The sequence below is a fragment of the Melopsittacus undulatus genome, chromosome 6, assembly GCF_012275295.1.
Source record: "Melopsittacus undulatus isolate bMelUnd1 chromosome 6, bMelUnd1.mat.Z, whole genome shotgun sequence".
Lineage (NCBI taxonomy): Eukaryota > Metazoa > Chordata > Aves > Psittaciformes > Psittaculidae > Melopsittacus > Melopsittacus undulatus.
The window spans coordinates 18127148-18196189 of NC_047532.1; the positions used below are offsets into that span (position 1 = coordinate 18127148).

Below are 69042 nucleotides of genomic sequence, written 5' to 3' on the forward strand. Positions count from 1 at the left end.
TGGGGAGATGGGGAGCTGGGCTGCCATGTATGGTGTTATTTAGAAGATTGGGATTCTAGCTCCTGGCCTGGGAGGGTGTTAGCACCAGGGAGAACTTTGAGTGCAGATCTGATAATGGGTTTGGGTATGCAACTGCAGGGGAATTGGGCTCCGCTTCACTCCCATGTCAAGAAGCCACAAACGCAGCATGGAGGGGAGGATGGGAATGCTGCAGAGCACCTTTCCTTTTCCTCTTCAGATATGAAGAGGCAGATTTTCAACAAACCCTGAAAGTCATAGGGGTGACAGTGACTGAAGAGGAAGAAGGCAGGAGCAGTCTGGCTTTTCCATCCCAGGGCCAGGAACACTCCCACGTTGGATAATCAGTTGGGAAAGCAGCAGGGCAGCCTTTCCTCTATCCCTGATTCAGACTGCTCCCCAAAACCAGACCAGAAGTACCCTGCTATGGCCTTATACCATGTTCATTGCTTTCTTTGGGCCTTTGGATTATGCAGCAAAAGAAAGTGACCTGCTCTTAAAACCTCTTAAAATGCAGATTTCCCAGGCAAACTGTGTTAGGGCCCCAGAAACCTTAGGGAGTGCTTTATGTGCAACCTGTGCCTGCCTAAATGCAGTTTAGCATAGAACCATAGAATAGTTGGGGTCAGAAGGTACCTTTAAAGATCATCCAATCAATCCAGTCTGTCTGTTTCCCCAAGGACTGTTATGCCGGGTTCTCTTAGTTTGATACCCTTTTACCTACTCCCTTCCAGCAAGCGCACCATGATGTCAGCCTTGTCCTCTTGCTCATCAGATGTTGTGGCTTTAATCTTTCACGTTTACGTGTCCGGGCTCATCCGCTCCTTTTTAGATGGCATTTTCTTTTTGCCAATCTTATCCTGAGAAGAGAATTGAATCCAATACAGAGATGCATTTGGTTCTAATGACTCCGCTATTTTGATTAGAAATGTTCTCATTTTGCACTTTAGAATATGTAGGCAAGGTACATTATGGAGGAAATGCGGTTGCCTTTATACTTAGATCTCCAGGCGGGGTTGAAGGACACTATCTCATTTCACCTAGTGAATGGGGATGCAAATGAAAAATACTCAAGTATTTGTATTTATGTATCCAAGTATGATGCTTGCTTTAATTACAATGGCAGGATATTAGTGATTGGTATTATCTTTGTCTGCCTCTGTATCTTCTAAATACGTTTTGGAGAGATTGGTGCCTATCCGTCATTTTCCCTCTTCGTTTCATTGAGGGCTGTGCCTGCCTCTTGTGCTTTGTGCTTGTGCTCGTGGGTTTGCATCCCATTCACTGCAGCATTTCTCCTATTTATCAAGATAATTCTGTATCCTGATAGCACCCTCCAAAGAGCTCGAGGCATCCCATAGGTTCATGACATTTTACATTTTAATAAGCATGCTCCATCTCTCTCCACTGCAGGGATATCTCTGATAGCAACTCGAGAGCTGCACCTCGTGTCTGAGGAGGAGACAGGCAGCTGAAGTGAGCATCCCCTGCCATCGTGCTGACGTTCCTGCTGCTTTGAGAGGAGCTGACTCAGGCCAAAATAAATTGGATTAACTCAGAAGGAAAAATAAGTTGAACCGGGATTCAGATTGGCATAGGCGGAAAGCCAGCACTGCTGAAGGGCAGGGAATAGAGATGAAAAAGCACACAGAAAAGCGCATTTACTGAGAAATCTTATTTTCATTTTACTTTCTAGAGTCCTGATTCATTCCTGATTAGCAGCAACTAAAACTGTGTGCTGCCAATGACAGAGCTGCCATTTGACAAGGATTGCCTTTACACATAAGCTTAAATGCATTTTCAATATATGTCTTTCTCATTATAAATTCTTTAGTGGAATTCATTCCAGAAGGAGGGAGTAGCATCATCATTCAGGTTGTAATATGGGGTTTAACAGATTTTTGATTTTTCCTTAAGGAAAATAGGTTTTTTTTCCCTGGGAGACTTTACCTCCAAACATTCCTGGTTTTCAGAGGAATGAGAAGTTTGAGAAGAGAAAAAGCATTTAGAACCTCTTCTGCTTTTTGAGCCTAGAAAATAATAATTGGGTTGCACTGAAGTCTGCTCTGATGCTTGTTTTGCTCACGTGCTCTTTTGCCAGACAATGCGGTACATAAAATGGTCTGGCAGAATTCCTTCCTCACAGCTTTGAATGAAGATTACACATTGGACCCCTGCTAAGGGGTTGCCCATAGAAAGAGATGCTGTGCTGGATGCAACTGGAGACCCATGGGCAGAGGCCTGGCCAGACACCCCCAGGGTTGTCTCTTGCCCTTCATGGATTTCCTCTCAATCTCTAGTATCTAAAGGGGTTTTACACTGTTCACATTGAAGTGAGCAAATAACAACAACAACAGAGGCAGCTGCTGTTACAGGAATAATTATTGGTTTATTAACACAAAAATTACAGAGTATTTTGCAGTTCAGGCAGAATTTCTGAGCCCAAACTGGCACCAGTGTTTTCAACAAAACAGTCAGATTGAGTGTGAAAAAAGAGGCAGAGGTCTGCCATAGGCTGTCCCTGCTGCAGGGGCTGACCCGTAGGCACTGAGGAAGGTGCTGACAATGGTGCAGGGCTGGGAACAGCTATGGATTAGGCCAGAACATGAGTATAAAGGCAGGATTTGGTAAGGAGGAAGCTGGTGGGACCTTCCCTTACAACAGGGCAAGGGGACAGCCATGCACGGCTGCACTGAGATTGGTGCTCACAGAGCCGATGGCAATGGGTCTGTGCAAGGCCATCCAGGCTAGCTGGGCCCAGCCTGAAAAGGGTTTTCAGCTGGTGGAAGAGGCACAGAAATAAGAAATCTTCATCCCCAAATCCTGCCCTGCACCTTTTGCCCCAGAGAAATGTTGTCCCTCCATCCATCAGAGACAGGATGTTTTCCAGCATCAGCGGATTTTCTTCAGATACAGGTGAATCCCGTTCTTGGAGCGAAGAATGATCTGAGGTATTTTGTAGGGAGGCTTGGCAGGATCAGGGGAGAGCTGAAAGCGGAGCAGGGTCAGGGCCAGCGCCACCTTCATCTCGTTCATGGCAAACTGCTGCCCGATGCAGTTCCTGGGGTAAAACAGAGGAGCTCAGCCATTCCTAGATCCCAGCTCTTTCACACCGAAACACAGCCCTTCCTCTCTGCTGCTCCGGGGGCTCCTGACAGTGTTTTGGGTAGCAAAAGCAAGGTTATGGGCTGAGCTCTTTTGAGAGAATCATAGAGCAGGGGGGTGGGATAGGGTCTCTGCATCAAGGAGATGAGAGCAGGTAAGCCCAGGATGCTGCAGGCTCCCTGTATGATGCCAGCAGGGTGCTCCACAGCTTTGGGACCTGGTTCCCTGTCCCCATGAGGGGCCTGGCAATGTTGCCTTCCCATTTTGTCTGCTGGCATCAGAACCCTTCTATGGCACAAACGCTTGTTATATGCTTGTGAACTGTTCAATGCTGCGGGGCCAGGACTTCAGACGGTGGGCTCTAAGAGCATTCTGTGAGTGCTTCCCCATAGCAGTTACAGCAGCAGCACAGACATCTCAGGCTGAGCAGTCTCCAGGGATGTATGCTTTCTCTCCCCACTGCTCCTTCAGCATTCAATACACTTTACCTCATTCCAGCAGAAAAAGGCAGAAAGGCATGAGAGTGCCTGCCAGAGACGTTCTCCGGGGAAAACCGCAATGGGTCAAACACCTGGAAATGGGGAATATGCAGCAAGAAACAGTGAGTATTTAAGGAACAAAGCACTGACTGGAATCTTCAGACACGTGACACCCCATAATTTCTGAACAACCCCATTGCAAAGAGGATTCATTTGAAGATGGACTGAAGCTCATACATCAGACTTCCTTGCTTTCCACTGAGCCTGCCAATGGCATTGCCAAGATAAACTAGACATGGATATTGTGAAAACAGGGAGCCAGGATTCAATCCTCCACCTTTAGCAAAAAAACATCTTTTTGCTTATTACTGCCACAAGGTCTTTGCAGCACTTTGTTGTACGGTTTGGACAGCACCCGTCCCTAATGCTGCTGTCTGACCAGCCTGTCCTGCAGTTGGTTGAGACTAACACAAGACAGTAACTTCTCAGCATGATTCTTGTGGGCAAAGATGTTTGGGAGCAAGGAGAGCTCTGATCTCCTGCTAACAGGTGAAGGGGACACTGGAAGAGGCATAGCCTAAAGAAGGAAAGTCATTAGAAAGGGAAAACTCACCAAAGGGTCTTTCCAGAATGCAGGGTTTCTGTGTATGACATAAATGCTTATCGCAGCAACGCTGCCTGTAGAGCAATTGAGAAGGAGAAAAGGGCTCAGTGACAAAGAAACTAAAGGGAAGGTTGCAACACGCTCACACAACGGTCTGTCTAAATCATTGTGGTCTTATCTGTCAGCTGGAAACCTATGAGGGTTTTGTCACTGGCTTCAGAGAAAATTAAACGTTTTCCATTTATTTAGTTGTAAGTAGCCAAGCAGTGGAAATGAGGAAGGCACTGGGACTGTGGGCACATCATCCCTCCACCAAAACTGCCTACTTGTATGCCAAATCAGAGAAGGAAAAGAGCAGCACAAGACAACTCCCACATCACAAGCTGGAATGGAATCAGTCTCTGTCCCCCCCCCCTCACCAAAATGAGTAAGCTATGATCTTGTGCTTGGTCAGAAAGAGAAAGGGCTTTTGGCATATGCACAGCTGCCTTATAGTGATAATGGCAGGAAAGATGCCACAGGGATGCTGCTGTACAACCCTGTCTGTCAGTGAGATGCCAACATCTGCACAGCCCTATGTGAATATCAGTGCAGTGAGGAGCAGGTCAGAGAGACAGGGCTGTCAGCTCTGCTCTGCAGCAGGCAGCAAGGACACGGCTGATGTCCAAGAGCACAGTTCTGTGAAGCAGGAATGGGATTTACAGACCTTCTGGCAAGGTGCGACCATCAGGGAAGGTGATGGGTTTGCTGAGCTGCCGGGACACACCAGGCACTGGTGGATAAAGGCGAAGGCTCTCCTTGATGCACATGGTGCTGTAAGTCATCTTGCCCAGGTCCTCCCTGCCAGGGCAGAGGTAGGCTGAGCCCCACGCACCCCCTGCTGCCCTGTACCAGGAGGCCCCTTGTCCCATGCCCATCAGCCCCACAGCGAGACCCCCTTGCAATGGACGGGGAGTACAGAGGGATCCACAACATCCAGCCACAAGCTGCTGCAAGCTAGGGACTCCACACCACCTCTGAACAACCTTAACAACCTCTGAACAAAGACAAGTGAAAAGCTATGGCAAAAGGTGAAAAGTTGTTACTACAATGTCCTATCGTGAGAAAACAGGATAGAGCAAAGAGCAACTCTAGTAGTCCAGGTCTTGGCACAGATTCTAGCATGTCCCTCCCAGTCTAGGGTGTTTTGTCTTGTGTCTGCCCTGGTATACAAACCCTGAAGGGCAGGGAGGCAGATTTAGCTGAAGGATGCACTATATCCTCTCTGTCCCATGAAGTCCCTGTATGTGCAGTAACTTTCAGCACCCCAGCTTTTGAGCCTCGAATACACTGCTCACTTAGAAATGGCAGCGATGGGGGAAAAGTTACCAGCTAAGGTGCAACCTTACCACTGAAGCGTCTCCCGCTCTCCCAGGATCCCCTGGATCTCTTCCCGGCACCGTGCCTGGTGCTCGGGATGTGATGCCAGGCAGTACAAGAGCCAGGAGATGCCACTGGCTGTGGTATCATGGCCTTCAAACATGAATGTGTCCACCTCAGCACGCAGGTCCTCATCAGATAGCCCAGCTCCGTTCTCATCCTGACAGATCACAGACACTTTAAGTGACTCATATACAAAAGTAATATACACAATACATAATACATAACATAATAATAGAGAACAGATAATACAGATAATATAATGACATATATATTATAGTGGCCCATATATATATATAAATAAATGAATATCCTTATTATATATAAAAAATATTCTTTCAGATATTGCAAAGGAAGTGGTGAAGACGCTGAGATACATCCAAACAAAATCAGTCTCTGTTTAGACTGAATTCAGAGCCCCCTTTCCTCCACTTAAAAGGCTCTTTATCCCCCCGTATTAAACCACCATGACTATGAAACCCCTCTGTGTGTTGTATTCCCCAACAAAGGCTACCAAGCACTTCAGTGATGGAAAACTGGATCATCTTGGCCTCTCTTAAACTGGATAGGACTGAGATAGTTTGTTTTAATGGCCTGTGAGGTCCTGAGGGTCTCTGGTGGTTTGTGGCAGCCCTGCAAAGACTGAGCAGCTTCTGCACCCTGCTGGACACCCACTCCTCACCACTCACTTTGGCACACAGCAGAATGTCCAAGAAGTCCAAATGTCTCTTCTTCTGGATCTTTTCAAATTCCTGTTCATCTTTTAGGGACTCCTTTCGCTCATGGATCACCTTGTCTGGGGAAGAAAGAGTTAAAGGTTCAGCAGGGTCAGTAGATGGTCACCTGAGACTGTGGTGCAGGCAATGCCCATCCCTTGTCTCACTGATCTTTGGTTATTTAACAGGAGCATTCCCAAGTGGGAATTCCTCCATTAGTCCAGTTTAATAACCCAGAAGCTGTAAGACCCTCAGCTTTATGCCTATATCAGACCACTGCTGCAAGCTGATGCTCTACTTGGATCCCAGCTCTGAGCAGAATCACTGCATGGGCAAGGAGGTAACTTAACTGCCTCTGGTCAGCCATCACTCAGTTCTAAAGCTTCAGGAGAGGATGAAGGTAGGGAATACCTGTGTGGTCATGAGCAAGCTGGCAGTACTTCCTAAACCGAAATCCATGGGGACTGAGCCAGTAAATGATATCATTGTGGTAAGGGAAGATGCGGAGGCGCTGATGTACCATTTGGCACATGTCGTAGACAGCCTGGATGTAGGTGTTTTTCCTGGAGGAAAAGGAATGGTGGAAGTTTGTACATTTGGAAGCACCATGACGAGTGATTTGCCCATTGTCCTCCTGAGCTGCAGAAGTGCCAGGGTTTGGGGCAGCCAGCACCTACCTGTTGGTCTGGCAGTTGCTGTGACAACTGAAGGCACATTTCATGATGCTGTCGAGGGTCATCAAGCTGACATGTTCAAAGAGTTCCACCGGTTTTCCATCTGTGATCAGTTGTTCCCATTTATCCTAGGGAACAAAGGAGGTGCAAATGAGAATGCAAGGGACAGTTCTGCATGATCTGCACTTACTCACTGGTTAAATGAGTGCTCAGCTAGGGATACATCCCAGAGAATAAGAAAATAGAAGAGGATCTCTTAGTTGCCATCAAAATCCTGGAGAACGGAAGCCAAGAGCAGGATGGTTAATACAGGAGTTGCCTCAGGCAGCTGCTGTTCTGGAATCCTGGCAGTGGTGAGCCCTGATGCACCCTACTCTGCGGCAAGAGCACCCTGGGGAAGCCCAGGACAGGCACATTGCTGGGTGATGAAGCATGTTACCAGTCTTTCTTAGGGTAGAGTGTTTCCTGCACAAGAGCAGCATCTGTTGGCACTGGGCTTCACCAAGTCTGTCTTCAAGTACGTGTGACTTTGGTGCCTAAGAGACAAACTTCTGACCAAGGTTTTTCCTCCATCCCATGATCTCTCTGCTACTGTGTTTTTCCAGCATACAATATAGAATCTCTTGCTCAACTCTTCCCATAGGGGATCCCTAAAGAAACAATAATAGTGTCTCTCTCTCTTGCCTGGTTGACATGAAATGATGTTGAATCCTCTGTCCCTTCGTTGCTGTAAGGAACCAGTGGACTTAAAAGCTGATAAAGGGCAGAGATGGAAGAACAGAGTCACATCTGTGTTCTTTCCGGGCAGACTTAATTCCTCAGCACATACCACGATTGCCACCTGGTGGCTTGAGTTCCAGCAGTAGTCCCTTTGAATGATCTGCAAGGAATTATACACTGCCAGGCACTTGTATTCATTGCAAAAGCTGTCCTGGCTCTCCAGCCCGCTGCTCCCTGGACCAGAGGTAGGGAGGACAGCCAGGATCCATGTGGAGCTGCTGGGGAGGTTGAATGGAGGGAGGCAGAGGAGAAGGAATAGATCCAGCACTCAGACTCCTGCTGGTCCACATGCACTAAGCCTGGCACCCCTCACCTCTAATTCACACTGGTTTCCATTGTACCCAGCACTGATGGATGGAAGAATAGCATGGTTTCATTGTGTATTAGGCAAGGCAAGGATTGCCATTCAGTCATGGATATCTTAACAGCAAATAATGCTCTTCAACCTTAGATCACAGTATAGCTCTGCTCCAAACTTTGTATTATTTTGAGGGATTTGTTATGAGCCTTTATTTATTTCAATTCTTCATTTAAAAAAAAACACCTTAAAAGAAGTTGCAGTTGGGATTGAGATTATGCACAGTTTGGGGATGGCAGTAATGTCCTCAAATCCCAGCCACAGAGCCCAAAGCAATACCACACATGTGTCTCTGCAGGGAGGCTCAATCTGCTCATTCCTTCTAACTCAGGGGCAGGGATTTGTGGTCACTCAGAAAGATCAACCACCAGGACACAGCTTGTCCCTACAATTACCAGGTTGTGCGTAATGGTACAGCAAGAAAACTGCTCCATCATTTATCTACTAACCCCCCAGGATCAAGGAAAAGAAAACAGGGCAGAGAGAGGAGCACCATATGAGTCCTACCAGCATCACATTAGTAGACTCTGCCATCAGGGCCACGTATGGTTTCAAGATGTCGTAATGAAAGCCCGGAGTCAGGAGTCTTCGGTGTTGGTGCCATTTTGGCCCGTGTAAGATCAGCAACCCATTCCCTGGGGAAACACAGGCAAAACATGTTTTGCTGGGCACAAACAGGCTGCTTTCACCTGCCTATGGGTACAGCCTCTGCCTGCACAGAGCATGATGATATCTAGGCTGCTACAAGAGAGTATTTCCAAGTGTTGCCATCAGTTCTGGGGTTCCCAGAGATGACATAGAGCTGCCTCCAAAAGGAGGCACTAACACTTGCTGGAGCTGAGAAGCTCAGATCAGCAAATGCATTTTCCACCAGTCCCCCACTGAACCTGAGCTTCTCCCATCACCACCCTCTGCTCTCTGTGGACACATAAGTGGTTCTCCTTTGTAAGTGTGACTTAATGTCTGAGCTTTCTTTCCTCAAATCACAGCCCTCCCCACCATTATGTAGCACCTTTTTCAACAAATATTATAATTTCAGGAAGCTTTTAGCTGAAACTGTGTCAAGGAATAAGCACAATGCTGTTTATTTATAGCATGTTCTTGATTATCTTCAAATCATCCCTGGTAGACAAAGCCCTGGGAATACATACCGATCCACGGGACAAGGTATTTATAGCTGACGTTATCCTTGGGATCTGTAAACAGAAAATCATCAAGAAAGATAAAATAAAATTGTAAATGTTGCAGTAGTATCAACCCATTTGGTTGCACCTGAAAGCTGCCTGTGGGCTCTCACTTTTGGTTGGGTAGGAAGCAGAATGGGTGGCATCCCTGCGGTATTCATCAGTATTTCTCAACAAAACAACACTGTTTGGCCCATCTGTGACAGACGTAGATTAAAAGTGGATGCCCAGACTGGGAAAAAACCCATTAATATTGGTAGTCCAAAGTCTGTGTTGTGGGATAAATGATTAATCCTCCCAGGCAGCACCATTCAGCACCTTTCTTGATGCACTAAAATACTTCCCTGCAACAGGAACCGGGCTGTAAGCTGAGAAAACAGCTCCCAACTCTCTTCTCTTTGCTGGGTTCAAGCACCAAGAAAAGAGCACTTCAAGGAGCACTTGAGGAAGTTTGATTTGCCATTGATTTGGAGGAGCCCCGGTCAGCCCTGCAGCCCTGTGACTGAAGCTCCAGGACATGGCATAAAGGAGGGGTATATCTCCCTGCCTTTAGATGATTTCTGCAAGACAGCCTCTTTGTGGCACCCTGCCTTGCTGTGAATGTTTAGGCTGGCATGGGTAATCAGCTTCACAGCCTAAGGCATCATCTCCTCACCTCCTCTGGACAGCAAAGCCTTGGCATAGTCAGGATCAGTGATAACCAGGAATGCTGAGAAACTCCCGAACCAGACAGGGTGAGCGTATAGGTACTTCTGTGCCCAGGTCTCTTCCTTGTCCAGCGCCTCTTCCTCCTTGAGAAACTAATTGTGGAGAAGTAAAAAGAGAAAAATACATAGAGTCAGAGAAAAAAATAAACAACCTCCCAATACCCTGTCTTAAAAAGCTCAAGGTCATTCTGCACCACAAAACCAGGTAATGGTGAACAAGGTGCTGTCCCTCTGGGTTTGCAGAGGACAAGAAGTAGAGATGCATGTTACTTTTAAACCTCATATAAAATAATTTTTCCTTATCCTTATCACTTGGCCCTAACCATGGAGAGCATGCTTAGGGACAGTGGTGGTGCCTATCAGTGCATACATGCTCTTTTTGACATGGCCACCCCAAAGAAGACAAAGAAGGTTTTCCCCAGACAGCATCTGCAGTTTGTGGCATGTGGATATGCTCTCTCTTGCACATGGCTGAGCAATTAGCACCCTGCAGTCATGAGAAAATACAGCAGCACTTTCACAGCAGCCAACAGCATCGCTGCTGTGTCTGCCCCGGTGCAATGATGCCTCCTGATGAGGAAACCTGGGCCCCAGCTTCCTCCAGCCATTTAGGTGGAGAAGGCCATTGTCCAGGTAAAAATCAACAAGAGTAAGTCCAAAGTTGCCAATGGAGTGTACGGAGGATAATGTTAGATTAAGATTTCATTGATTTCCATTAATGGAATTTAATAGATAATGAAGAGCTGGTGCTCTCAGAAAGGTTCATCTCCAGTCCCTGGAAGCTGCAATCTTAAGAGTAACATAGGCACCAGTGTTCATATCAGCAGCACTCACATGTTGACTCTTCAAAAGTGATCACCATTTTACTGCTTTTATAGCCAGTGGAGTTATATATTAAACAGGAAAACAGCCAAAGAACGAGTGGAAAGATCAGTGGAAACATATAAAGTCAGAGGCAGAGAAAAGAGATCACAAGAGACAAAATCATGTAAGAATTCTCTTCTCTCTCAACAGAAATTATTCTACCACAATACACAGGGGGAAGGACTTTGGTGAGCTACAGCTGACATAGCTGCTGCTGCTCTGACATGAAGCTTGAAGCTTTATTACGTCTGCATAATGGTGCAGAAATCAGCCACAGTCACTGTATTGACTGAGTCAAGTGAATACTTGCTCAATTACTTTGGTGCTGAGTTCTGTCAGCTCAGCTTTTAGTTTGCAGAGTGTTTCTCAACCTGGGAGGGCACATCCAGGCTCCATGTTCAAGGCTGAGCCCCCTTCTCTGTGAGACAGGCGATCATATCCTGCAGCATGTCCTGTGTTTCTCCCACATTCAGCAGAATGACAAGTTACATGCAGCTATCACTTATGATAGAAAGTTGTTGTTCAAATTCTCTTGCCCAAGGTCGAGATTTTGGACTTATTAAAGAGAACTATCAATTGTTCTGGTAGCAGGGATCAAGTATTGCGGTAAAAGGTGGCAGCCTTCTCCAGCACTGACCCCTTCAGCAATGCCAGCAGAAATGGGGCTTGGCACAGTGTCTTTAGCTCAGTAATGCTTGAATGTGTGAAAGTCCCTTTGATAAGGCTGCTTGTGCTTTCTCCTGACAAAATATCACAGAAGGCATAAATGGAAGTAACTGGGAGATAATGAGAAAGCCTCGCTTACAGAAGTCCTGATGCTGGAAGCCTTTGCATGCAGCCTTGGCTTTGGAGTGCTGGCTTTGATTTGTGCTACCAAGAACCATCCCTGCACTGGAAGAGGGTCATACAGGTTTGTCTGAAAGCAGAGGTTACCCCCAGGGTGAATAACCTCTACCTGCTGTGCCAAGCACTCCTGTTGCAAAGGGTGTAAAGTCCTATGGGCTGTAGAGGAGCAGGAGCAGAAAGATCCTGCTTCTTAACCAGGGCTTCAGTTACAAGGCTGTGCATGAAAGACCATCACTTCTACTTCTTCCTCCCTTGGGGGCTTGAGAACAAAAGTATAACCACCACTTGTGTCTAAGGAAGAAAGGTAATAGCCTCATCTCACACTGAAATAGAGCTTTTGAAATTGATCCAACACTAAAAGCATCTGGGAAAGAGGCACTTAAGGATGCTTTTAAAGGCTACGCACTGATAGTAAATGAAACAGAAAACACACGAGCAGAAACCTGAGCATGAAGCTGTGCTGTGCTCAGTCAGAACCAGGCTGGCTCCCCTCCTCCTGCTGCCTGCACAGGGCAGATGCAGGAAAAGGACTGTCGAGGGACTGACAGTCTCCCTGCACCCTGCTCTCCTCTGCTTCCCATCAGCTGTGGCCATGGGAAGTCTGTTTGGCTAACTCACCGCTGGCACTCTGGGTTTTAACTAAGACATGCTGCTGCAGTGAGACACAACCTACACAACCCCTCCTGATATTTTAATGTCATTTCTATCAAGTGATTTGGATATGCAGAGACTAATACCTAAGAATGCTTTAAAACAGTGATGTATTCCTGGGAGACCCCTTCAAAGCACAACAAATATATCTGAGATATTAAATAGACCTGAATGAAACTGGAAAGGAGTCACTTTGCATTAACAGAACAGGAAATGTCAGTGCCCTCAATACAGCTCTCAGGTCCTCTGAGGTGTGTGTAAACTTTGTGTTCAGCGTGTACCCAGCGCACTGCCAGTTTCCTCACTGGCTCAATGAACTGTTCACCTCTGAGGAATCCAGCAGCATTTAATCAGCAACTGATTAAATCTGCAAAACAGGAGTTCTTCAAAAAATACCATCTGAGCTAAAAGTGAAGCTGTGAACAACCCAGCCATGATGGGAGCTAGGGACTGGCACAAATGGTTAAATCCCATTCCAGGATAAACAGTCACAACTGACATACAGTAGAACATAGTTTATTTAATTGCAGTTTTAAAGTCTAATTGGCAGCTCAACAAAGCCCTGAACTGGCCCATCTTCCTGCTTACTTTGCCAAAAGACTGCCTGTCCCGTCCAGTGCAGCAAAACTGGGGCGAGCTCTAAGAGGGCTCCTCCAGGTTTCCCAGCTACTTCTCAGGGTGCCAATGATTTAATGTGCCACAGATTTGGCCAGGGCAGAGCAGTATCAGAGCCCAGGGTGATTTTAAGTAGCCTTTAGCATGTATGAAAAAGCCTTTTGCATCAGGCAGCTCAGTTGCTCTTTATGAAGTAGCTAATGAGTTGTGGAAATCAGTTTGCCAAGGCAGACACGCTGATTTGTGTGGGCAACCACATGCCTCGGGGGATAGTCACCCACACCACGAATGCCCAGAACAAGGCTTGCTTATGTACATGGGCTTAGTTAGTCGCAGCTTTAATGCAGCCTTACAAAGATCTGTGGACCCTGTGCCAGATGCTATACTTGGGATGTGTTTTATAGCATAAACATGACTGACAATGATCAATGCTCAGTCATGGGCACGTGGCTCACCTGGCCATAAGACGATGCAAGCTGGCAAGGGAGAGAAGGTGCCTCCGGACGCTGGGATCAGTGTCCCATTGTAGCAGCCATCACTGTCACAGAAGCAAAGAAGTGACGGCGGAGCCAGGACAGAGCAGCTGTGGCAGCAATGCCGGGTTTACACATGTGGGATGACCTTGCACACCCCACATTACATGATCTTTCTTTACTTGCACGCCAGCTACCACCTCTTTCCACCGTGCATTTTGCATCAGCCTGCATATACCGTTCTCCAGGCACCACAAGCAGTGTGGGAGAGCAGTGTGCATGGTTGAGAGGGAGGTGCCCGTCTTTCCCTTACCCGGAGGGTAGGAGAAGCATTTCTCCCGGACCGCAGGGACAAGTCCCCGCAGCATCATCCCCACCAGCATTACCCGTCCCGGCAGCGCAGACCCGGCTCTCTCCCTACCTCCTGGACGTGACCCAGGAGCCAGTGTGTCGGGTGTCCGGGGAAGTCGGCCAGCGCTCTGAGCAGCTCCCGCCGCCGGCGGTACAGCTGGATGGCTTTCAGCAGCACGCAGGTGAGGCAGAACACGGCGGCGAGGTGCAGCACCCGGGAGACATCCACCCCCAGCCAAAGGAGCTTCATCCTCCCGGCCACGGCAGCGCCCGGGCGGTGGGATCAGGCGGACACCGGTATCAACCCCCGCCGGGCGCGGCGGTCGTGGTTATCCAATGCAGGGCGGAGAGGCAGGTTCAGAACCCGAGCGGCTGCCAAATCACGGCAGCGCTTGTTGGGAGGAAGGGCAGCATCCCTCTTTGGCCGCAGAACGGGCTCAGAGCTCCCTCCAGCTCTTATTACCCGCAGCCGGGGACCGCAAGGATGCGGGTTGGGGAGGCAGGGGAAGAGCTAGAGCCCCGCACCGCCGACCGAGGAAGACCGCAGAGACCGAGCGCGACCGAGGCTCTCAGGGAAGCAAAACTGAAGAACATGGCTGAGTGAGGGTGTGGAAGGACCATCCCGAGGGGCGTGGGAAGCATCACTTGGGAATATTGCTGGTTTACATGCGGTTCTTTATGCTTTTAGTGCAGACAAGCCTTCAGGCTTTCAGGAGAAAGCAGGCATACGGTGAACTTCCTCCCCGCCAAGGTTTTCATCACACACTCCTGCTTCCCAAGGTTTCACCCTCATTTCCACCCATTCCCATCCCGGCTGACAGCTCCCCCCACCGCACCCCGAGAGAGCTAACGTTTTAAGTCGCATCTTAAGAACAGTGAGGGCAGCATCTGTGCCACAGCGGCTGCGGTGGATGCTGCACCGGGCTGGGCTTGCGGTGCTGTGTCAGCCAAAGGGCTGGGCAACGCTGCAACTTCGGGGCAGGCAAAAGGCGGGCAGCTTCCAGGCAACACCGCTTCTCTACCACGGGTATCTCTGCGAGCAAGGGCCCCCGCTGAGCTCGCGGGCGAGGGGACAGAGGTAACCGTGGAGGGAGGCACCAAGCCGGGCCGTGCCCCTCCGCTCGGCCGCTTCACGGCACCTCCTCCACAGCGCGTCCCATTTGCCAGAGTCAGGACTCGAACCCGCAACCCTCCATCACAACCCCTGACCCCCGTGGAGAGCGCGCCTGGGCCTTTAAGCCCCGAGTGGGGCGGCCCCGCTCTGCCCAATGGAAACGCGGCTTGCTGGCAGGTGGAGTGGGTGGGCGCGGAGGGCTGGGAGCAGCCATGGCGCGGGCGGGGCGGGCGGTGGGGCCGGACGAGCCGCTGCGGGGCCGGCGGGGGAGCAGCGGCCGCGGCCCCGCGGAGCGCCTGTAGCCGCGGCCGGGCCGCAGGCTGGCGAGCCGGGCTGCGCTGGCGGCGGCCGCCGCGACGGCGGCGGAGGAGGAAGAGGGAGGCGGGAGCCAGCCGCCGACCGTGCCGCCGCCCCACAAGAGGATGAAGAAGCGGAAGGAGCTGAACGCTCTCATCGGCCTGGCCGCCGACGGCCGCAGGAAGAAGCCCGCTAAGAAGGGCTCGGGCCACCGGCTGCTGCGCACGGAGCCGCCCGCCTCCGACTCTGAGTCCAGCTCCGAGGAGGACGAGTTCGCCGGGGAGCGGGGCCGCTGCGGCAAGTGAGTCCCTGGGGCTGCAGCCGGTACCCGGCCCGACCTGTGCCTACCCGGCTTGGGCTCCGGCCCTCAGCGCCGGGCTCTGGGGTGCGCTCCGCCGCTGGGGAGGGTGGTGGGGAGCTGGGGGCTGCCGGGAGAGACTTAGAGCTACGCCGAGTGTGTGTGGCCCAACAGGTCACCTGGTGAGGGGTCAGAGTAGATCTGAAGTGTCCTTTAGGCTTTCTAGTTCTTGTTTTTAATGTCTAATGCTCACCGCAGCTGAAGTCCTTAGGGCAGCTTGGGGCAGTTGGTTTCAAGTGTTGAGCACAACTATTGTGTGTTTATGGCACAGTCTTGTATGCTCGAGCTGCTGCCGTGCTGGTTTCTCATGGACGTAATGAGCTTTGTCAGTAAATAAACTTCTCAGTTAAGTTATTAATGGTCTTTTAATAATATCTAAAAGCAAGCATGTTGCAGAGAAACTTTGGCTTTCACAGTTTAGGATAATCTAGAAGTACTTGCTATAAAATTATGGTAATACCCTTTTTCAAAGCCTGCCTCCCAAGCTATCAAGCAGATGTTCCTAACATAAGCTTATGTGAGCAGAGCAGGAAATCTTAGTATGGAAAACCTGACAGCTGCTCTTAAATATGCTAGATGTGCCTCCTGAGGATGAACTGAACAGACAGCAATAGCCCTGATCCACTGTAGAGCCTTATTTATTCTTGGAAAAGCTCTTAGCTCTTGTCAGCCAAAACATCTGCTGTTCTAGCACTGTCCCTTGCTTCGATGGAGCAGCATTTAGGAATTAAGCTTTTCTATGTGTTGTTGAATATTCACAACCTGTTATTTGTGTTTTATCCAGGGGAGACTATCTACGATGCTGCAAGTTCTGTTACCCATTATGTTCATTTGTCATTCTCGCCGCTTGTGTGATAGCGTGTGTTGGCTTAGTCTGGATGCAGGTGGCCCTCAAGGAGGATCTGGATGCAATAAAAGAGAAGTTTCGGACTAGTAAGTATAGATGTAACTACACTGTTTCACATCTGCTTTGGGCAAGAGGGAGAGCTTTAGTTGCTTACCTGCTTATTCAAAGCCTGAAAGTACTGAGGAGGCTAGCTGACCCTGAATTGGAGAGTCCTCTGAGCCAAAAATACTTGGTGGCTGGGGGAATCTAAGGCAAATATTATATATTCTTGTCTGCTCTGTGTGTTTCGAGGAGCAAGACCAGGTGGGCCTGTAGTTGCTTGTACTTTCATTTCTAAAATTCCTGTCTTAGAAGTGCTCTCTTCTAAAGAAAGCCCCTGCTTAAAAAGAGAGTTCTGATCAGCTCTGGAACAGCAGTCTTAAGGGGTTTTGATTCATCCCTTAAAATAATGTAAAACAATGTTCTTGTTTTGGGCTCTTGTTAAAATCTTTAATACTTCCTAAAGTGTTATGCAATTTTAATGTTTCTTTGGTATTATGTTTTTTCCTTGTTTCCTCTGAATGTTCATCTTGCTTGAAGCCTGTTCTTGTTCAGCTTTCATGTGTTGCATATGGTGTAGACTTACATTATGTTTAATACTTAGAAGTATGGAGTTAATGTGAAGCATTTTGCTTGTAGCTCTCAGGTTTTTCCTGTCCATGTAAGATTTCAGTGTTAACTTCTGTAGCAGTGAGACTTGTCTGTAACATATGTTCTGTATACCTCATCTCTGAATGCAGTGTATGTTTTGGTGCATTGTTCTGGTAGTGTTTAAAATCATATGCATTGAAAAAGGCAAAGATAAGCTAAGGAGCTGTGCAAATAGGGCAAAAGAAAGTGAAGCTTAGGCATTCGGGTAGTCTCTAGCTGCTTCAGGAAAGCTGAGGAGTTATGTTTTGCATGAGGACCACCTCTGTTGACCATGGGTTTTGTCCTACAGCTTTGGTCTTCATCTTTGAATTTTTGTGTTCATGACATGAAGATGACCTTAATCATAAGGCTGATGACATCAGTTAAATTAGGAGGCTGCAAGAGCAGGAGTTAAGCAGAGGACTTGATTTGTTTGTGGTGAAAGAGGCATTGAGGAAATGCATGTAGAAGCTCATTGCTATTGGTGTTTGAGGCTTCCTGTTCAGTTGTGTAACTGCTGTGAGGTGGGGAGTTGGCTGCCAAGGTGGAACCTACTGGCTGGCTGGCAGTGAGAGAAAGTGCTCCTGATAGATGTGCTTTTATATTAACTGATACTGAACTCTGAAAGTAAGCTGTAGCTGGTGTCCACCAGTTACAGGGGACACCTTTAGTTACAGGCCCTTCTTTGTGGCGGTGAGTGCACCAAACAGCCCTGCAGTAGGTGTTGCTGTGTCCTGGGTAAGCTGACTGCTTCTCTTCTTGGACTGGTCTGCTTTAAGCAGAAGTTTTGCACAATGACAACATTTGTTGGCTTTGGTGTAGTTAAGTTTCATTATTCCTGTTCTACATGGACCCCTTTGTTAAAGCAGTTGTTCTCTCCGAGCTTCCTGTCTGGCAGTCACAGATGTGCTTTTTCTCTCCTTAGTAGCTTTGATAGAAAAGCCATGCATCTAGTATTTCATCTAGTGGTAGAACAGTCTCAGATGTCCCTGCCACTGTAATAGCATACCTAGAAGCTGGATGGGAGCCTCAGAATGAGGCACAGCGTTAAAAGCAGCAACAAAAAACAGATAGCAAGAGTAACCTGGTTCTAAAAGGTAACGCTGTGCTTTGGTAAAACGTGTGGATGGATGGAGGAACAAAGGCATGGGATCTATCTGTCCCTACAGTGGGTTTGAAAAAAGAACTTTCTTCCTCTGAATCTTCATCCAGATTTTTTCCCCATAAGAGCAGATTCCTGTGGTCGTATTTTAATGTTCTGCCATCCTTTGAACAGACTGAGTGTGTTATGGGTGCTTTTTAAGAACGAGACATCTTTGTATCTAGTATGTTTGGGATAGAGGGAAGTCATTGTGGTGTTTCCCTTCTTAGTAATTGTGCTACGAACAGTAATGCATTCTATCACTGTAAAAGTCTTCAGTGGAGTCTCACTGTACACAGGAAGAGTGGCAAAACAGAAAATAGTTTGTCTACAGGAGCCTCTGAAAGCTCAGATTTGGTGTGGAGTGCTTGTGTTAAACCCTCAATTAGTTCTCAGTCTGTTTTGACCAAAGTAAACCTTTCAAGGTTGTGTGTAACTGAAAGTGTTGTTTGGATCTGGATGATCCGAGCAGATTACTCTGTCCCTAGAAATGACAGTGAGGACTTGCTTCCAGAAAAGTGAAGAGGGTTTCTGAAGGTGTATGTCTTTTCAGTTGTGTTTATTTGGGCACCAAGTCATGAAGCCCTCCTGAAGGCTTTCTGGTTTTGACCAGATGCATGGAAATCTGTTCTGGGACCTGCCAGTTACATACCCTGTACATCCCACTGCTCTTGACAGCATGTTCTCAGTGGTGATTTGTTGTGGAGTATTCTGTGCTACATTACAGGGTGGAGGTAGAGATTTTGACAAACTCTGTCATCTCCATCTCAAAACCTTTGCTTATTTGTTTGCCAGCCCTAAGGATTTAGGGTTACCTAATAGTGCTTGCAGCTAAATAGCTTAGTCACTGCCAACCTGGAAGAGCTGCATTTCTGAGGCTCATTTGAGTTGGTTTGAGCTGCATGTTTCCCCCTTCCATGTAGTGTTAATTGCTGTAATAACCGACTTTATTTCCAAGGACCCTGTTTACTGATTTGTTTACCAACAGATGTTAGTATGCAAGGTTGTATGTTCACTTGTCTTCCTGTTACACAGAACAACTGTAATCACGATAATCTCCTTGGAGTTAATTTCATCATCAGTCTCTTTGGAGGCTTGAGAAGGGCACAGAGGTTCATTTCACGTGCTTCCTTTGCCCTGGTGGTGTTGGCAGTTCTTACAGTCCCATTACTATTTCATGTTCCTCTGAAAGTAATGCAAAATAACTGCACTAAATAAAGACCTACTGAGGCTTGCCAGAATGACAGTACTATTGCAAAGTGTTACATTTTGTACAGTCTCTCTGGGTTTTCTCTGCAGACATGAGTACTCTTAAAACAGCTGTAATTCTGAACAAACACTTAATTCTGAATTGGCAATAAACCGGTATGTAGGAAATGTTATTGCCTTCTTTTGCTGCTGTAGATGTTGCTGCCTGTCATTTGTTTTCCACCTTTCAATATTGTTTACCTGGACTTTTTAATTTAATTATTCTTCCTTTTAATTTATTTATTTTTTAGTGGAATCTAATCAAAAGACATCATTCCAGGAAATCCCTAAACTGAACGAAGATTTGGTGCAGAAGCAAAAGCAACTCGAACAAATCGAGACTGGAGAACTGGGGCTAAATAAAGTTTGGATAAATATCACGGAGATCAATAAACAGGTGAGAGGGATCAGTGCTTGGTTTTGAAAAACGATAAAATAGTCCATTGAAGCTTATTTGCACAGAAATGCATTTCAGGTGCAGTGCTGAGCTTTTATCTAAGGCCTTCTGTGACCATATGCTGAACTTTTAAACTGGAGCATAAGCCTTATTATTAAACAAACAAACAAGGTTTGAGCATCCATCTGGACTGGAGACTGATCACAAAGAGAAGAAATTGCACAACTGGTGGATAGACTTCAGGCAGAACTTAAAAGAACCTGAGACTGGGCAGTTCTTCTTTTTCCTGCCAGATGAGTCCGGTGTTCATGATGAGAGATTTGACATTTCAGAAAGCATCTGCAAATGTTTCGTAAGTGTGGAAAACAGTTACCCAAATCAGTGCAAGTTCACATTGCTACAAATGACGCACTGATGTCTTGTGAATGTAAAATCTGCTCATATGCACTCAGCATCCGAGCTGGTGTAAATCTTAGCTCTGTTTATGCAGCTAAACCTAAGCCACTTAACAGAAGGCTGTCTCCTCAGTTGCTCTATTACCTCATGCTTCAAACAAAGCATCCAGCAAGGTTCTTATTGAAGTTCTTGCCACAGAATGTGAAAGTTCAGAGCTGCTCACAGCAATATCAAGAAGTGTCCTCTCCAACACTGGTGTTTTGCGTTTAATTTTAAGAGTATTGAGGTGCCTGTTCACATTGTTTTTTCTTCAGTCCCATGCAGTGGTTAAGTGCTAAATGAGGCACGCAAATAGATTTGACAAGTTTTCTTTGGCATCTGGCAGTATGCATTATCTACAGATATTTAGGTGTTTCACTGGACTTTAAAAACACTATCATCTGCATCTGGATGTTAAAGATACTTTCACATGGTTCTTGCAGGCCCTCAAGTTCCTTCAGGGTCTGTTTATAGTCTGAGCTAGCTCTCCTGGGAATCAAAATTTAGTTAGTTTTTTATTATTTTCCATGAATCGTTGGGATGTGCTGCTGGGAATTATTTCAGCCAATATTCACAGCTGTGGAACTAAAGAGACTGCACTCAAACTGATCAACATAGGCCTAACGTAACACTGGGATCTTGCTCATTTCCTCAGCTTGTGAAACAACTTTTTTTTTTTCTCTTTTAACCAGAATAAAGTTGGTTTTGTGCTGTCAAATGTGAGAAGAAATTATTTTCACTACTGATGGCTACAGATCGATCTTAAAGTGATAGTGTTAGCCATGAATGACTAGCAGGTAGCTGGTTTTAGTTTATTTGACAACCTCTCAGTTGGAGTGAATAAGTAATCTTGAAGACTCATTGAATACCTTGCTGTCTGGGTCAAACAGTTGACAGAAATTGAGCTAACCCACTGTACCTAGGTTGTTACTGTTCCACTTATGCAGCAGAAGGTGTGGGTAATGCATGCAACTTCTTTGTCTGTTACTCAGAGAAGTTACATGCTTTGCTGGGTTTTGCCCGCCAGGTTTGATTGCTAAATACAATGAGTGGATGACTGTTTCCTCCACGTAAGTGCATCTTGCACAATTCTTTGTATCTTTCTTGGGCAACAGCCTCTCTCTAAAGGAATTAATATAAAATGGGCAGAAGCTACCTTTTTGAAAAGAGGGGCTTCTGTGGCTTATAGGCATGGCCTAGTGTCTCGGTTTAAGCAGGACTTCTAACCTGGAGATGGGTGCTTTTTGTGTGTGTACATGTATAATTCTGTCTTGCTTTATGCTGTAATGTTACAAATTAAGTCATTAGGATTGGGGAAGTTCAGAATCAGGATTATGTTGACTAATTCTAAATATTCCTCTTTGGTTTTAGATATCGCTATTGACCTCAACAGTAAATCATCTCAAAAACAACATAAAGTCTGCTTCTGATCTGATTTCTCTTCCTCTCACAGTAGAGAAACTTCAGAAGGCAAGTATTATAAATGTGGCTATTGGTAAATGTGTTCTGTGCTGCTGAATGCTGGGCTGTGGCTGTACTCTTGGGGACAGCAGTGGCAACAGGAGTTACTTGAATTGTCTGAGAGGAATATTTGCTTTTCTTGTTTTTGAATTAGACTTCATATACTTGATATTATATGGTCCTACAATAACTTAGGGCAGGTAAAAAAGTTGAAGGCCATGTTTGTTTCTGGAGATGCATTTTTTTATATTATGTTGTCTCTTTTTTACTTTGGACCTGATTGTTATGTTGCTTTCCGTCAGGTTGCTAGTTTTAACATTAAGTCACTTTGAAGTTTTACTGCTCTGCTTGCAAATAGGTGGTTTGTTTAGCTTCTAATTGGAAAAGAAAATGGTCTGCTGTCTGGAAAACTTTCCCATCTTGAGCAGTATATAATTGTATATCTGGTTCTGCATTTACAGTCTTGAGGGGGATAGGAGTCTGACTTGGGAGCAGTGAGCCTGGAACCTTAGTGTGGGAGCTTTCTAGGTGTTCAGTATATGAATAGCAAAACATGAGTTGTATTGGGATGGTTTTCTGGCAGCCCCTTGGAAGACGGGCCTTACTGGGTGACACAAGAACTGTCCTTTTTACTTTGCTACAAAGAATGGTTTGTTGAAACTTCCCCAGCTTTTCCATAGCAGTTATGGGCAATTAGCAATAAACATTTATATTGGGCTAATAGCTAATCTCAGTCTAGTCTTTTGTGGCTTTTATGGGTTTCCACTTCTCGTTTCCTACAAGATTAATGTATAATCAACAAGCTAGTTATATGCAAAGCAACTAGTGTGGTTTGGCTGATCAGGCTGCTGGGATCTCTTTTTACAGGATGAGTACAAAGCTGTTGTCTAAGCTTCTAATCTGAGGTTATGAATATGTTGTATTTTTAGTGTCGCATCAGAAGTAAGCCTTAAGGCAGTACCTAGTCTGAAAACTGCACCTACTTTATGTGTGTGTATATATATTTATATATACAAACAGTGTATAAAGATCTTTTTGTCATCTTGCTGCCTTCAGTACTGTCAGGACAAAGTGTGTGGGCCAGTAGGTTCCAGCTTCTAGCAGTCTGCTGAGCAACAAGGCTTTTTCATGTTGGAGTAAGTCCATCCTTGTCACACTTTGTGAAAATCAAATATCCTGAGAACTTTTGAGTTCTTCCCAGTCTCACTGTTGAGTCTAAGGTGTTAGATGTGGCATCTGTTGCCACTGCTCTCTTGATGCCATCTGTGTGCATGTTGCACTACCTCCTGTCACATAGAACTTTGGTAAGCATGGGTGGTAGCCTAGCTTTTGATAGCCTGGTGAAAAGCTCCTGTTTAGCTGTCTGTTGCATCCAGCTGTCTTTGGAATTACCTGCCTTTCTTTGGAGAAACTGTCTGTTGGTAGTCCTGGCTAACCAGGGAAGTCCCAAGTGACTGGAGGTTAGCAAATGTGATGCCCTTCTACAGGAAGGGACAAAAGGAGGATCTGAGGAACTACAGGCCTGTCAGTCTGACCTCAGTGCTGTGGAAGGTTATGAAGCAGATCACCTTTAAGTGCCATCGTGCAGCACATACAGGACAGCCAGGTGATCAGGCCCAGCCAAATGGGTTTGTGAAGGACAGGTCATGCTTGGCTAACCTGGTCTCCTTCTCTGCAAGGTGACCCAGGTGGTGGATGAGGGAAAGGCTGTGGATGTTGTCTACCTGAACTTCAGTAAAGCCTTTAACAATGCTTCTCACAGCATTCTCCTGGAGAAACTGTCTGCTCATGGCTTGGACTGGTGTACCCTTTGCTGGGTAAAATACTGCCTGGATGGCTGAGCCCAAGGAGTGGTGATGAATGGAGTTAAATCCAGTTGGAAGACAGTCACAAGGGTTGTTCTCCAGAGTTCACGGTTGGGGCCAGCTCTGTTTAATATCTTTATCAATGATCTGGATGAGGGCATTGACTGTATCCTCAGTACGTTTCCAGATGACACTAAGATGGGTGGGAGTGTTGGTTCTGGTGGAGGGAAGGAAGGCTCTGCAGAGGGATCTGGACAGGCTGGATTAATGTGCTCTGGCCAGTGGTATGAGATTCTGCACGGCTCAGTGCGGGGCACAGCACCTGGAACACAACCCCATACAATGCTGCAGGCTTGAAGAATGGCTGGAAAGCTGCCTGATGGAAAGGGGGTGCTGATGAATAGATCTGAACATGAGCCAGCTTGTGCCCAGGCAACCAAGAAAGCCAGCAGCATCCTGGCCTGTATCAGACAAAGTGTGGCCAGCAGGGCTGGGGCAGTGATCATCCCCCGGTACTGGGAATTGGTGAGGTCGCACTGTGAATCCTGTGTTCAGTCCTGGGCCCCTCACTACGAGAAAGACATTGAGGTGCTGGAGCGGGGCCAGCAAATTGCAGTGAAGCTGGTAAAGGGTCTGGAGAGCAAGTGTTATGAGAAGCAGCTGAAAGAACTGAAGTTGTTCAGCCTGGAGAAAAGGAAGCTCAGAGGAGACCCTGTTGGTCTCTACAAGAACCTGAAAGGAAATTGTATTGAGGTGCAGGTTAGTGTCTTCTACCAAGTAATAAGTGATAGGATGAGAAAAAAATGGCCTCAAGTTGTGCCAGGGAGATTTAGATTGAATATTAAGAAAAATATCTTCACCAAATGGGCTGTCAAGCATTGGAAGAGGCTACCCAGGAAGACAGTTGAGGCAGCATCCCTCGAGGTATTTAAAGGTTGTGTAGGTGTGGTGCTTGGGGACATGGTTCAAAGTTGGACTTGGCCCTTCTAAGTTAATGAATAGTTGGACTCGATCTTAAAAGTCATTTTCAATCCAAATGATTCTGTGATTCTCTGAAAAGGCTGCTATTCTTAGAATAGGCTTTTAGCTTTCTTAAGCCTTTTTCCCTGTAGGTACTGTTCCTGAAAATGAGAAGCTGCCTGCTGGTGTTAGAGTCCTGAAGGGTTACTGAGAATTCCTCTTGGGCAAAGGCTTTTGTTCAGATTAGTGAAAGGTGCTGAAGGTGTCCTGAGGTCTTCCCCGGCAGAGATTGCTTACTGAATCTGTGTTCAGGCTTGCAAAATGGAAAGCTGGAAGATCTGTGTGAATATTGTTTGAATGTAGTTTGGTTAGCTAGAGTGTCACTTCAGTGCCTTAAGAGCTTATGAGCATTTACAGGGTCATAGGAGAAAGGGTTTTAGATGTGTTGTTTTAATGACTGAAGAAAGCATTAAAAATGGAATGAGAAGCATAGGGGTATACTCTGTCCTGTTACTGTAGTTTGCACTGGTGTTTGTGGATGTCCTAGCTGATGGTCTGACTCTGATAGGTGTTGTGCCATCAGCTGTTAAAACGCTGGTGCAGCTTTACAGCGTAGTTACTTTCTAAAGTGATAGCTGGGGGCCAGGGGAGTTCACATGGGTGAAGGCAAGGGCAGGGTGAGATGTTTGTAGTCAGAAGCAAAAGTAGCTGTTGAAGCACAGTGATTGTACCTGCAGAATTCATGGGGGCTTTTCTGATAATTCAGAGCCATTCTTTCATTTTAAAAAGGGCAATTTAATCTGCAGCCTTTGGTAGACAAATTTTGTGGTGTATGATGTGTCTGATGGGTGCCTCTGAAAGACAATTGAGGCAGGATAAATTGGTGGTACTGACATCCTAGTGTTCAATATGGATACGCCATGTAAAGAGGAGGTAAGATGTCTACATACCAGGATTATTTTTGATATTGATGCCAGTGCATTAGTATTGCTTGGGGAGTGGGAGTAGCAAACCCATAATTTTGGCTCTAGCTTAAGCTTTCGTGGTGTAAAGTGTATCTTTGTTTACTGGTCTGGAGAGGCGATGGGTAGAATTTGCAGGTTTGCCTGCAGAAAGAGCTCTGGATACTTCAAATGCCCCTGCATATTTTTTGTGGCAATCTGCCTGCAGCTTAACTAACAAAACAATTGTGTTCAGTAGTTGAAACTTTGGGACAGTGAAGTTTGAGGAAGGCTGAGGTTTTTGTCGTCTTTCTTTATTCCAGACTGTAGCTAACATAGGCAGCACACTTACCAGTGTTTCGCATGATGTTGAAAATATACAGACAGCTATTGAAGAATACAAGAAATCCATAGAAATCCTTCAGAATGACGTGGTAAGAAAATGTGTTGATTTAACATGGGTTTTACTAGTTAGCAGCTTAATGTGAAGCAAGCTGTAAGAACTATCTGGAGTTCTGCTTTATGCCTTTCAAGATACTTTTGAAGTTTCCGTGGGTTTGGTACATTAGTAAGCTGATCTTCTAACCCCTGTGTGGCATCTCCTGTATGGTACCAAGTTTGTATTTCTCTGGAGCTAGAATTGTTGGTCCCTACAACACTCCTTATCCTGCATATTTTTGCTTTGTACTAAACAGACGTGGAGCCTTGGGAGTCTGCTTCTTTATGAGGCAGCATACTGCTTATAGTAACTGTCTGCACTGTTGTAGCATCATGGATAGTGGAAGCATTGAGATAGAGTTTGTTGGTTGAAATAAGGATGAAATTACTGCCTGTCTTTACCAGAAACTACTCTATTTATACCAACATCTCACTTGGGATTAACAAACTGAGCCAGTAATTAAAGTTTTCCAGCTAAACTGCAAGACAGCATTACTTTATTATGAATACTTGCAGATAAAATCTAAATTAGGCTCATTATAAAACTTAATGCAGTCAATGGGTGTTACAGAAACATTGCAGATGTGGCAATGTGTATGGTATCAGTGAAATGTGTATCATAAAACTTCACTAAATGGAGAAGAGCTCATTAGGAGGGTTTAATTAAAATAAATTTGGACCTTCTGTACTTGAAAGTGGAAACTCTATTAGTGTAGTTAAAATACTCCATGCACAATAGGCATGAGTGCCTATAACTGTAGCAAAACATCCTTTGCTACACCCAGCCAGTTATTAATAGCTCAGTATGTTTTTTTGCAAGCATTTGGTTACACAGAATCATAGAATAGTTAGGGTTGAAAAGGACCTGAAGATCATCTGGTTCCAGCCCCCACAGAATTGCAACATAATTTTCTGCTTCTTTTCTCAGAGGGAATTAAAACAGATACCTTCACTTCCCTCCACTGTTATGCCAAGAACTGAGAAAAATCAGACAGAAAACTGCAGAAAGGTATTTTCCCCCCCTTGCATAAGGAATATTGGTACAAGTATCACTGATACGTAGCTTTTTGGGTGGGTTTTGCGGTACTGTAGTGTATAACAAGTGGTGTTTTATCAAGACACTACAGATAATATCCTTCCAAAGAAAGTATACATTCATTCAGCTGTAGTTGTTCCTGTGTATGTGCAAAAAGGAGAGTACCCTAGTTTGAGAGTGCTTTTTTTGTGTTGTAAATGGGTGAGGAGTAAAACGATGAATATCCAAGAAATTATAGGTGTACTTTGCTCATGTAAATGGAAATGAATTAAATGCTTTTTTATGGAATGGATTTTATAGCAGGTATTTGTTAACCTGAGCAAATTTAGGAGTGGCCTGTGTTGAGTCACCCTCAATGTGTTGAGATGTGGAAGGCAGGGATTCAGCAACAACCAAAAGAAAAGGTAATGTGTGGGTGTTTAGCTGAATGGGTTGGAATGGAAGGACTGCATTTATTCACGTTTAAAACAGTCGATATCTTCCTCAAAAACAAACCTTGTGTAGAAATATGCCTAGTACATTCTTCCTTGGGAAAAACAGTTGGTGTGGTTACTAAACTTGCCCTGGAAAACAAGATGAATAGGTTTTCTGTGTTTGCTGGCACAGTTGAAGTGATTACATTAGCAACAAAGAGGTTAGCCCTAAGGAAGAATCTCTGTTTCAAACTTTGAAAGCTGGAATAACTTTCTGGAAGCTTCCAGTTGGATGTTTTCAGTGGTGTCAGTGGAGAGCCAGTGTAAAGTCTGCCCAGTTAAACTGGGTCAGTCACCATGCTGTTAATAGCAAGGTGCTGCAGAGGCTGAGTAAATTGATGTGTGCTGGTTTTATATTTCAGGAAAGCCAGTCACTGCATGCAGCCTTGGGAGAGCTAAATAACACTGTAGTGGCGTACCAAAAGTTGAATGACATCAAGCTTCTAAATGTGGATTCAGCCATTGGTAACCTCAGCCAGAGGGTTATGCTATTAGAACATGCTACCCTTTCTGGGAATAATCTGGACAAAAGAGAAAACTTGTCTACCAGTGTGGTAAGTATTTGATGTCTAAGGGTATATACTCAGGCTGGTAGTTTCAATGTGTTCTATGCACTACAGATACAGCTTTTTCAAACCTAGCTAAAGAAAGCATCAGAATGAAATTTGAGACACTTAGGACTTAATTTGAAAAGGCTGGAATTTGTTCCATGTTTCTGAACAGATAATCAGTGTTAAGAGTATCCCTGAAAGAATAATTTCTTCCCTGCAGAATCTACAGAAAAATGTCCAAACCACTATGACATTTAAGACTTGAGTGATTGCTTAATGAATGGGATTCACAAACCTCTATGTTTTAGGAAGGCAGTCTGGCATGGGGCTGTTAAGACCAATTAAGAGCTAGGTGGACCTCTGGGTTGTCCAGTGGTGCTTAAATGCTAAAATCCCCATAAAATTAATACTAAATATGTTCATTTGTGGCATCCAGTGCTTTATGCCGTAGTGGAGCCAGTCTCTAGGAACGTGTTCTGTATGTTTAGCAATAAGGAACATGCTGATGTTGCTGTGTTAAATTACATAACCTTCATGTTTATTCTAGTGTGTATTTCTTCTGTTTTTTCCTGCTTTGTGCCTGCCAGATTTGAAGGAAAGAAACTCTATTTGTAATAAATAATGAACACATGAATAAACTTGTCTCTCCTCCATTTCTCCTGTAGGGGAATGATGCAACTACCTCTCAAAATGTGGAAAATGAAGATCAAATAGATAATGAAACTAATTCAAATAAAGAACTGAAGGTAAAAGTAAGGAAACGCTAATTCCACTGGACTAGTAGAGCATGTCATTATCTTCACAATCATGTTTTAAATTAAACATAATTGTGGAAATATCTGCAAGCAGGCCAAGCTGATCAAGCTTCTTTTAAAAGTTCAGAGTAGAAGAAGAGCTTATCCACCCCATTTTGGGGACAGGATGTCAATCAGGGTGGAAGAAATGTTGTAATAGTTTAAAGTCTTGCCATGCTGACTACCTATGTGATAACATAGTAGAGCTGCTGTAATATCCTTCCATGTGGCTGAAAGAATCTTGGGAGGTTCAGACAATGGTCCAGTGGAAGAGGGGTCTCTGGCATTCAGTTTGAGTACCTGTGCTTTCAGCCATGCTTTCAGCAAAGCTAGCCCAACTGGTGTGGGTTCATGCCACAAATGGGCTTATGGCATTTATCCAGGTTTAAAAACTTTCTTGGGTTGACTTAGAGGAGCTTTGCATTAATGGAGTCTAGGAATTGATGAAAGGCACCTCTCAGTAATGATCTGATGACTGTAAGTTTGAGACTAACTGGCCAAATTGTGGGAAGAAGAGGTGGTGCTGCTGAGTTTAGTTTCCATCTTCTGGGAAGAAGGTAGGTGAGTGAACCAGTTACACTGTCAGTTCTAGGCTTGGATTGATGTAAACTCAACCTGTCATCAGGAACCTACTCATAAAAAGAGCAAAGGAGCTCTAGATTAAAAAATATGGTGGTTTTGGTTTGACAAATACAGTGACTCCTGCACTAAGGTAATCAGCATTGCAGACAGACATTTGAAACAATTCAATTAATGTGTAAATGTTCACTCCAATTATGTTTGACTGGTTTGTTATAATTTTTCTTGCTCATTTAAATAAGAAATATGGAAATTAAATGTCAGATTCTTTTGAAATTGGTGTCTGCAAAAGAGTTGCTTGCTTTTCAGGTTGAGGTGCCGATTCTGTTGTTTTTCTTATAGACTATGTGAATTTATTCCTTACATCTTTCCATGCATATTATTAAATACTGCCTATTATCTTAAGCTTGATTTAGTCTGGAGAGTTCCAAGTCACTCAAGTACTTGGGTATTTTAAATTCTTTTCCTGATCTTCTCTATCTACTGAAGAGGTGCTTTTCTATATATACAGGAAATGGTAACTAGAGACTCTCAGGTATCAAAACTAAGAGAGACGCTTCAGATGATCAGTGCTCTCACAGGCAAGTCAGAAAATGACAAACTCATCGAGACATCAAGTAATGGTAAGAATGTCATATAATAGTAATCTGTAAATCTGAAGATTTCCTGTGTGATTCAAAGAGTAACTAATGAGGGTGGGTAATTTAAACTGTTCCTTAAGGCTTTGGTGTAGATTATTTGAGTTAAAGTGGTAGGAAACTGATGGCTCTATAACAGAAAACTCTATGACTGCTAAAGCTTGAAGGTAACCTTCCATGTGTATAGCAGGATTCACATGCATCAGGAGCTTGTATTTGAAGGCATATAGCAATTAACCTGTAGAAATTTACACCTGGTAACATCTATTTCTGCTTCTTCAAAATCTAAGTGTAACACAGAGGAAAGGTTTGTGTCTCTGCTGACTTGTCTCAGTTCTGCACTTTTGCTGTATATATTCAGGTAGTGCTGAAGATAGGATTTTTAAATACTTCATTACACTAGAACTGTGCTTGTTGATTTGCTAACTTTGGAAGTTTAGACCTTGCTGTTGGGGAAGATGGAAGCTTGCACTGACAGGGGGAAAGCAACCCAGATGGGCAGATGTAATTTGCTTAATAGAGCTTATTCAGCCCTTCAGGCTGGGAAGTAGAAAGCACTTCCAAGTCATTCTTTGCATGGGGTTTAGAAATACGTATCAGTACAGCATAAGAGTAAGGCTGTGTAACTGTCAAAAGCTTGCTTCCTTCTGTTCTTCCAGTTACTAAAAGGGGACAGCACTGCTGTATTCTGAAATGATTTTGCAGCATTCTTACCCTATACAGCATCTATGACAAAATAGCCTTATTGTACTTTTTGTTGTTTCTACTAACTGTAGTTCTGTGTTAAGACTAATAGGAATTGTTTTGTAACAGCTGAAAGTAGTCTGAGTACTACAGCAAAACCCACAGACCTTTCAAGGCTGCCTTCAAGGTCAGCTGATGACAACACAGAGGGTAATGGACAGCTGAGACATCTGTCCTTACCAGGAATTTCCAGCATTGAAGGTATGCCCTTTCTAGGCTGACCTTTCCTTTTTCTCTGTATTTCATGTTAATGTTCATGAGGTTTATAAGTGTAACTGGAATGATGGTAGTGTATCTGGGCATTCAGGGAGAAGTGAGGTCAATTTTGAAAGCTTAAGAATAGAGTCTTTAAAAAGTAATTAAAACCAAACAAAAGCAAACCTAAAAGGAAAATAATAGTATGTAGAAGAAAATAATCTGGGATTTAATCAAGAATGGGCATTAAAAGTGGATTATAATTGTTTTGAGTGACAGAGTGTTATACCAAGTGCCTCAGAGACTGGGAATGAAATCAAGGACAGAATTAAGGTACTGAAGGAAAATGAAGTAGATATGTGTATGTTTTGGTGGGTTTTTTTCCCTCTAATTTTTTAAGAGAACATTGCCTAGGCAAATAAATGGTTTCTGGATCTTGCTGTTCAGGCTCTTTAGCTACTGAAAGGGCAACGTTTTGAATCAGGAAATGAGTAGACAGTTTTCGCTTTGTATCATCTGTGCTGTTGGTATAGCAACAGTCATTTGAAGCTTGCTTTTGCGGAGGATAACTGTATCTGTCTGCAGTTAGTGGTTGTAGAATGAGCAATTAGTCACGGCCATAAATAGGGATTACTTTTTTTATGGATTTAGTATAATTTAATCCAGAAATGTTTGTGCTTTTTTCTCCTAAACTGTTATTGGTAGCTTGTGACAATGCAGATGGCAAGCTCCATACCTGGGGGTGCTTTATTTCTTTACGAGGTAGTGAAGAAACAGTGCTGTTAAAACTGGAAGAGCAGTTTATAGGATATTCCACTGTACTTAAAGGAGCTGCTTTTCAATCCTTGCTCTCTTTGCAGATCTTCAGAATTTCTTTGAAAAAGCAACCCAAGATGCTGATGGAAAACTGTCACATGAAGATCTTCAAAAGCTGCTTGGCTCAACAGCTCAAGAGTCACAGAGCTTTAAGCGATTTGACACAGATGGAGATGAGAAATACTCACTACAAGAACTGAGATTAGCATTAGGTGTCTAAGATACATATTTAGAAATGTGATACTGATGGATGCTACTGTAGCTAAAGGAGACTACGGGACATGAAACACTACATCTGCACTTTCCCAGTGTTTTACTGATCTTTGGAGCTAAGTTACTGTACACATTGCACCTCTTTTTTCATTTGCATTTATTGAGGAAAAAAGTTACAAATATATATGTCATAGGACATAATATTGGGACTGTGTTAAAATCCAGAAAATTCCCAAACTTGGAAACATTTTCCTCTCATTCTTTCCTTTTCAAGGGAGTTCTTGTTTTTAATTCAAAATGTGTACATACTGAAATAAAACTATGGTTTTATAGTTCACTGAAATTTGCCTTAAATTAGAGAGCTGCACTTTATGTAGAGCAGAAGGAAAACTGTCTTGTAAAGATGGGCTGCTTCTGCTTGTAAATAGTTGAGATAGAGTAAATTATGCATATTTAAGGGGAAGTTTGTGTCAGGGGCTGTGTTGGTAGCAAGCTGTTTATAATGAGAGTAAGCCTAAAAGTGGTTAAGAGCTTCAGATAAATTTCTACTTTTGACCAAGTGCATCCATGAATGAGTTTAGAAAGCAGGAAAGCAGGAGTGGTAAATCATGCCCATCTCTAGCAGGATTTGTTTTTAGAGGGAAGAGTTGAATGTGGCTTTATATCAGGAGCCTACAGGAGCAAATTACCAAGTGCTTGGGTTTTCACTTCAGCATTCTTTTCGCTTTGCTGTATTGCATCCAGATTACATTTTGGGAGATGAGCTTATCTGTTCTATTTTCTAAAAAACTACTGAATAACAGATGCTTAAGAGGTAAAAGTCTGCAGTGCAACCTGTGTAGCACCTGGATAGTTCATGCCTCAGGTGTGATCAGCAGTGTGCTGATGGTCTTGCTAACTGGTTACTGGAGATCTTTGGAACACGGTTGCTGATGCTACTGGTTTCTTCCATGCGCTGTTGTTTGGGTTATTATGATGAAGTGTCCTGAGTACAGCTTCTGGTCACTAGGAGTGTGAGCAGGTGGGGAAAGCCCAAGGGTAGACCTGTGGGCTGTTTCCTGACTGATGTGAACGTGATCACTTTGTACTTTTACCTTCTGTGCTTTTGCCAACAAAAGGATGTAAAATGCAGGATAGGAGTGTGCAGTGGCATCGGTGTTTTCTCCTGACACATCTTTGTGAGGTTTCCTTCCAACAGAGTAACTGCAGGGTTTGTTTATACTAGTGAACCTTCTGGAACATAGAGAATGACTTCTGCAGAAGGGATTCTCTTGCAGGTGAGATCATGGCCAAGTTGGATGATTTTGCTCACAAGTAGCTGCGATGTTGGGAGTTTCTTGCATGATTAGTGACCTGAAGTTGCCCACCTCACTAAGACACCAGTTTATGTGGAAGTTAGTTTGTAACTGTTGACTTTTACAAAACTTTAGACTGGATGTTTTTATTAATAATTGTATTCTGGAAGTATGAATCAGTGAAGGAATGTACAAACCAGAACCCTGTTACTTGTTGCCTAGGCTTCTTTCACTGTTGCTCTTCTATCCTGTTTGGGTAATGCAGACATGACCCAATACAGAAACGCTTTTGATGTGACATTTGCAAACACAGTATTTAAAAATGAAACAAAACCAACCAACCAACCTTGGCTTTTGAGAGGACAAGAAGCCAATTCTTTGCTTCTTGCTGCTTCCCATACCCTTTTATACGATACTGTATAATTCCTTAACCAAATAAAAAAAAAACCCTAGCAATAAAATGTAACCATTCTGGTATTTTATTTGTACATACTGTATCATAGCCATATGCCAGAGTTTGCAAAATATTTTTGGAAGTTTGATTTGTATGGAACTTACCTTAAAATTCAAGGGATTATTGTAACGCCCTATGAATCTCAGTGTTTTGTTTTGTTGCAGTCTGCTTTGCTTTTAGAAGGCTCTTCAACAGCAGCAGTGAAACTGTCAGCTAGAGACAGCGTGTGCTGCTCCAGCCACACGTCCTCAGCCTGTGGCCGAGGAGTGAAGCTGGTCAGTCATTAGCAGTGGGGTGCAGCTGTCCAGGGGTGCTGCTTAACTTGCATGTCAAGAGCACAGTTGATTGCTAATTGCTATAGTCGCTGCTGTTGTAGGATGGAATTGTGCTATCAGTTCAACATTATCCCTGAGTACAGTGGTTGCTTGTTTGGCGTAGAGTAACCAGGCATGGTGTGCTGCAGGCTGGGAGCTCTGGTCCGCAGCCAGCAAGCTTTCTGCTATGCCACCAGTCTCCATCCTACATGCTTTCCAGAGCCCCGATGCTGCATGTTGGCAGGCTTCCTCCTGTGTTTTATTCATGCTGCAGATGGTAGAGGGCATAAAAGCCATGGGTGTAGTAAATACACTTGTCCGGATCTGCTCCCTGCTACATCTCATGCCTGCGGAGCATTGCTTTCCAATGAGGTGGTTGGAAGCTTGACTTGAGGAGGCTGCGTGCTGCTTCCGATGGTGAGCCCTAGAGAAATAAGTGATATCTGAAATGAAAAGACATGAAATGAGGAGACAAGTCCGGGCTGTAGCGGGAATGGAGCGACGCGCTGCTGAGGCTGATGTTATCTTGCTGTTACGCTGTGAATCTTAGGTTCATTTTCAGGCTGTATTTGTGTTTGTTTGGATGACTCCCGTGTAGGCACCACCCTACACGACACCCACTGTGTATCTTTCGGTTCAATTACTGACCTTTACATGCAGCGAAGCCGCACCGTGCTCGTCGTGCATCGCTCTTCTGCGCTGGCCTTGCGCTGCGGCACTCCCCGCTGGTTTTGTATCGTGTAAAACCACTTTTGGTGTCTCGAAATAAAAAGTTCCTTTTCAAAGCGCGGCTCCAGCCTCTTCACTGCGGGGCGGAGCGCTTAGGGGGCCGGGCGGAGCGCTGAGGGGGCCGGGCGCAGCGCTGAGGGGGCCGGGCGGAGCGCTGAGGGGGCCGGGCGGAGCCCTGAGGGGGCGGGGCGCAGCGCTGAGGGGGCCGGGCGCAGCGCTGAGGGGGCGGGGCGGAGCGCTGAGGGGGTCGGCCGCCATGGCGGGCCCGCTGTTTCAAGGCTACGGGCTGGCGGCGGCCTTGCGGAGCCGCGCTGCTCTCCGCCCGCTGGGGCTGCTGGTCCCACCGAGCCGGGGGGTGACCGACCTGGGGCAGGGGCACGGGGAGGCATCGCTGGAGGAGAACCCCTTCTACGGGAAGTACCGGCATAAGATTCAGGAGCTGCGGAGGTGCGGGCGGCCTGCGGATATGGCTGCGGATGGGCCTGAGGGGAAGGAAGGGCAGCAGGGAGACCGCGGTGGAGGGGCTAATTTCTGAGAATAGGGGTACTGGGGGAGCTGGGATTTTGGGAAGGAAGTAAGGAAGTAATTTTTAGCTTTGTGCCCTAATGAGAAAATTAACTAGTTAGGCCAAATGCTGCCTGGAAGTAGGGTGAGGCTTGGAGCAACCTGCTCTAGTGGAAGGTATCCCTGCCCAAGGCAGGGGTTGGAACTGGATGAGCCTTAGGGTCCCTTCCAAGCCAGACCAGCCTGGGATGTATGCTGTTGTCCCCAAGTTGGTGAGAGTTGTCTCGCAGTGTGGTGTGCAGCTCTGGGGCCTACAACATAAGAGGGACGTGGACCTGCTTGAGTGAGTCCAGAGGAGGCCACACAGATGCTGTGAGGGCTGGAGCAGCTCTGCTCTGGAGCCAGGCTGAGAGAGCTGGGCTGGTTCAGCCTGAAGAGAAAGCTATGGGGAGACCTTAGAGCAGCTTCCAGTGACCAGAGAGGGCCTATGAGAAATCTGGAGAGGGGCCTTTTACAAGGGCCTATAGTGACAGGACAAAGGGGAATGGTTTTAACCTGACAGAAGGGAGATTCAGATGGGATACTAAGATAAAAATACACTGTGAGGGTGCTGAGGTGCTGGCACATGTTACAGGAGCTGTGGCTGCTGCATCCCTGACAATGTTCAAGACCAGGTTGGATGGGGCTTGGAGCAACCTGCTCTAGTGGAAGGTGTCACTGCCTGTGGCAGGGATTGGAACTTTAAGGTCCCTTTCAACCCAAACCAGTCTGGGATTCTGTGGCCAGTTGGTAAGAGAGCTTTAGTAACAAGAAATTAAAAATGTAAGTTACAACATTTACAACATGAATCACTGCCACAGTAACCATTGTAAAGAACCAAATGATGTTCATCACACAGTAATTTTAACAGTCCTTTTTCCAATTCAGATCCAGTCCAGATGTGTTTGAATCCCGTATGGAAAAAAGAACTGAAGTGAAAAAGCAGCCTGTGGGATACTCCAATCAAGGGGAATTTATCAGATGCATGGAGGAAAAGGCAAGGGCAACTTTCTTTGTAACACATGTATTAAAGCTATAATGCCATGTATACAGGACTAGCATAATGCTGTGAACATAAAGTGTTCCCATTAGTGAGGAGCCCCAGAATATCACTCTTCGATAGCTAAAAGTATTGTTCTCCAGTGTGTGATTTTGCTGGTGTTCAGACTAATTTCTGTGCTTGAAGCCTTGTTTAAGTTGCTTAGTTAGTTCCAGATTACTTTAGCCAATGGAGGGACATGATCTTGCATATATCATTTTTTAGGAATGCAAGAAAACTGTTCAGTAATATTGGATCCAAAGTGCACGATAGTTTGCTTTAAATTAATCCGTCCTGCCCTTTAATAATTCATTTGGTTACTCATCTTTCTTCTAATTAATCATTTTATTCAAAATGCACTGCAGTGATCTTCAACTACCTTAAACTTGAGCTCCTACTTGGGAGATTTTTGTCATCAGGCATGTTATGCATGGCAGGGAAGGCAAATAAATGGTATTAAAGCGTCAGCTATAAAAACTAAAGAATGTTTTCTTGCAGGCAAAAGGCTTGGGCTCAAAGACATCAAAGGGTGGATTCACAAAAGACAAGGTAAGGGAAACAAACCTTCATGTTAGGAGAGGACATGCTGGTAAATTAAGGATATAGATGTATTGCTACCATCAGTGCTTCAGCCAAGAGCTTCTTGACATAAAACTGATCTTCCTTATGCTGCAGTTGATGATAAGATTTTAATTTACTGTTGGGATTGTGTTTGATCCTAAAACTCCTGGCGCTCTGCGTTTTTAGTATCCTGTCATTTCTGACACGCTGGAAGTTCCTGCTCTTGTGAGAATCTGTACTGAATGCTCACAGCAATAAATAGAAAGGGTTAAGCTGCCTGTACAACGTGTAAATAGATTTCCAAAGATCAGCCAGCAGAGGGACAAGAGACTGGTTTTACTCTCTTCCACATTTCTTGTATTTTGGCAGACTTACTGTGTAAATATGTCTGAGATGGCTGAAGGTGAAAGGCTGCAGCTCCTCTTGCAGCTTCAGTAGAGATTTGCACAGCTGGAGCAAAGTGTGTTCTGTGTCCTGGAAGAATGTCTCCTATTTACTCAGGGTGTGATCCCCCTTCTCAGTGTGCTACTGCTTATAATTTACTGGTTTCTTTGGCAATTAAGAAGACTAAGTCACGCTGTAAACTGAATGAAGCTGCTCTAGCTTCAGTATGTTCTCTAATTGCATCCATTCATTCTGGATTCTCACTTGGATCAGAGAGCTGCCGTCATGCCACATTCCTTATGCTTTATCTTACAGACACTTGATTCAATTCTGAACGTTGAGATGGTGAAAGAAAAGTCAGCGGAGGAGATAAAACAGGTGATGAATTTAAATGGAATAAAGTTTTCACCACATCTGTGCTTAATAGTAGTCTAGATATGAGGATGGAATTTTACTTAGCCATATTTTAGTTTTCAGGCTATAGATGAATATTGTGTGCAGTTCTGATGTCCTCAACATAAAAAGGACATGGAACTGTTGGAACAAGTCCAGAGGAGGCCACGAGGATGATCAGGGACTGGAGCACCTCCGATACGAAGACAGGCTGAGAAAGTTGGGGCTGTTCAGCTTGGAGAAGAGAATGCTGCGTGGAGACCTCGTAGCAGCCTTCCAGTATCTGAAGGGGGCCTACAGGGATGCTGGGGAGGGACTATTCATTAGGGACTGTAGTGATAGGACAAGGGGTAATGGGTTGAAACTTAAACAGCAGAGGTTTGGATTGGATATAAGGAAGAAATTCTTTACTGTAAGGGTGGTGAGGTACTGGAATGGGTTGCCCAGGGACGTTCTGAATGCTCCATCCCTGGCAATGTTCAAGGCCAGGTTGGATGAAGCCTCAGGGGATATGGTTTAGTGTGAGGTGTCCCTGCCCATGGCAGGGGGGTTGGAACTGAATGCTTCTAAGGTCCTTTCCAACCCTAACTGTTCTATGATTCTATGATTCTGTTTATTAAAAGCACATTGGCAGGCATTTTAATAGTAGAAAATAAAGTTTTTTCCGCATATGTAAGTCCACCTAGGATGTACCCTGGTACATCTGGACTTGATTTCTCAGAAACTGACTCTACTGTAATTCTTATTGGTGCCATTTAATGTGTAGCAGTTGAATTGGTGTTAGGATGCTCCTGTCAGGTCTGAAGCCCAGTAAAGGGAAAACTTAGCAGTGGTTCATACGGATTATACTACATCTATTCTACAGAAATAAAACCAAAGCTTTTGTCACCTTGTACATTTTTTTGCATTCTGTCTCATTTAGGAGCTTGTGTACTGAAGTTGGTTAGGGTAAGAAGGAGGTGGATGGGTCTGTTTCTTTGAAAAAGTGTGAATTGAGTTATTCGTCCTGATATCTGCTTGGCTTTGCGCTGTATTCCCTTTTATCTAGTTATAAGTCACATCTGTTGAACATTTCTGGTGTAGCTTGAGTTGGATCTGGTACTTATTTTCCTTATCAGTCTGTATGCCAAGAAACTATGTAGGCATGATCATTTGAAGGAAAGCAGCACATATGAAGGAGCCTTCTGGCACAACTTGGAGAGCAGAAACCTAGCGGCTTTCCTGATAGCTTGAGAACATTATAGAAGTAGTTACGTGCTCTGCAGGGATGGTGGGCAACCAGTTACAGCAGGGACTGGTTTGATAATTCGTGAGTTCCTTTTGAGTTCCTCTGCTTCTGTTTAGTTGATTAAACATTTTACTGACAATTCTCATTAGTTCTGTAGGACTGGGGAAGAGCAACTGAAAAAGTCCTGAACTCTGGGCTTTTACCTGTGCCTGTCCATTTATTAAGGAGTTTGAGCTTTTATGTAGGTAGTTCTATTCTGCTGTAATGAAGAAAAAGGTTGTGAACACAGGGAAGCATTATGCAAAGACTTGTCTTCTCTTAAATGTTACATTTAGAAGTGTATTGTGTTAGCAGGAAAGTCAGTCAGGTTTGACTGGAAAATGACTTCTCGAAGTGCTTACAAAGGTTAGTTGACAAACGAAATTTCTTTTAAAGCATTTAGTATTACTGCTTTTAACTGTAATGCTTTTATTTAATATTACTGTTTATAACTGTGTACCATCTCCTTTGTTTCCTACAGATTTGGAATCAGTATTTTTCTGCAAAAGACACGGTTTATGCTGTTATTCCTGTAAGTAGTTCTCCTGTAGTTATGCATTTGAAAGACCAGTATGCAAAGCTTTCTTTTCTAACTGTGATTCTGTTGCCTTTAAAAGCAATCATTGAAGGAAAATGAGGTTACAAGAACAAACTTTCTTTCCAGACTCAGTGGTCTTACTGCCCCAAATAAAGGCTAAAGGCTTTTTTTTCCCCACACCAAAAACGTGTACTCCTTTTTTCCCTCATTTACATCAGTCTTAGTAAAGGCAGTACCTTTTTCTGCACATCTGGCTTGAATTTCCAGGCACATTTTATTATGAGTATCAAATACTCTTTGCAGGGCCCTGGTATCTATTAAGGTAGCATTTGTATTTTCACATCATTTTTTCTCAGTGTTGCTTATATCTTTCTTCTCTTCCCTGCAGCCTGAACAGCAAACTCCAGTTGAATAGGGCAGTACTAGAGCACTTGCCTAATGATTTGCATGTGGCTAATCACTTATGACTTACCTTCATACATTTAATATTATTGGCAGTGCTGTCTTTCATTGAGATTGCATGGTTCTTCCTGTGATAAGATCTTGCTTCTTATTACTGGTAGCTTTACCAGATGTTAATTGTTGTTAATCTGCATTAGGCTGAAGGAGGGTTTTTTCACTTTGGGGATTTCTTTCCATTCTTTGCTTCAAAGTCTCTATGTGATTGTGATCTCTTAAATCTGTCTTTTCACATCTGGGCACAAACTGTGTGTTCCTTGAGTTCTTGAAACCTCATTTAGATCTGGGGTCTGATTTGCAATTGTATTTGGCCCTTTGAGCTGCAGCTGAAGTCGGTGGGAAGCTGTATCCTAAATGTATTAAGTATTGTATGCCCTGGATATGTCAGTGTGTGATTTGAAGTTGAGCAGCTTTCTGTTTCAGTTTTCCTGACATGTGGATCTAGTGAAAACAGTTTGACTCACACATTTACTGTAGCAGAAGGCCAAAGCTGGGGACTCCAGTTAAGATGGTGTAGGTCTTTCATTAGTGGGGCTGGCACTGTTCTGTGGTGCACTGTTTTAGAAGAGCTTTGGAAGCTTTTTAAGGCTTTAATGCAAACCAGGTCCTAGGCACATTAGGAGGTAGTTCATGATGTCATCGGGGGGTAAAAAAAACCCCTTTATATCTTTTGCCAGAAGCTTTTTGTTGGCTGGAAGAAAAGCCTTGCCTAGTTCTTGAGTGCTCAAAAGCACGCATGGGGAATTTCATGTTGATGGATGTCATGTGTTTTCTTTCCTGAACACCTTAGACTATTAATACGCTGTGCTGTGAAGAAAGTGCAGACAAAAGGTTTGGGGGAACGTAGAGAACATGTGAATGAGATTACCACGTTTCATCAGGGATGACCAAATGTATTTGTGGCTTTAATATAAACCTAAGCAATAAGTATGTTACTTGAGTAAATATCCAGGCTGCATTTAGTACTGACGAACAGATGACTATGATGTAAAATGCACAATTTGAGGCCAGGGATATGTCGCCCTGCTCAACTGTTGACACCACAAAATGTGGTGGACCTATTCCTCAAAGAGGGTGTAATGTAAGTCTGAAGTGTGGGCCCCCCACCTCCAAGGAATAAAGCTTTGGATCCAGAAAGTTTGCTGCTGTATCTTGGAGACAGCATTGTTAAAACTGGATACCAATGACATTTAGGTAACTAAGAGCCAAATACAGTTTTCCATACACTCATTGTTAGCTGCTCCTGCAGTGAGACCTTCTGTCGATGGATGGAAGTTGTACCCTGTAAAGGTTAATGAGATGATTCTGAATTATTGACTTTCTCTTTCCCCTTCTCCAAAGGCAGAGAAGTTTGATTTAATATACGAGAGAGCCCAGAAATGTCCATCGGTAAGTATGGAAGATACTTGCAGAACGTGGATGTGCAGCTGTAATGCATTTCTCCTCTCTAAAGCTTAATTCATAAACTTTTGACCCTCCTCTATTCAGACTCATTGTATCAGCTCAGTTAGTAAAATCAGTTAGTGTTCATACATTCATCTTAGTGCTCAGATAAAAGTAATAGCTATTTATATATATTAAAGAGTTTGATCTAGCTATCAGATATCTAGATATGAGAGATTCAGGGTTCAGAAAACAAGCACAGAATCTCCGAGGGAATGGATTTAGCTACAAGCTGCTGTTTTCCATGAATTGATGTCTTATGGTTAAGTCTCTTTCATGCAGTGCTATGAAGAGCCAGTTTTTTTAGGCCAGCTTCACTGATATTGCCACATATCTTTCCTTATTGCTCAAAGCGTGCTTGTCTTAACCCAGAGGAGCTGTTGTTGGCTGTAGCTGTGAGTCACCATGGAATCACATCGTGTGTGGGGGGGGAAAGAGGGTTCTCTTGTCTTAATGGCTGCTGTGAGTTGCATCTGTGTGTTTCTGTCGGTGGAGATAATAGGCAGGAGTACCTGAAAGGGAAAAAGACAAGGAATCAACATGTTTGAGTTCTGTCCAAATAAGAGCTGAACCTTGTCATCTGTTAGCTTGCTTTTTGTCATTTTAAATGTGCATAGCCATGCTTTCTTCACCACACTGGTGATATGTGGTAGGTAAATGCTGGTAAGCTAATAAGAGGCGTTTGCATGGAAGCCATCCTGGGCAAGCACCTTGCTATGTCAGTGATGTGTCTCTGCCTCTAAGGGAGTGTGAGTTGTCAAAAAAGCCTATGTATAAGCTCTGCTGCACAGCATTGTGATTCAACAGCTGTGATGGAAAGAAAGAGGGAATTAGGTGTAGCCAAACCCTTTATTAAGGTTTGTAAAATACTCTGTGGGTTGTGTCTTAGGTGTATGCCAGCATGGCAAAGCATAAAATACTGAGAATGCATAATAGGTTTATTTCAGAAATGAATGGATTCCCAAGATTTGGGTTCACTGTTTCTCATGTGGGTTGGTGGATATCTTGTAAGCTTCAATTAGAATATTCCTGTGTGAATGAGCATGTTGTTGCTTTGAAGAAGTTAAGCTACAAAAGAGCAGAACTAACAAGATAAAGGATATCTTTTGTACTGTGCTGCTGGATTAGCATTGTTTTCAGTTGAAAATAAGTTTTTACAGTAACTTGTGCACTGAAGCATGGCCTTTGTGCAAATTTTGCTGTGCTGACACAGAAATTAAACACTTCATTTCCTTATGAAAACAAAGTACCTGGACTTCACTATGTTAGGAGGAGTGCTTTTGCAGATCTGAATGGGAGAGTTTACTGGATAGGTGGATTGGTCCTATATGTTCCACTTACCAAGAGCAAGATCAGCCATATCTGGCTTCCTGAGCTACTTGGAGCGTGGAAAGCTGTTTATAGCTTTAAGTACATTTCTGTACAGTGCATTGGCATTTAGTCAGGTATCCTGTATGTTTTTCTCCTCCTGTGTTGTCCTTCCCCTTGGTGTGGGAAAATGAGCAAGTCTCTAACCTGTGGAGCTTAATAGATTGTAGATCTCTAGAGAGAAAATGCTTGCTGCCTGTTCTGAAACAATTGGTGATATTACAGGATTAAATACTCTGGATGCTCCTTATCTCTTATTTTACCATTTCTCTGGTAATTTTCTAGAAGTGAACAGAAAGGTCAGAGTCTGAATGTTCTCCACTGTCCTGTCATTTCTTTTCCCTGTCTCATATAACACTGATAAAACTATGTGCCAACATATTTGCTAATGAAATAATACTGATAAGGTAACGCTGGTTTATTGTCTGGTTCCTGCTGCCCTATCATTCCTGGTGGAGCAAAGAAACCCTTTTATCTGTTATGGTTCTTTTTGCAAAGCATTTATGCTGGAGGCCAGTATGACATGGGCACTCTTTTGTGCTATGAAAGGTTTTGTTTGAATTGGTTTTACTAACTTTTTAATAATTTCTCTTCAGTTTCTATATGCTTTGCCAAGAAAAGAAGGATACGAATTCTTTGTGGGGCAGTGGTCAGGAACAGAATTGCACTTCACTTCGCTAATAAACATTCAGGTGAGTGGCTGAAATATAAAGTCAAAAAATGGCTTAGGATCCAGCAATACATGCTATCAGCATATTACAGTATTAAATACTTGCTAAATAGTTTAATGAACAGGTTGTCTAGCTTAACTTGAAAAGAATTATTGAGGAAAAACATTAATTATGGGTAACTTTATAAAGGGTAAATTAGTAGGTTTATGGGTATCATGTCTCTCTAAAAGGAGGATGAGGTAGAAGTCACATAATCTCAAAATAGAAGCACAAGCCAAACTCTTCAGAACTGTTTGTGCAAGCTATTTACATTACCAGTCGATGCTATAAGATGAAATGTCATCCTGGAAATTGTGGGTTCTTTTAAATGCAAAACGGTCTTTAGTCAAGAAATCACAGCCTAACTGTAAATACACAGCTTTGTGTAAATACCAGGAATAATAAAGTTTTAATTAGAACTGACCCCTAAGCCCTGGAAAATGACTGCCTCCATAGCAGTTAATACTCAAAGTTTTGTAATAAAGCCTCCAGATCTACAGTAGAGCTGAAGTTCTTCATGGGATGCTAATGGGTTTCTTTCCCTCCTTCAGACCCAAGGTGAAACTGCCCCTAGCCAGTTGGTCCTGTACCATTTTCCTGATCTACAGAAGGAAAAAGGGATAGTTCTAATGACAGCAGAAATGGACTCCAAGTTCTTGGTGAGATAAATACACTCATTGGCTTCCTTCATTTTATGCTGCAACTCCTTGTACAGGTTTGAATTAAAACCAAGTTAAAATTAAGTCTTTAAAAGGCCCTTTCCCAAAGAATGATCTTACAAGATTCCTTTAACCTAATCTACTTAGTACTGGGGAAAGCTAGAAGGGAATCATCAGTCTTTGTTCTCTGGTGATTTCAGCTCATGCATTCTTTTGTTTTGTTTGTTACTTTTGTGTTTTCTTACTCATAAAAGCAAATTGAACTGAAATGTGTTGCTACCTGCCAACAAGTTAGAGAAGTGTTTCGAATACTGCTTGTCAAATCAGGAGACTTCCAGTGCTTCTTGTTTCCATGCACCTTTGCTCTTTTCTCTATATGTGGGGGTGCTGTTACTTGCATATCTGCAATAGTACAGTGCTAGCACTAATTGTACCAGGGATTGCACTGGTGGAACAAGATAACTAAAGCATCCCATCTCTAAGTGACCTACTTACACCAGTTCTAAAGCAGTGTGCAGAGAACTCATTGGTGATGCATTTGCCCTATTGTGTCTCTTGAGTAAACAATCAATTTTTGCAAATAGGTCAACCATAAGAAGGGAAAGATGAGACTTTGGTGCATCTCCAGTGTCTTAGAGCTTGCAGGGATCATGAAAGATGTATTTGACCTCTGAGGTGTATGCTCAGCAGGAAGGTAGTTTAAATGCATGGTGCTCAAGCGTGTAAGTAGGTCAGGAACAAGAGGGAGGTGGTTTAAGAGATTTGCTAAATTAAGGTGGCTTGGCATTGAGTCACTCAATGAGTGGGACTGCAGCTGCTGAAGAGTCTTTTCAAAAAGGATACCCAAACACAAGCCCTGAGGGTAACACACACTCTTTGTTTTAACTCACAGGTGGTGCATGAAGCACAGTGCTTGGCGAATCAGGTGCAGCTTTTCTATGCAACGCATCGTTCCGAGACCTATGAACTAGTGGAGACCTTCAACCACAGATCTAATGAATTTAAATATATGTCAGTTATAGCAGAGCTTGAGCAAAGTGGGCTTGGAAGAGAACTGGGACTTGGTCAGGTTTCTGACAAGTCACAGAAGTGACCTTGCAGGGGAAGTGGGCCAGCAGCAGTGAGGGTTTCCTGCATGGGGTGGTGCTTTGTCTTTTGGTTTACAGATTTGGTTTGGATATAGAAAGGATCTGGAGACATCCTGGGACTGTCAAGCCTGTCTGGCACTCATGAAAGGTGAGGACTTGGGCCATCTGAACAACCGTAATTGCCAAAATGGAGCCCTGTAACTTCATCAGAACAAGCCATTTTCCCATCCTCTGACTTACTGCTGTGTGCTGTGCTCTTGAAATCTGAGGTGACAGAACAGAAGCTCTGTAACAGGCTGCACTGACATCAGGAGAGAACCAACAACCAATATTTCTGCTCAGTAAATGCATTTTAAATGCCCTCTGCCATTATAATTGCATGGTCCAGTGCTTTTTAATCTGTGTGGAATTTATACAGGCTTGTCCACCAAGAGAGTAGGGCTGATGGTCTAGAACAAATGCCTCTTTGTTACTTTGTGAGGTTCCTTACACAGATGTGTACTGTGGCCTGTTTTTCTCAGGATTGAAAAATAGAGTGACTAGATTTGTTCTGGGAATTTTGTGCTTATTATATACACTCATTTCATCCTGTTGCTGTGTTTCTATCTTAGAGGTGTTTTTCTTGAGGTGCAGGATATGATGTACACGGTTTTATTCTTTTATTCTATTCAAGGAATAAAAACTATTAAAATCTATGTTTTTTTAATAGTGTGGAGGAATGATGGCCTGTTTTATAGAATGAACCTTTTGCAGACTGGCATCTAGTCAGCCAATGGTATTTGAAGGGACAGAAACCAGCACTTGTTCCCATTTCAGGAAAGGCACTATCCATATTAAAAGCGAGATGGACTGGCATAGTAGCAGTTAGTGAGCCACTCACCAGCTTCTCAAATGCTGAGTGACCTCTCGTGGAAAAGATGTATTGGTGTGCATAAAATGAATGTGCATAGCTACTGTAACATGGCAGTGTTGTTGGTAAGGTTCTGGCTTTACAGACTGCAGCAGGTTTGACTTTTCAAACCTGCCTTCAACAGAAGGATCCCAAAACATTCATGCTTGAGCTTCTCTTGTCTTCATTCCCAGCAGGGGCAGCCAGTGCAGCTGGGCAAGGGTGTACTGAGTAGTGTGATATGTAACCTGTGCCTGGATTACCAGCACATCACCACTGCACAGGCAGGCAACAGAGGACAGCCAGGAGCAGCACTACAATATTTCCCATGTCCACATCAAATCCCTGCCATTAACTTGTCCTTAGCACTAATTATCCATTATGTCCAGGCCATGTTGTGCATTCCCATCAGCCTGCTGAAGCTGGCAGGCATTCCCTCCTCGGCCAGAGGAGTGGAGGCAAGAAGGGTACACAGCTTGTCTCTGGGTTACAGGAAGGCAGTTTTTGGGGCAGGGCTGGTATCAGATTTTCTGTGCTATCCTTAACCATGACCTGATTGGGAAGTTTGATTAGTTACAAGGGTCTCTGACAATCTGTTTGCCAGTGGAATTGTAGGACCTTTTTGCTGTTAATACTGTTGATCTGTGCTTTCTTAGCCCATTCATTGGACACACACATCGTTCAGCCAAGCATTAAAGGTAGATAGTAAGGTTTTAGTATTGGGAACTGTTTTAGCACCGACTCATATACATGTTTTCCTGCAATGCACACATTGGAATGGTTTTTCAGTAAGTCCCAAAGTGGAAAGACAAAAGTTGATCATATTGCCTGCAGCTGTTCTGCAAGAGGCATTTTCCGTCCCTGGCAGAAGTGGAATGGACTGATGAAGGAAGCAAGGGCTTTCTTCTGCAGGTGAATTCACATGCCTTAAAGTGCATACTGTAACATGTTTCCTCCTTGTACCAAGGTGAGACCATGTGGCACAGAAATGACTGACGTGGTGTCAATGCTCTGGTGCTGTACTGTGTCTCACTGAGGAGCAAAGAGCTTGCCAGACTTGGATGTGTGTGCAGTGGCAGGGAGATAGCTGAGAGCTTAGGAAACTCAAAGCTATGTGTCCTCCTGGCAGGTATTGTGCTTGTGCCACAGTTTAGGACTTGCCCAGCGCATTTGGATTTGTGCTGACTGCTGCTGTGTTGGTGATGGGGCTGAAACTGGGATAAAAACTATAATCCTGTGTCCCACTGAATGCTTGCTATAAGGGGGAGTAAGTCAGCTGAAGAACCAGCTCCACAAACCATCTGTGCTGCAGAAACAGGCCATGGTGTGATATGGCTGCGTAGCTGCTGCAGTGCCCAGAAGGCACTTGTCCCAGCTGCCTGATGTAGCCTAAGCATGAGCTGGCCATGAGGTTGGGTACCTTCAACCCACAGTGTGGACACGGACCCCTGGGTCCATCTCTTGCTTTGTGTAACTTTGCAGCTACACCAGTTTTAAGCCACTAAAATCAATGCAGGATTTGTAAGATGTGATGTGCTCAGGCTCTGCGTTGAGCCTAAAGGCTGGTGAAAATGCTGCTAGTCTTGGCATGAGAAGGTAACTGAGAGACTTGTGCTGTACAGCCACTAGAGGGAAGATTTGTCTCATTCTGAGCTCCCACACAGCTTGCATGAGCCTGTTTGCTCAGCTTTGTGAGCTTGGGGTGAGTTTTGTGCTAAAACCCCATTTAGATGCCTTGGCTGTTCCTATATGGTTGATAACGTGGTGGGATGCACTAAATTAGACCAACAGTTCCCCAGCCTGCTGTCCTCGATCCTGGATGAGCTGCCCTGGGGGTTTCCAGGTAGCTTTGCTGATGTCCACTTGTGGACCAAGTTCTTCCTGAGCTACTTGTGTTTGTCTTAAATAGTCCTCAAGTGGGCATATTCATGGAGGGGAAGCCCAAGTCACCCTGTTGCCCCATGTAGGCTCAAGAGCCCTGCAGCAAGGACTCTGCAGCTAAACCAAGTGCTGTAGGAGCCACTGCCTTCCCTCACTGCTGTCTATCGTCTGCCTCCAGCTGGAGGAAAACCCCAAGGCCAGGGATGTAGCAGCAGGTCCTGCTAGGAACAGTGGAGCAAGGTTTAGTGCCAGGCTCCTTGTTAACAGCATCTCAAACTCCTGTCACTCCCAGGAGATATCCCCCTCTGTCAGCAGGAAACCCAGCGCCATCCTGCTCCCTAGGGAGACACCCTGGATTGTGAAAGGCAGCTGTCACAGCAATCAAGGAAGCGCAGACTGAAGGATGGTGTTCCTACCCTCACTTAAAATCCTGATTCCAGTGCCTGTATTTTTCCCTGCGCCTTAGCAAATGGCAAGACTCCAGTGCCCTCGGATCTGCAGCTGAGGAAGTTCTCACTCCCTGTTGCTGAGCTTGCACAGGACTCAGTGGAGCAAGGAGTGGGAACTGGCTGTTCCTGATGCTGCATAACTGATGTAAACTTTAATGGGCATGTCCTTGGTCTCTCTGGGAATAATCAGTGCAAAGCCACTGCTCCCTTTGCTGTGTCTTGTGGTCAGCACAGGCATGCAGAGCCTTCAACCCAGCCTGGGAACAAGCATCTCCCTGGCTGATGGGGTGCAGGGCATCGTGTAGCATGGGAGAGCTGGGCCTGGTGCTGGTGGGGGGCTTGCAGGGAGCTCACTGTGCCCTCCCCTCATGCAGCTGTGTGGAGCTGTATCACTGTGTTGGGCCTCTTTCCATGGCCAACTGTGAAGTCTGATGGAGCCATCCAGCGCTCTGGGCTTGTTTCCTTCCTCACTTCCTTCCTACTGATAAATTCAGCCATGCACCTGCCTTCAGGAGTGGGGTCAACCTCCCCTCTTCCTTCCTCCAGGGTAGACAAATGCCCTCTTCACAATAACACATCCCTCCTGCCCCTCGGACCTTTTCCTCTCTCCCAGGTGACTCCTGCCCTCCCTCCCTGTAGCTGGGACCCTCCATTCTGGGGAGTTCTCTGCTCTGTGAGGTTTCCAAAACCTCATGCAAGGTGTTAATTCCCTGCGCAGGAGGTGCTGCTCTCCCCTGTGGACTTGCAGGGCTGCAGCTCATACAACTTCAGCCCTTGGGCTGTTTTCCTGGCCCCTCTCCTTTGGCTCCAGACTACTGAGGATGGGAGGACCCCATCTCGCCTTTTAAGTATTTTGGCTCTGTCTCGCCTGGATGTAAATCCTGGCCATGAGTTCCCTTCGGGATCTTTGCTATCCGGCCAAGCCCTCTAAAGTTTGGATTTGTGCCCATTTTTTTCTTTTTTCTTTTTTTTTTCTTGGATTTCAGTTGAAAGTTTCCTCCTGGCTTGCTGTTAGGAGTTACATCTGCGCCACAGACCTCCACCTCCCGCTCACAAGGTCTGAGGATGTACCTCCACATCCCTTGTGGGGCAGCACGGACACTGTCCTTGGGATGGAGGACCTTGGCAGCACTCAGGGCAGCTGTGATATGCAACCAGGGAGCATCCAGCCTTGAGAAACTCCCCCATGTGCTGAAAGAGACTTTGTGGAGCTGGTGCTGTGACCTGAACATCCCGGAGCCAGGCACAGAGCTGGTTTGCCAGAGGCCAGGAGGAGTCTGCTGGGCTGCTTGAGCCAGATCCTCATTTCAGCAGTGTTACTTCAACCTGAGACTTGCAATGACCACAAGATTCACTCAGGAGTGGGGCAGGGTTGATGGGGAAAAGGCTCCGTGTCCTTAAACCAGCCTGTGGGTCCTGGGGTGGATGTATGCACAGAGATGAGCTTGTTGTGCTGAGTTAGCTGATGACTGTGAGGGGGAGCAGCCAGACAGATGAATTCAACAGCTTGTGCTTCCCTCCATCCCCAGGAGCTGAGCTTGCTTCCACGTTCTACCTTTTCTGTAGGTGTGAGCCATCCCAGCCATCTACTGTTGCAATGGGTGCCAAGCATGGGTGAATCCTGTTCACAGTGTATCCTCCCATCAACTTCAGCTGTGTCCCAGATGGCTTGCAAGCAGGGAAGCAAAGTGCTGCTGGGGTGTGCAAGCCCTGATTCCCTCTGGCTCCAGCCCGAAGCAATCTGCTAGTGGCTGCTGCCTGATGCTATGGGCCCTTTGATGTCTTCTTTGCTCCTAGTAAGATGCTGCTGCAGGTGACAAATGGATTCTATTGCACCTGCACAACACAATGCTGGCAGGAAAGGAGAGCAGATGCCTTCTAGGGCCTGGGCTGAGTTCCCTTGTGGCTGGCTGCTTGGGGAGGCTGCTGGATAATGGAGGCTGTTTGTCATTGCTGGGGCCATAACTTTTAGTTTTAGGCTGTCTCTCAGTGTTGTGCCTCAGGGGCAAACCCTGGCATCCCCTATAACTGAGAAGCCCCATTAGAGGAGGAAGGAGTCCAGATCCTGCAGAGGTGCATCCCACTGGATAGGGTTGGAAGGTGAATCCACCGCTGCAGCAGCATCAGGATCCCTGATTCCTGCAGGAATCGGGGAAGGGACCCCCTGTCCTAAACCTTCCTGCTTCACACAACTGTACCCAGCAGCTGGATCCTCCTTCCACCTCAGGCTGCTGGGTCTGTGGTTTCCTTTCTCACACTCCCACTAGTCCTTCCACCCTTCACCTGCACTGTGGTCCCAGCTCACCCCATCACCTGCCATGCTTGGCTCAACCTGAGTTCAACACACGTTGAAGCAAAGCCTGGGAACAGTTCATTCACTAGAACTGACCTGGTGCCAAACAATTTGCAGACGTTACCAACAGCTCCAACATCTCATCTTGCCGTGGCTGCTCCCCTGGGAAAGACACACCACTGTGCCAGGAAGGGCATAGGGAACACCAGGGTTGTGCTGCTGCCTCCCACCCCAAAGCATCACTTGTGGGGTGCACCATCAGCTGCACATCCTGACCCCAGAGCAGAGCCATCCCACCTGGGCTGGCTGCTCCTCTCAGCACTGAGCCTGCTGGCACAGGCTTGCTTCCATGAGGAGTGTTTAAATATCACAGTGCACTTCAGAACTCACCCCACCTCCGAGACCGACAGCAAGTAAGTCTGCTGTGAGCAGAGGAAGCTGGGCTGGTGCTCTTTCCGTTCTCTCAGGCTTTTCTGTGTTGGATGGTGTCCAGCTTGGCCTGGCACTGAATCCTCTGATTTTGGTGCGAGTGGGGATGAAGGAAGGATGAAGGGAGAGGGAAAAGATGGGGGGGGGGGGAGAATACTGCAGGGTTTCACCTCCTTTCCCCCATTGCACTGCTGTCCTGTGAAAGCACAGTTAGCCAGTGGTGTGGGACTGTGTGCCAAAAAGGACCTCAGCACCCAGGAATGGTGCTTGGGAGGGGGTGATTTTGGGGCAGCTTCCCAGCGGGTTTTCCAGGGTCAAGCGGAGCTGCCGGCAGTGGGGTCAGGATGTGACATCACTGGTCATAGAAAAGCCCTCGGCTCTGGGGTTTTGTTAATGAAACCCCAGTGAATACCAGAGCCTGTGGCTCTCGCTGCTGCTGCCATCCCCAAACCGTCAGCATTCCTGTCGGGAATCCTGCCCAGGGCTTGTTTCTTCTTACTTTTTCTCTTTTTTTCCTCAGAGCAGAAAGCACAGTGGAAGGATTTGGTGCTGGAAGCCAGTCGTGCCGGGATGAGGTGAGTCCTGGGGGTGGGAAGAGCCAGTGCTGCACCTCTAAGGATGCTCCTGCGGTGCTTTTAAGCATGGGTTGGGCAAGACCCGCTTGGGGTTAGCCTGGGAAGGAGCAATCCTTCATGGATGCCTGCAGACGGCTCTTCCCTTCCTCTGGCGTGCCAGTATGTAAATACCAAGAGCCTGTTTTGGGGGCTCGGGAGGGTCCAGGAACCCTTGGCATCAGGGCAGGGATAGCCAGTGGTGGGCAGGGGAAGGAGTTCGGGCAGGGGAAGGCAGCACAGACACACGCTTCCCGGTTGGGACGGTCCCGGCAGCGGCTTTGCTGGTGTCAGAGGGAGGGCGGAAAGTTGTGGGTGGGGAAACTGGGTGAGGGCGAGTGCTGGAGATGGGTTTTCAGTAGCTGGTTTATCTTCTCTCGCCTCCCTCCCGCAGCTCGCAGGCCTGGAGCTTCCCGTGTGGAGGATTACGGCGCTGACTACGGAGGAAGCACCTTTGGGACAGAACCGGAGCAGTCGGGCACTGCGGAGCCCATTGGACACCTCTTCACGGGGATCCCAACAAGTCACTGGTGGCAGCAGTGAGATCGCAACCCTGCAGGAATGAGGTACTCCCAAAAGCCCCTGTCCTTAGTGGGTATCACCCCCAGAATGACCTGGACATGCTGCCTCTATCCTGGAGAGATGGGGCTTTGCTTTTCTGCTTGGAGGTGTCTTGGTGACTCAGGAAAAGCTTTTTCAGTGCCTTTGGGCCAGGCTGTGATCCACTGGGAGCTGCTGCTGGGCTATTGGTGTGGCAGGGAGGCAGGGCATGGAGCAGGACAGAGCAAGGGATGAGCCAAGTGTGTGCAGCCCTGTTCCTGGAAGCCATGCTGGGTCCGTTCTGCAGGAACTGGGGATTTCCAAGCACCATCACAGCTTCCTACTGGTGGCTATGGGGGACTGAGTCCTGCTGCTCCAGAGGCTGGTGCTCCAGGGCTGCCTCTGAGGATGCTTGCACCTCTCATGGGTCTCTCTGGTACCAGGGAGGGTTTGCACAAGGAGGGTTTGGCAGCCTGGAGATTCCCTGCAGCTCCCCCAGCCTACGTGCAGGGCCTTGATCCCCCTCCCGGCATCTTGTCTTGGCTTGTTTCCTGGAATTTTCCATCGTTTGGGTTATATTTGGGATCAGCAGCCAATAACCCCATTTCTCACGGACAGCCTAGCTGGGGCTTGGCTCCAGCAGGAAGCACTGAGGGAGGGGGGCCAGCACCCCAAGACTGTGCTCCTCAGCATCTTCGTTCTGCAGCTCCCCCTGCCTTAGATGATTTAAACCAGACATGGCTGGAAAAGAGGGGATACGTCCCCTTTCCTGGGAGCACCATGCACTCACAACCCCTGCTTAGATTGTGGCTGGGGTGGCTGCAGTGGCTGCGTGGGAGAAGATGCCTTGGTCTTTGGGATACTAATCCAGCCCTGGTTGGAAAGATGTTCTAGGAAATGGTTGAACACCAAATTCTGCAACAGGGCTTCTCTGGGGCTTGAAGGGAAGCTCAGAGGTGGGAGTTTGGAGTCAGCAGGCAGACAGCAGCTCTTCCTAGAGCAATGAAAAGCCAGTGGGTTTCTGGTCACACTGTCCATCTGGAAGCTGGCTGCTGTGTCAGGGCTGGCACACGGTGCTGAGCTGATGCCTGTCCTGCTGGAGATGGGACAGCACAGGACTTCCATGCTGCTTGTGGTGGGGAGAAGGAAATCCCCTAAAGCAGGGAAGCAGAAGTAGACATCTGGATGACCAAAGACCCTGGAGAAACCTTTGGCGGATGTGCAGAGGTGGTAGTAGTTAACCTACAGTTTACTTTATGGTGTCTGGAGCTTCATGTACCTGCACTCTCCCTCTACAGCCTCCTCCCAAAGCAGCGGGAGCTGGAGTTTCCCTATGGATTGCCTGTGGCACTGGACCCCTTGTTGTGCTCCCAGGCTGTCACACCACCAGTAAGGCCTGGAGGTTGCTGCTAAAGAGGCTGCCTGTGGTTTCCAGTCAGATGCTTGTGTGAGTGTGTAACTGTCTCGGGCTGGATCCAGAGAGGATGCACTTGGCACTGGAGCTGCAAGAGGTGCTGGTGTCAAAGGCTCCCTCTGTCCTTACTCTCCATGACCATTAATGCTTCCAGGGGCACCTGCACCCCTAAAGCTTTTCCTTTTGCAGCCAATATAGAGGCAGCAAAGGGAGGGAGAGCAGTCTTGAAACTGGGGAAACTGAGGCTGGAAGCACAGGACCGCCTGGTGCCCATCACCCTGGAGACCAGTGGTGCGTCTGATCCTTCCTGTGGGCTCTCTGACTACAGCTTATTTGGGATCAAAACCTGAGGTTGTCTTTGGTGACCTTGTGTTGGGAATTGGAGGGGAGGAAGCCCTCCCTCCTTCCACCCTGCCTGCTTTCCCCTTTTGTTTTGCCAGCTTCCAAACAGAATGTTTGGAGTTGTTTTTAGTTTACAACAAAGCCTTTGCCTTGCCGTGTTCCTCTGTGGTTTCCAGAAGATAAAAAAGGAAGAAGAAACAAAAAGCTTAAGTAAAACCCCCAGACTAGTTTCAAATCTGAAACTAGCAGCTTAGTTCGACCCTGAACCTACATTCTCCCCCTATCCAGTTCATTTCCTTTTGTCTCTGGAGCCAGCTGGGAAATAAGCTTTTCACATGTCTCTGCCTCCTACAACCCTGGCAGCAGCTCTGCTGTGCCCTTGCAGAGCTTAACCCTGCTCTCATTTGGTTCTTGTTAAACCCAACTTGAGTTTTGCTTCTGCTGCTGCTGGTACAAACAGGGGCAGGACTGAAGCCAGCAGCCTTCAGAGCTGTGGATAGGGTTTTGTGGCCACCCAGCTGGGTTTGTAATCAGCCTTCTGCAAAGCCGAGGCTGTTTTGGGAGCATGGATGGGAGTGAGCACTAAATAGGCTGTAGTATGGCTGTCTCATGAGAAGCAGCAGCCTCTTTCCACTCTCCTGCTGTCCTTACCAGGGACATGGGGTGACAGCAGGAAAAGCCTCCAGCTCCACAGCTGCCTGCTTCCCCCCGTCCGCTCCCAGGAACAGGATGAGGTTTGATCTGGGGGTTTGCACATGCTTCAGAAAGGGACGTGTGAGCCCCTGGGGTGCCAGCACCACCCCCGATGGGAACTGCAATGCGGTGAAGGGGGTTTGCAGCCTTTGCCAAGGCTCCTCTAAGAGCAGCTTTGATTTTACACGTGGGAACTGAAGGTAGAGACCTGCAGGCGGCTGCCACGGTGCTGGTCCAGGCCCTGCCAGGTGGATGTGTACGGTCATGTTGTAGGAAGCTGCTGTCTAAGCTTGTTGAACGGCAGCTCACCTTCAGATTTCCCAAGACAGACAGTACAAGCTGTGAGCTGTGAGTTGGACAATTTGGATTTGGCTTGGATGGGTCTCCTATCCCACCCCAAGCTTCAGTGACCAAAGTCTGATTTCTGGGAAAGCAACAGCCCTTGGACATCAGACTCAGATGAACTCCACACCGCAGATAAACCTTGGAAGAGCTCCCATTTCTGTTTTTTTTTTTTTTTTTTTTTTTTTTTTATGTGGATCTGTCCCAAATATTTGACCAGTGATGGAAGAGCACTGGCTGAGTCAGATGCATAAAGGTGGACACCAGGAAGATCTGGTCTTGCATTTGATGCTGATGCCCTTTTCCTCCAGTTAGGTTTTGGATGCATTTGGGTCCATTCCCAAAGGACTTTGCTTTTCTTCCCAGAAAGCAGAGGCAGGTGCTGGGTCCCTGTGCATGGGGAAACTGAGGCATAGGTCACTTTGCAGTGACTGTTTGTACTGAGCTGGTGTGTCCCATCTCAGCACCTCAGCTGCAAAAGCCATAGCTGGTATTTCAAGCCCTGATCCTGGCCCCTGTGCAGCTCTTCCCTGTGCTGCTCACATCCTTCCTGCACATCCATCTCTGGGCAGTGAAAGCTTTGGAGTGAGGTAGAGAACAAATCTGTTCTTTGGCCCAGTGCCTCTTTGCTTCTCTGGGTCATAAATCCCAGGATGTGTTTTTGGCTTTGTGTTAAATTTGATTTCTGGAGAACATTTTCTCTGGTGAAACTGCCACGGCCTTTTGATGACTTGGTGATTTGGCAGCGATGCTGGCAAGGATCCTGAAAGCAAAACCGCTCTTGCTACTCTGGTGTGTGCTGCTGCCTGGGGAGCAGAGAGGCTGTGGTGTTCTGCTGGCATCCCAGGTCCAGGTCTGCTCTGAGCACTTGGGCAGTGATAGGTTTCTCTCCCACATTCCTGGCAATCTCTATCAGAAGTATGTCAGGAAAACACTTGGCCGATGTTTAGCAGGTTTGTTGCTTTAATTACATTTTTAACTGGGGTGTCATTTGGATGGTACTGAAGCACAAAGCACATTCCCACCTGCCTGGGGAATGAGAGCAGCTTGCAGGGAAACACAAAGATCCAGTTGTGGATGATGCAGAGGTGCAGTTGTTGGGTGAGTTAATGGTCTGGCTTCAGGAGATGAGATGTAGAGTTTGTTTCCCAGTGAGTGGCTCAATATTTGCAGAGGACTTGTAGTGTGAGACACAGGAACAAGGGACTCCCACACTGTATTCATAGAGAACTGATTTCACTGCTCATGGCCCCTGCAAGTGACACACGTGGTGGGATACCCTCTACCAGGCTGGATTCTCATTACCCTTCAACAACCCAGTCTCTGCATGGAAGAGCCTGCAAACATCAATAGCTCCCAGAGCAGTGAATGACTTGGCAATCCTGGGGTAATGGTTGGACTTGATGATCTTAAAGATCTTTTCCAGTCTAATTGATTCTGTGATTCTGAGTTGTTAATCCTATATCTGCCCAGCAAAGAGACTGAGAATACAGGCTTGGTGTGGTCCTGTGGGATGCCTGTCCAGCCCTGCAGGGTGGCAGCCCCTGGGCTTTATTTGGGTGTTGGGTAAAGGGGCTGCTCAGCTTTGTTGGGGGTTAATGGACTGGCTGGGGACTGGAATGAGGGAGCTGCAGGATGAGGACAGATTAGTGGGTACTGCATCATCCCCATCCTGGGAAGCTGCCAAGTGTCAGATGGGGAAATCCTGACTTCTTGTTAGAGGACCAGTTGTTTATTTTTGCTTATTTTAATGGCTTTTATGTTTCAGCCAGAGCCCTCTGCTGCTGCCTGGTGACAGGAGAGAAAAAATAGTCCATGTGTGAGGGTATGGACAACAGGGCACGAACAACCCCATGTTGTGGCTTGCTGCAAAGCCAGCTAGTGATAAGTGCTTTGAGAGGGGCGAAAGCACAGGAGGTGCTGCTGGCTCCCTCCCTCCCATGCTGACTGCAGGCCTGGGAACTGCTCAGCCCCATCACATATTCCTCCATAAGGGCAGACCCTGCTGGATGTCTCATCCAGAACAGTATCCCAGCACTTCCTTTCCTATTAGATTAGGATGCCCACTGCAGCAGTTACAGATGAATGTATATGGATGTATGTGTACATATTTCAGAAACTGTTATGCATTAACAAACTCCCCAGGAGGCTTTTTTTAGAGGTGCTATCAACAGGATATGCCTTGAATATCCTGTGACAGCTGGATGGGAAGCGACAGATAAGGGCTTTTCTTTACAGCCTCGCTGTGCCCAGAGTACCCTGGCCTACATTGTGCTTCCTTGGGCTGTTGTCTGCTCTGGCATTTTGAAGAGCTCATGCTCTTTTTCTGGAGTGGGGAACAAGTCCTTTGATATGGTTGGAGCCTGCTTGGGGTAGGGGAGGAAAAAGCATCCAAGAAACATTCCCCAGTCACTGCCCTTCAGCAATAAATCACAGAATCATAGAGTGGTTTGCATTGGAAGGGACCTTAAAGCTCGTCCAGTTCCAACATCCTGCCACAGGCAGGGTCACCTTCCACTAGACCAGGTTGCTCCAAGCCCCATCCAACCTGGCCTTGAACACTGCCAGGGATGGGGCAGCCACAGCTCCTCTGGGTAACCTGTGCCAGCGCCTCAGCACCCTCATGTCTAATATAAATCTCCCCTCTTTCAGCTGAAAGACATTCCCTCTTGTCCTGTCACTAAAATGAGAATCCATTAAAATCCCACCCAGCCACATGAGCTGGGGAAGGTTTACAGATACCCAACTATGAAAGTCATACTGCGTAACATTGCATGATGGCTGTGAACCTTTCCATGGGGCATAAAGCACCTAAAACCGTATGGTTTCAGGTCAGGTTGTACCTGCATACAGCAGAGCATGGCAGGGTTTGGAATCACCATGCTGTGAGCTACCTAACGGTGGCAAAGCAACACTCCAGCCTGTAGGAAAGGCCATGGTTGGAGCACTAATGGCACTCGTGCTGGGGTTTCCAACCACACAACGGTTTTCCCGTCACAGCCACGTGCTGACTGTGGTATAGAAACCCCCATTGAGCAGATCCTACCTGTGTTTGGGATGATCAGTAGGTCCTTTTGCCTCCAGTGATGCCCCCATGTGTGAGCTTTGAGGGGAGCACAGAGTTTCTCTTACAAAATATTTATCTGGTCTCTGCTGGGCAACTCAGAACCTACCTGTGGTTCAGGGCTAAGTTTAGAAAACAGAGTTTAAAGCTTTTGCCTACAAGCTGTCTTTTTTATGAGGAATGTGCCTCCAAGTTTTTCTGGGGCACCATTCCCTCCTGCTTGTGACTTTGGGTAAGTCACTTCCCCTTTCCGTGAATCTTTTCCTTCCTTTCTTTTTAACTCTTTCTCCATCTCCTCCTGTTGGGGGCATGCTGTTGAAGGACTTTCTTTCTTTTCTCTAAGCCTTGCCAAAGCATTTAGCAGAAAGGGGTCTTGATCTCACATTACCACTACAAGTGATGAGTGCAGGTAACAAAACGCATCTTTCAGCCTGGGGCGGATGGGATTTCCACTGGAGCTTCAGGGAAGAAAAGGAATAAAGGGAAATAACTGCTAACTCGGGCAGGAAGGGGTGAGCTCAGCACTTTGCTGAGCTGTGACTTCCAGACGGAGTCACCCAGAGGAGCATCAGCCACTCCAACTGTTGTGTTCATTGTGTGCACACCGAGGGCTGGCCGCATCCTGGCACGTTGTGTTGTTGTGCTGCCGTTTCCCTTCCTCGGATGCGTGTTTTGTTCTGTTGGACAAACACACGGGGCAGAACAACAAAAATAATCCCCCCTCTTCCCATTGATGTTGGACTGGGGCTGTGTGAACTAGCAGCCAGCTGCGCTCACAGTGCAGTTCCCAGAGCATCGCTCACCAGCCACAGTAGTGGGATAGGGGTTATTGGTCCTGAGAAATCCCTGGGAAAGAGATGCTTCCCTTGGCTGGAAGAGGAAAAGGCCACCAGGTTGGAACTTCCTGGGCTGGTGAACTCTGTTGATGTCATGGCTCTTGCTTTATTGCAGCAGTTATTGATAAAAGGCAAGAGCCTGGCTGAAGCCTGGTGATGTCCCAGTACATGCAGAAGTGAGGAAGGGCTCTGCCTGCCACTGAAACTTGCACAGGCTCACCCTCTCCAGTACCAGGAGCTGCTGTGTGAGGTGGCATCAGCTGCTTCAAGTCACCCTGATGTGGAGGGGCAAGGAGCTTACCCCAAATCTCCATCCCTGTGTGCTGTCAGAGCAGCAGTGCCAGCCAACAGTCCATGTTGGCTTAATTTGTGACTAAAATTTGTCTCTTTCTCCCCACAGAGAGCTCCACCCCTGAAGACCCCAGCTTTGGGTTTGACACTGCACTGAGCCTCTGCCCTCACCCTGGCTGTCCCTACCCATGATGGCATTGTGTCTCAAGCAAGTCTTCAACAAAGACAAAACGTTTCGACCCCGAAAGAAGTTTGAGCCGGGCACCCAGCGCTTTGAGCTCTACAAGAAAGCCCAGGCCTCCCTCAAGTCTGGGCTGGACCTGAAATCAGTGGTGCAGCTGCCTCCCGGGGAGAGCATCAATGACTGGATTGCAGTGCATGTGGTGGACTTCTTCAACCGCATCAACCTCATCTACGGCACCATGTCGGAGTACTGCACGGAAAGGAGCTGCCCCATCATGTCTGGTGGACTCAAGTATGAGTACAGGTGGCAGGACGACAGCAAGTACAAGAAGCCAACCAAGCTGTCGGCTCCGCAGTACATGTGTATGCTGATGGACTGGATCGAGATGCTCATTAACAACGAGGACATCTTTCCCACCAGGATAGGTGAGTGTGCTCTGGTTCTTCATGAGAAGGCTGGAGTTGTAACTGGGGCAGGTTCTGCTGATACACCTCAGGGTTGGTATTGCTGACTTTGTGATCCCAAGGACCATGGCCTTTCCTGTTCCAGGTGTTCTTCAGTGTCTGTCCCAGATTGAATTTGGGAGTCCTTGTCTTGCTTGTAGAAGATGTAGAAAAAAATGTTCTCCTTTTCTGTGCTTTTTCCAAGTATTCTGTGTTTGAGAAATAAGGGCAGATAGATCATCAGCATCCTTGCACTTCCTCAAGAAGCTGAACCACAGGGCTGGTTAAGGTGGTCCCAAGGCCCAGTCCTCATCCCACCTTGTTGTTTCACTTCTCAGCTCCTTTCCACCTCTGCTAATTCATCTCAGCCCCGATTGCACCTCACATTCTTACTACTTACATTCTTACAGTCCTGGAATCTGGCCTTTTCAGCTGTCAATCCCCAGGGTATATGATGCACCTCTTCAAAAAGTTTGGCCTTAGAAGCTTGCAGCAGCTGCCAAAGGCAACTCAGCTTGAAAGTAACCTCTCTGCTGCTGACCTGCAGTGCTTGGCAGCTGCCAGGGCTGATGTTAGCCCTGCTACTTAGCTGCTTTCTTGTCCTTTGGGGAGATGAGTTCAAGGGTTGGAGCTGATGCATAGGCTGGTGGGGCTGCTGGAGCCTCAGGTGTGCCTTGGTGTGGTTGCTTTTCAGATGAAATGCAAAGGTATTTGAATGTAAAAGAATATTTAAGGAGCTTCAGGACGAAAGATACAGCTTTGTGAGGTTGCTTGACCTTGTTTGTTTTCTCAAGCAGCACAGTTGACAGAGCTATATGAAATCAGTGCAGTTGAGGCTCAGGATTTTCATTAATATGCTGGGAAACACTGAAGTAAACGGTCTGTGTGGGATTACAGGCAGCCACTAGCTGTTGTAGCTCTATTTGTCTATGCTGTAGCATCTAGTTGTGTATCTTTTGTGGGATAATCTCTGGCCCTTGGCTTTCTGCAGATAAGAGGGGAAGGCAAGGCAAGGCAAGTACAGTGCCAGATCCTTGTGCTGGAGGACAGACAGACAGGCTGTCTTGGGGCACATGGGGGAGTCAGCCCCTAGGATTCACTGGGGGCATTTGCTGTGCCATGGTGGCATCCCTCCCTCATGGGCTCAGTGGGCTCCACACATCCCGATGGATAGAGGAGGCTGGAAGTGTGGCTGGCTGATATGTTGGTGCAGGATACTCCATGCTGGCAGTCTCAACAAAATCCCCATTGATTTTGGCTGCTGCCAAGGGGTGGAACAGCAGCAACAGGATACAAGCTAGGTCTGCCTCTTCCCAAGGAGAAGCTCTGCACACCATTAAAAGCAGGGGCACAGATGTGGATTTACTGTTTTCCCTCCAGACAGAAATGAGAGTGCCCTGGTCTAATTTCATGCCTTTCAGGTGGGATTTGGGATGTGATGCTGCTTGAAAGCTGCTCTGGGGAGTCAGGGCTACAGGGAGTCTACAGCACCCTCCGCTCTCTCATGTCACCCTCTGAGGAGCAAAAGCAAAGCACAGTTGTGGCCCTGCTGGTTTTCACCCCATTTCTATCACTTTTGCCTCCGAGGTGTAACACAACCTGACATGGGGAGGAACAGCTGGTGCCTCTCATTTCCACTTCTCCTTTTACTTTGGTATGGGCACAATTCTGGGTGAGATCAGGCTGGCTGCAGGCAGTCATGGGGAAAACCCATTTTCCTCTCTTCCAAAGCCACTCCCGGGGCCCCTCTTCCAAGCCCCTTTGTTGCGGGGACCTCTGCGTCCCCGAGTGACTTCAGCCCCCTTGGAGGAACAGCTTGGTGGTTGTGGCCTCCCACATGTGAAAGGGAACTTAGGCTGAGATCACACTTTAAAATGCATCAAAGGCTGCTGTGGGAAGCAGGGGGAGGAAGGAGCTGGTGGCACTTTGTCATCAGTGTGTCCCCCATTAACTGTCTTTCACTGGCCTGCCTTGTGTGCTGGGTAATTGCTTGGTAGCTCTGGCATTTCAAGAAATGGAGGTGTTTGGCCGAAGGGAAATGTCACATCCTGATGTGATGTTCCTGACGGGCTGCTCCTTGTCACTGCACCGGATGATGGGGGAGGCTGGGGGACACACAGAGGGGAGGGACATGGGGCACAGGGATGAGCAAACAGAGATACTCAGCCTCCCTCCTAAAGAGCCTGCCCCTCTGGAAGAGACCCAGGACCAGAGGAATAAGGCACCTAGAGGACACAGGAGACATGCGAGCTGTTTGAAGGAGGGGATTTGAGTCTGATGAAGTGATGGAGGGAAATGATAAATGTCACGCTTTGGAGGCAGGGTGAGGCTTTTCAGTATTAGCAACAGAGATGGGGTTTAGCATGAAGGTTTGTTCCACTCCTGCTTGCACTACTGATGTCCACTGACACGGCTGACCACTCTCTCAGCGGGTGTTCCATGAGCTGTGTGCATCTCAGGTTTCCCTCCTAGCCCCTCTTTGCCATATGCAGTAAAACTGTCCCAGCACCAAGATTTCCCATTTTCCCAGCTAAGGCCACCTGACCGCAGACAAAGCAGACATCTCTTTTATATTTTTCCTTTAAGTAAGTGTTCCCCAAATTTGCTAATGTTGCCTGAGGCTAACCACAGCATCTTTCTCTATCCAACAGCTACAAAGCCTGAAGCAGCACATGATTCAGTGGGGCTTGCTCATGGCTTTCCTGACGGTTAAAGGAGAGGTATCTCATGGGTCAGAGAGGGGAAATCCTTCACCCTGGGGTGACAATCATAAAATCATAGAATAGTTAGGGTTGGAAAGGACCTTAAGATCATCTAGTTCCAACCCTCCTGACATGGGCAGGGACAGCTGGAAATAAGCAGAGATGGCTCAGTGGCTTGTAGGCTTACAGGGTCCTTTGGCATCACATGGCACATCTCCAGTGAGCATCTCCAGTGAGATGCTTCAGTTGCACACTGCACAGGTCCTTGTCCTGGCTCCAGCAAGGGAACCTGATGCCAGCAGACAGCTTGTGACCTGGCAGAGTTAACCATCAGGACCACAGCCCTTGGATAGCTGCCTCCATCAGCAGAAAATCCTTATGATGATTTAATGGGGCCACTGTTGTGTAACACAGCAACAGCTGGGGGGAGATGCTGTGTCTTCCCCATCCACCTGCAGGGCTTGGTAGCACTTAAAGGCTTTTCTGCATAATCCTTCCTCTGGAGCAGAAACTTGTTTGTCTGCCAGTCAAGATGAGACAAATCCCTGCATGGGGTGAGCTATGCCAACCTGCTTGCTATAAATCTGCAGTAGCAGCAGCTTTCCCAGACAACTTGTATCAGTTTGCATATGCTAGTGCTCTGTTTCCACTCTTGCAACCAACATAGCTGTCCTGGAAAACACATTTAAGTGGAGAATAAGCATTGTTCCCATTCAGGGAGAAGAATAAATGATTCTACAGGTGTATTTTTGCCAGCTGGTAAAACTATATCAGTAAATTTCTTCAGTGAGTTGGCCACATGAATAAATCACCATGTGGAAAATATCAACTTTTCCAGTAATCATTCTGCCCTGTGGTGCCTGGTTTTAGGAAGCTGCACAGAGTTGTCTGGATGGGGTTTGCAGGGCCCATCGCAGCCCACTGTGTCTGCATTGTCAGCCCAGCATCAGGTTGCTGGTTGCACACAGGCATCTTCCATCAGCACCATTGTGGTGTTATTAAATCAGTGCAGATGCAGGGCTTGGACGAGACCCAGCACCGGAAACACCCCATGCTCTCTGCCAAATGTGCCTGCAGCTCTACAGAGCGTCAGTCACAGGAGGGTTTGGAACTGTTCTTAGAAAGCTTTTCAAAACTCAAGCTCTGCCATTCAAGCGTTGTCCCAAAACAATTATGAAATGCAGAGAGAACTTGGTGTGAAATTATCCGATACTTTCTCCCCATAACAACAGGAGGAAAACATTCAGGATTCAACTAATTATTGCCCTTCTCTCAGCTGGCTATTTTTTACATACTTTGTCTTCTTTTTTTCCCCTGCCTATTTTCTTCCAGCTTCTTTCACACCCGGTTGCAGCTGCCATGGTGCCATTAGTTTTAAATGGGGCTTTAAAGACTTATTTTTAGGCAAAAATTAATCACCAACACCATGGTGGCCAAAATGGAATTCAGAAATAATAACAACAACAATAATTCATTACATAGTTCATTGAAGTACTGCTCTTGCAGAGGAAAAAATACAATTGCCAAGAAGTAAAACAGCTTCCCAGTACTGATTCATCCTGAAAATATTAAATTGGCTGGAGCACAAGGGTTAGGGGACAGGAGAAGGGGGCAGGAGAGATCCAAGAGCCATTTGCAATCCTGTACTGTAAGCGCAGGCACTTTCTTAGCTCTCATTTTCATTTCCTTTTACATGTGGTCCCATATGGTTTCTTTATGTTTTGAAGCAATCAGCAGAGAGTAGGGAAAGCAGCTTTTTTTGGAGCATTGAATCACGTCTTGGGGTTTTCAAGCAAAACATCCAAGATAAACTGAAGGTGCTAATTCATTTCAGGGCTGTGAGTCACCGCTCATCAGTGCACTGGCTGTGTTGCAGTGAAATTGTACCTGCTGTACTTACAGCTTTGCTCTGGCTTGGAGCAGGGGTAAGGTTCTCCCTTTTCTGCTGTAGTGGATTGCTGCTCTGCTCTGTTCCACTCCTCCTGGGACTGGGCTGTGTTTCCACACTGGGATAAGCGATGTTCTGAGCCACCAGCTGCCTGGTCTGTGTGCAGCGTCTGGGTAGTGCATGCCTAGATAATGGGAGGAGAAGAGCTGACCTTGTGTATAAATCTTTCTCCTTTATCTGATGAAGTTCATATTGCACCCTGTAGTCCCCTCCTCATCACTCATCATGCAAGGAGAGTCAGAGGGGGGCTACTGCCTGACAGACTGTGGGTTTGCTGCTGCGAAAGCAGCAAGACTGCTGGATGGTGAGTACAGTGAATTAAATGTAAAGTTAAATTCAGTGCCTTTAACTCAACCCAGGTGGGTTTTGTGATTTTCTTCTGTACCTTGCGGCATCTGGGACCAGCATCGGCAGGATGCACTGGGATGGCATTGCTGGGTCCCTGTACGTGTGTAGAGCTGCGAAGGGTGAAGCAAACCCAAGCAGCATCACTCAGCTGGGCTTCATCCTAACTTTGCCCTGGCCTGTCATACTCCTACTAACAGACCATCTCAGCCATGCAGTGTCAGGCCCACCAGCCTCATTCTTTTGTTTCTCCAAGCTGCCACTCCTGCTGGTTTGTGCCACCATGCACCACCTCCAAGATGGAGGAAGTTCCCCAAACAAGGGCCACCACTGCTTCATTCGCAAGTGCTGCTTATCAGCATATTAGCCACTAATGGGGTCTCTCTGCCCCATTAGTTGTAACACTGATCTGCCTAGCTCAGCCTGACTGAGAGGTGGGAGTCATCTGGGGAGCAGCCTGTCACTCTCTGTGCTTGGAGAGTGCATGGTGACCCCTCTTACCAGCCAGGATGACTCTGATGTGAACTGACTGATTCAAAGCTCAACACCTGCAAGAACAGGATAGTGCTGAGATCCCTGTTCCAGGGCTTGCCCTTTGCTGGGATGTGGTGGCTGCAGGGAGGAGGCACAGCCTGCTCGCTCTGTTCCCTCGCATGCTGGAGGAGGATGTCACATGCATTGCTGGACATCCGCTGAGCCAGCAGCCATGACCCAGGGCAAGGCTATTTATGCCACATCTTTCTGCTACTCTCCCTGGGTTGGTCAGATGCAGGCTCTGCTGGAGAACCCTTTCCTTTCAGCTCTGGGTGAGGGGATGGGGAATATCTCCATCTCCTTGCCAGCGTGGCCAGTGCCTGCTGTGGCTGCTGTGGGTTTCTTTCCAAGCCACTAGAGATCAGCAGCAAGACATGACTGCTGCTGGTGGCGGCAACCTGCTTATCACATATCCACCGTGCTTCCTTCCCATGGGAAGTGCTTTGATCAACTGGCGCGGGCCCCTGTCCCAGATGCAGGGTCCAGTCAAGCATCTGTAGCCTATGTTGAGGGTCCTGGCACAGGAGATGCAGATGTGGCTGCAGCATGGGGAGAGGCAGCAGGACTCGATGGTCCAGGGTTGTACCCTGTGCTGCTGGGGCTGCTCATGCCTCCCTTGGCACATGTGTGAGTTAAAGGGGTGATGTGGGCAGAAAAAGCCAAAGCTGGAGCTGTAATCCCTGGATCCAAGGGACCACGGTGGTTAGTGGTGTCATGACATGGTAGGGTGAGGGGTGACTTGTTCATTAGTGGCATTACTGCCCATTATGAGAGCCAGCCACCACTACAGGATGGCCACATGTGGAGGGGATGGCGACACACTGACACCTTGTGATGGACACAAAGAAGAGCAGCCCAACTTCACCTCCAAGGAGCTGGGTTCATGTGAAAGCACTGTGGTGGGGTAGGCTAGAAGATGACCTTTAAATGTCCTTTCCAACCCAAACTATTCTATGAGCTATGATTTATGCTACATCTCTGTTCCCTGATGCAAGAGCTGGTTTTGGAGAACCCAGGATGTGGCTAGAGGTGTCCCCTCCTCTTGGATACCAGCATGTCCATGAAGACTTGCTGGTAACTGATTTATAGGACAAGATGCTCCCTAGCTATCCTCAGGACAAAAGCGATGAAAAGCCACTTGTCAACATCTGCCAGCTCTGGAGATCACTCATCTGACAGCAGTATCTGGACTACAGATGCTATCAGCCCTGGGAGTCTGAGCTCCTTTGGTCTGTTTTTCATGTCTGACCTTATTTCTTTCTCAGTTCAGGACTGGGTTGAGGTTTGCTGCTTTCCTTCATTATCACTCTTCCCAGTCTGGTGATAAATTCCCAGTGGCTGGTCAGGTCTGATTTCATCCTTACTGCTTGCTTTGACAAGCAGGCAAGTAGGATGGGTGACAAACTGGAGGCAACAAATGCGTTGCTGTCTGCCTGCTGGCACCTTGCTGAGCTCCCTGCAGTGACTGCTCACCTCTGGTCCCACAAGACAGGCTGTTCAGAACAGTGTGTATTCCCCAGCCGACGCCTGGCAATGTGCATCCATTAGAAACTACTTGCCATGATGAATTTGTCTTTATTAAAACCAATGTTTCTTGACTGGTTCTTCAAAGCAGGTCTGCAGGGGATGCCCTAACAGCATCTCTGAGCCCCCAGATGGGTGATTACAGCTTTTATTTGCTCAGCAAATTCTCACTCAGTGCAAAAAGCTCAAATGAAACTGTTGATAAAGCAGTGTCCCTCCAGACTGCAAGGAAAATTGGAGACATCTCTTTGATCCCTGCCCTTATCAGACTGGCACACAAGGAGAGTTCTGCAGCCAAGGGTGCAGGGCAGAAGCAGATGATCACTGCCAACCCTAAGGTGCTGGCATGGGGAGAGCCTGGTTGTATTTTGACAGATGTGAGCACCTCTCCCAGAAAGTCTTAATGGGATGTGCTAGAGCTGTCAGTGAAATGGGTCATGCCAAGGTCCCTGCTGTGGTAAGAGCCCTGAGGCTGCAGCGTGCTCAGGTTGTGCAGAGCAGCGGCCATGAATCAGCCTCAAAACCACCTCTCCATGTGTGTGACACTGAGCTGAGCTATGTGTCCTCCTCCAAGTGGTGTCTGGGACATCCCCCATTGCTAACTACATTCATGCTGTGTACAAAGCAAGGCAAGACTGGGCTAGGATGAGCCTGTTTTAGATCAAAGAAAGATGATTTTCTGTCACGAGTGCTGCAATACTCAACCCAGCACCTGCCAAACCCTGGCCATTGGAAACACAGGCTCCATGCATGATGTTGGAAGAACAGCTCCTTGGCAATTCCCACCCATGGAGGAGAAGGGCATGGGAAACAAAACTGCCAGGAGTCTTTGAGAACAATGGTTTAATTGCCTTGTGAGGCTGATGAGAAAGATTCAAAGATAAAATTACCATTTTTAATTCTTTTTTTAACTAAGAGACTTGCTGATGCTTTCCACAGTGCCAATGGGTGAGCTGGTGGGCTGGCCATGCCTGAGCAGAGATTATTTGGAGAGATTTTTAAGAGGTTATGTGCTGCATTAATAAGAAGCTAAGGGATGAGGCTGGTACAGCCGTGGGAAGGGAGGTGTTTATTCTGTTCTTTGCAAATTTGCATTGAATTACTCAGGGGGGAGGAAGAAGCTTCAGGAAAACAAATTCCACTTGTTTCATTTTCCTCCTCCTGCAAAATAGATATTTGGTGTTTCAAAGTCAACGTTTCCTGTAGAGATTTACCCCAAGCTTGCTGACATTGGCTGTATCACACCTCTGGGGTTTTCACTGTGATAACAGTTCACTTAAGCAAGGATGGAAATGCAGAGTCTTTGGGTGGGACTAGGCTAAAAGTGCAGAGCTACTTGTGGTGGGTCCTGTTCTTGATCAGCCTGGGAGGACCTCTCGGGGGGAACGTCATACAGGTGCAATGAAATTACAAACTAAGCATCATTAAGGCAGTTTTCTTCCTGTTTTAATGAGACGTGTTTGAAACAAGGATCCAGAAAAGAGTAGAAACCCGACCTGTTTCTAGTGATGCATCATAAGTGATGTTTGAGGGTGTGTTGAAAACAGTATGAACCATGCTTTCGATTCAGAGGACAAGGAAGGTATCTCTTCTGCTGGGAGAAGGTCTAGTTTTGTTCATAGCCCTGCATAAATACACTTTGCCTTATGCTGTGCCTGCACAGGCTTGTAAGGAAAAGCAGGGAGAGAAGGCACGATCCTCTGCCAGACTGCTCTGAATGACAGAAATTTCTCTCTCCACTGGAGGAGAAATTTTCTCTCCAAGGGAAACTCCCCAAATCCTCAGATCATGCCTGTGTGAAATTGCTGGTTGGGCAATAAGGAAGTATGTGGGAAGAGCTAGATGGCATATTGCCCAGTTTAGCTCTTGATCCTAGCTCATCACCCATGACTGCCTGTTAAGCATGACAGTGACATTTAAACACTAGCTGGTTTATGTTTTATTTTAATGGTCAAATGGCTTCCAACTTGCTTCTGCTTTGCAGGTGTTCCCTTCCCCAAGCAGTTCCAGCAAGTTTGCACTAAGATCCTCACCCGGCTCTTCCGTGTCT

General features: G+C 46.4%; 4 protein-coding genes across 7 annotated transcripts in view; 3 read left to right on the forward strand and 1 right to left on the reverse strand.

The window, feature by feature from the left end:
* Positions 1-2382: 2382 nt before the first annotated feature.
* Positions 2383-14125, reverse strand: LOC101868159 (cytochrome P450 4B1-like). Its single transcript, XM_005151107.4, has 12 exons — positions 13915-14125; positions 9993-10137; positions 9305-9349; positions 8661-8788; positions 7019-7143; positions 6753-6904; positions 6315-6421; positions 5595-5785; positions 4913-5046; positions 4216-4280; positions 3612-3694; positions 2383-3079 (listed from the first exon to the last, which is right to left on the reverse strand). Exons 1-12 carry the CDS (start codon positions 14092-14094, stop codon positions 2911-2913), a joined length of 1524 nt encoding a protein of 507 aa, XP_005151164.2. The 5' UTR covers positions 14095-14125; the 3' UTR covers positions 2383-2910.
* A 1156-nt stretch (positions 14126-15281) lies between these two features.
* On the forward strand, positions 15282-34842 carry EFCAB14 (EF-hand calcium binding domain 14). 2 transcript variants are annotated; one of them, XM_034063826.1, is made up of 11 exons: positions 15283-15556; positions 16398-16546; positions 19770-19915; positions 21722-21820; positions 25841-25951; positions 26884-26964; positions 27827-28018; positions 28681-28761; positions 29900-30011; positions 30840-30971; positions 31826-34842. In XM_034063826.1, the coding sequence occupies exons 1-11, from the start codon at positions 15381-15383 to the stop codon at positions 31999-32001; spliced, it is 1455 nt and encodes a 484-aa protein (XP_033919717.1). In that variant the 5' UTR covers positions 15283-15380; the 3' UTR covers positions 32002-34842. The 2 variants fall into 2 exon arrangements, with proteins under 2 accessions (XP_033919718.1, XP_033919717.1); XM_034063827.1 differs by lacking the exons at positions 25841-25951; positions 26884-26964 and having other exon boundaries at positions 15282-15556.
* A 181-nt stretch (positions 34843-35023) lies between these two features.
* On the forward strand, positions 35024-45949 carry ATPAF1 (ATP synthase mitochondrial F1 complex assembly factor 1). Its single transcript, XM_031050898.2, has 9 exons — positions 35024-35233; positions 36218-36326; positions 36867-36917; positions 37629-37691; positions 39455-39505; positions 41312-41359; positions 43378-43473; positions 44043-44150; positions 45043-45949. The coding sequence occupies exons 1-9, from the start codon at positions 35043-35045 to the stop codon at positions 45241-45243; spliced, it is 918 nt and encodes a 305-aa protein (XP_030906758.2). The 5' UTR covers positions 35024-35042; the 3' UTR covers positions 45244-45949.
* A 5734-nt stretch (positions 45950-51683) lies between these two features.
* The window catches only part of MOB3C (MOB kinase activator 3C), a 22992-nt gene continuing 5633 nt past the window's right edge, over positions 51684-69042 (forward strand). The window contains exons 1-4 of one of the 3 annotated variants that reach the window (XM_031050906.2): positions 51684-51754; positions 52185-52356; positions 59422-59921; positions 68977-69042. The exon at positions 68977-69042 is cut by the window's right edge and continues 137 nt beyond it. In XM_031050906.2, coding sequence (XP_030906766.1) covers positions 59501-59921; positions 68977-69042 — 487 coding nt within the window. In that variant the 5' untranslated portion in view covers positions 51684-51754; positions 52185-52356; positions 59422-59500. Of the gene's footprint in view, positions 51755-51892; positions 51914-52116; positions 52357-59421; positions 59922-68976 lie in introns of those variants that run through there. The other 2 variants (XM_031050907.2, XM_005151105.3) reach the window with 2 other exon arrangements.

Coding starts and splice junctions, on each gene's coding strand:
- LOC101868159 (XM_005151107.4), bottom strand. CDS start 14,094: ATGAAGCTCCTTTGGCTGGGGGTGGATGTCTCCCGGGTGCTGCACCTC. Junction 6,905..7,018: donor AGCAACTGCCAGACCAACAG/GTAGGTGCTGGC, acceptor CTTTTCCTCCAG/GAAAAACACCTACATCCAGG. Junction 3,695..4,215: donor CATTCTGGAAAGACCCTTTG/GTGAGTTTTCCC, acceptor CCCCATTTCCAG/GTGTTTGACCCATTGCGGTT.
- EFCAB14 (XM_034063826.1), top strand. CDS start 15,381: ATGAAGAAGCGGAAGGAGCTGAACGCTCTCATCGGCCTGGCCGCCGAC. Junction 28,019..28,680: donor AAAACTTGTCTACCAGTGTG/GTAAGTATTTGA, acceptor TTTCTCCTGTAG/GGGAATGATGCAACTACCTC. Junction 30,012..30,839: donor CATCGAGACATCAAGTAATG/GTAAGAATGTCA, acceptor GTTTTGTAACAG/CTGAAAGTAGTCTGAGTACT.
- ATPAF1 (XM_031050898.2), top strand. CDS start 35,043: ATGGCGGGCCCGCTGTTTCAAGGCTACGGGCTGGCGGCGGCCTTGCGG. Junction 37,692..39,454: donor CAGCGGAGGAGATAAAACAG/GTGATGAATTTA, acceptor TGTTTCCTACAG/ATTTGGAATCAGTATTTTTC. Junction 44,151..45,042: donor AAATGGACTCCAAGTTCTTG/GTGAGATAAATA, acceptor TTTAACTCACAG/GTGGTGCATGAAGCACAGTG.